The sequence below is a fragment of the Eubalaena glacialis genome, chromosome 5 (assembly GCF_028564815.1).
Source record: "Eubalaena glacialis isolate mEubGla1 chromosome 5, mEubGla1.1.hap2.+ XY, whole genome shotgun sequence".
NCBI classification, from domain to species: Eukaryota; Metazoa; Chordata; class Mammalia; order Artiodactyla; family Balaenidae; genus Eubalaena; species Eubalaena glacialis.
This window is the reverse complement of record NC_083720.1, coordinates 78,566,082-78,636,496: the sequence shown is the minus strand read 5'-3', so window position 1 is coordinate 78,636,496 and position 70,415 is coordinate 78,566,082. Positions and strand designations below refer to the sequence as shown.

Sequence of the window (70,415 nt, the reverse complement as noted above, 5' to 3'; positions counted from 1 at the left end):
ATCAGAGAAGAAAAAGAAATAAAAGGAATACAAATTGGAAAAGAAGAAGTAAAACTGTCACTGTTTGCAGATGACATGATACTATACATAGAGAATCCTAAAACTGCCACCAGAAAACTGCTAGAGCTAATTAATGAATTTGGTAAAGTTGCAGGATACAAAATTAATGCACAGAAATCTCTTGCATTCCTATACACTAATGATGAAAAATCTGAAAGAGAAATTATGGAAACACTCCCATTTACCATTGTAACAAAAAGAATAAAATACCTAGGAATAAACCTACCTAGGGAGACAAAAGACCTGTATGCAGAAAACTATAAGACACTGATGAAAGAAATTAAAGATGATACCAACAGATGGAGAGATATACCATGTTCTTGGATTGGAAGAATCAACATTGTGAAAATGACTATACTACCCAAAGCAATCTACAGATTCAATGCAACCCCTATCAAATTACCAATGGCATTTTTTACAGAGCTAGAACAAATCATCTTAAAATTTGTATGGAGACACAAAAGACCCCGAATAGCCAAAGCAGTCTTGAGGGAAAAAAACGGAGCTGGAGGAATCAGACTCCCTGACTTCAGACTATACTACAAAGCTACAGTAATCAAGACAATATGGTACTAGCACAAAAACAGAAACATAGATCAATGGAACAAGATAGAAAGCCCAGAGATAAACCCACACACCTATGGTCAACTAATCTACGACAAAGGAGGCAAAGATATACAATGGAGAAAAGACAGTCTCTTCAATAAGTGGTGCTGGGAAAACTGGACAGCTACATGTAAAAGAATGAAATTAGAATACTCCCTAACACCACACACAAAAATAAACTCAAAATGGATTAGAGACCTAAATGTAAGTCTGGACACTATAAAACTCTTAGAGGAAAACATAGGAAGAACACTCTTTGACATAAATCACAGCAAGATCTTTTTTGACCCACCTCCTAGAGTAATGGAAATAAAAACAAAAATAAACAAATGGGACCTAATGAAACTTAAAAGCTTTTGCACAGCAAAGGAAACCATAAACAAGACGAAAAGACAACCCTCAGAATGGGAGAAAATATTTGCAAACGACTCAACGGACAAAGGATTAATCTCCAAAATATATAAACAGCTCATTCAGCTCAATATTAAAGAAACAAACACCCCAATCCAAAAATGGGCAGAAGACCTAAATAGACATTTCTCCAAAGAAGACATACAGATGGCCAAGAAGCACATGAAAAGATGCTCAACATCACTAATTATTAGAGAAATGCAAATCAAAACTACAATGAGGTATCACCTCACACCAGTTAGAATGGGCATCATCAGAAAATCTACAAACAACAAATGCTGGAGAGGGTGTGGAGAAAAGGGAACCCTCTTGCACTGTTGGTGGGAATGTAAATTGATACAGCCACTATGGAGAACAGTATGGAGGTTCCTTAAAAAACTAAAAATAGAATTACCATATGAACCAGCAATCCCACTACTGGGCATATACCCAGAGAAAGCCATAATTCAAAAAGACACATGCACCCGAATGTTCATTGCAGCACTATTTACAATAGCCAGGTCATGGAAGCAACCTAAATGCTCATCAACAGACAAATGGATAAAGAAGTTGTGGTACATATATACAATGGAATATTACTCAGCCATAAAAAGGAACGAAATTGAGTCATTTGTTGAGACGTGGATGGATCTAGAGACTGTCATACAGAGTGAAGTAAGTCAGAAAGAGAAAAACAAATATCGTATGTTAACGCATGTATGTGGAACCTAGAAAAATGGTAGATGAGCCGGTTTGCAGGGCAGAAGTTGAGACACAGATGTAGAGAACAGACATATGGACACCAAGGGGGGAAAACTGCGGTGGGGTGGGGATGGTGGTGTGCTGAATTGGGCGATTGGGATTGACATGTATACACTGATGTGTATAAAATTGATGACTAATAAGATCCTGCAGTATAAACAAACAAACAAACAAAACAACTAATACTAAACTTTCATTGGGTTATTTGTATGGAAATATGTTAATATAAATGTTGCAGACATTACATGAAATTTCTAAAAATCTTAAATGTTCTGGTATAACGTTATAAGTCATAATCCTAGTTATTACTTTAAAATGTATATCTCAGAAATAACTAATTTTCATGTCAACTGCATTATTATGAACACTCATCAAATCTTTAATCGTGGTCATTTTTAAGTCTTTTGTCATTTACAGACAGCTCTGGGTGTACTCTGATGCTTTTGCAAATATGTTCCTATAAAAGGGTTTCATCTTCAAGAAATTCATGGAAAAGACTCTGACAAGTACAGGTTTCTGGTAACTGATTGTACTGCTGAACTGAATGAATAAGCATTTTCAGAACTCTAATGAAAAACTGATGAACTCATAAAAGTGCTAACAAAAGATCAAGATGAAAAAAAAATTAATTACATGAGACTGAGTGAACTGATGAGGATGAGTATAATTTTTTGACTTTCTGTTTGAATTTAAAAAAAACAATCCCACAAGGACTCAGAGGCAAAGAATATACAAATCAATTTTCACTGCAAAGTAAAGGAGGTGTTACAGTGGAGGATTACTGGACTGAATGTCAATATTATGACATGGTATGAGTGTGTTTCATTTGTGGTAATTGCAATCATTGTTGCTTTTGTTGTGGTCATCCATGTACAATGCTTGGTGTCAGTCTATTTATCTCTTGTAAAAATAAAATACAGTGTGTGTGTGTGAAAAAAAAAGAAAAAGAAAATGGTAACAGGAACATACATATCGATAATTACCTTAAACGTGAATGGATTAAATGCTCCAACCAAAAAACACAGGCTTGCTGAATGGATACAAAAGCAACACCCATCTATATGCTGTCTACAAGAGACCCACTTCAGACCTAGGGACACATACAGACTGAAAGTTAGGGGATGGAAAAAGATATTCCATGCAAATGGAAATCAAAAGAAAGCTGGAGTAGCAATACTCATATCAGATAAAATAGACTTTAAAATAAAGCATGTTACAAGAGACAAGGAAGGACACTACATAATGATCAAGGGATCAATCCAAGAAGAAGATAGAACAATTATAAATATATATGCACCCAACATAGGGGCACCTCAATACATAAGGCAACTGCTAACAGCTATAAAAGAGGAAATCGACAGTAACACAGCAATAGTGGGGGGACTTTAACACCTCACTTACACCAATGGACAGATCATTCAAATGGAAAATTAATATGGAAACACAAGCTTTACATAGACACAATAGACAAGATAGATTTAATTGATATTTATAGGACATTCCATCCAAAAACAACAGATTACACGTTCTTCTCAAGTGCGCACGGAACATTCTCCAGGATAGATCACATCTTGGGTCACAAATCAAGCCTCAGTAAATTTAAGAAAATTGAAATCATATCAAGCATCTTTTCTGACCACAACGCTATGAGATTAGAAATCAATTACAGGGAAAAAAACATAAAAAACACAAACACATGGAGGCTAAACAATACGGTACTAAATAACCAAGAAGTCACTGAAGAAATCAAAGAGGAAATCGAAAAATACCTAGAGACAAATGACAATGAAAACACGACGATCCGAAACCTATGGGATGCAGCAAAAGCAGTTCTAAAAGGGAAGTTTATAGCTATACAAGCCTACCTCAAGAAACAAGAAAAATCAAATCTCAAATAAACAATCTAACCTTACACCTAAAGGAACTAGAGAAAGAAGAACAAACAAAACGTAAAGTCAGGAGAAGGAAAGAAATCATAAAGATCAGAGCAGAAATAATGAAACAGAAACAAAGAAAACAATAGCAAAGATCAATAAAACGAAAAGCTGGTTCTTTGAGAAGATAAACAAAATTGATAAACCATTAGCCAGACTCATCAAGAAAAAGAGGGAGAGGACTCAAATCAATAAAATTAGAAATGAAAAAGGAGAAGTTACAACAGACACCGCAGAAATACAAAGCATCCTAAGAGACTGCTACAAGCAACTCTATGCCAATAAAATGGACAACCTGGAAGAAATGGACAAATTCTTAGAAAGGTATAGCCTTCCAAGACCGAAGCAGGAAGAAATAGAAAATATGAACAGACCAATCACAAGTAATGAAATTGAAACAGTGATTAAAAATCTTCCAACAAACAAAAGTCCAGGACCAGATGGCTTCACAGGTGAATTCTATCAAACAACTAGAGAAAAGCTAACATCCAGCCTTCTCAAACTCCTCCAAAAAATTGCAGAGGAAGGAACACTCCCAAACTCATTCTATGAGGCCACCATCACCCTGATACCAAAACCAGACAAAGACACTACAAAAAAAGAAAATTACAGACCAATATCACTGATGAATATAGATGCAAAAATCCTCAACAAAATACTAGCAAACAGAATCCAACAACACATTAAAAGGATCATACACCATGATTAAGTGGGATTTATCCCAGGGATGCAAGGATTCTTCAATATACGCAAATCAATGTGATATACCATATTAACAAATTGAAGAAGAAAAACCATATGATCATCTCAATAGATGCAGAAAAAGCTTTAGACAAAATTCAACACCCATTTATGATAAAAACTCTCCAGAAAGTGGGCATAGAGGGAACCTACCTCAACATAATAAAGGCCATATACGACAAACCTAAAGCAAACATTATTCTCAATGGTGAAAAACAGAAAGCATTTCCTCTAAGATCAGGAACAAGGCAAGGATGTCCACTCTCACCACTATTATTCAACATAGTTTTGGAAGTCCTAGCGACGGCATTCAGAGAAGAAAAAGAAATAAAAGGAATACAAATCGGAAAAGAAGAAGTAAAACTGTCACTGTTCGCCGATGACATGATACTATACATAGAGAATCCTAAAACTGCCACCAGCAAACTACTAGAGCTAATCAATGAATCCGGTAAAGTTGCAGGATACAAAATTAATGCACAGAAATCTCTTGCATTACTATACAATAACAATGAAAGATCAAAAAGAGAAATTAAGGAAACACTCCCATTTACCATTGCAACAAAAAGAATAAAATACCTCGGAATAAACCTACCTAGGGAGACAAAAGACCTGTATGCAGAAAACTATAAGACACTGATGAAAGAAATTAAAGATGATACCAACAGATGGAGAGATATACCATGTTCTTGGATTGGAAGAGTCAAGATTGTGAAAATGACTATACTACCCAAAGCAATCTACAGATTCAATGCAATCCCTATCAAATTACCAATGGTATTTATTAACGGAACTAGAACAAAAAATCTTAAAATTTGTATGGAGACACAAAAGACCCCGAATAGCCAAAGCAGTCTTGAGGGAAAAAAACGGAGCTGGAGGAATCAGACTCCCTGACTTCAGACTATACTACAAAGCTACAGTAATCAAGACAATATGGTACTGGCACAAAAACAGAAACATAGATCAACGGAACAAGATAGAAAGCCCAGAGATAAACCCACGCACCTATGGTCAACTAATCTACGACAAAGGAGGCAAAGATATACAATGGAGAAAAGACAGTCTCTTCAATAAGTGGTGCTGGGAAAACTGGACAGCTACATGTAGAAGAATGAAATTAGAACACTCCCTAACACCATACACAAAAATAAACTCAAAATGGATTCGAGACCTAAATGTAAGACCGGACACTATAAAACTCTTAGAGGAAAACATAGGAAGAACACTCTTTGACATAAATCACAGCAAGATCTTTTTTGATCCACCTCCTGGAGTAATGGAAATAAAAACAAAAATAAACAAATGGGACCTAATGAAACTTAAAAGCTTTTGCTCAGCAAAGGAAACCATAAACAAGACGAAGAGACAACCCTCAGAATGGGAGAAAATATTTGCAAATGAATCAACGGACAAAGGAGTAATCTCCAAAATATATAAACAGCCCATGCAGCTCAATATTAAAGAAACAAAGAACCCAATCCAAGAATGGGCAGAAGACCTAAACAGACATTTCTCCAAAGAAGACATACAGATGGCCAAGAAGCACATGAAAAGATGCTCAACATCACTAATTATTAGAGAAATGCAGATCAAAACTACAATGAGGTATCACCTCACACCAGTTAGAATGGGCATCATCAGAAAATCTACAAACAACAAATGCTGGAGAGGGTGTGGAGAAAAGGGAACCTCTTGCACTGTTGGTGGGAATGTAAATTGATACAGCCAGTATGGAGAACAGTACGGAGGTTCCTTAAAAAACTAAAAACAGAATTACCATATGATCCAGCAATCCCACTACTGGGCATATACCCAGAGAAAACCATAATTTAAAGACACATGCACCCCAATGTTCACTGCAGCACTATTTACAATAGCCAGGTCATGGAAGCAACCTAAATGCCCATCGACAGATGAATGGATAAAGAAGTTGTGGTACATATATGCAATGGAATATTACTCAGCCATAAAAAGGAACGAAATTCAGTCATTTGTTGAGACGTGGATGGATCTAGAGACTGTCATACAGAGTGAAGTAAGTCAGAAAGAGAAAAACAAATATCGTATATTAACGCATGTATGTGGAACCTAGAAAAATGGTACAGATTAACCAGTTTGCAGGGCAGAAGTTGAGACACAGATGTAGAGAACAAACATATGGACACCAAGGGGGGAAAGCCGCGAGGGGGGGCGGTGATGAATTGGGCGATTGGGATTGACATGTATACACTGATGTGTATAAAATTGATGATTAATAAGAACCTGCCAAAGAAAAAAAAAAAAAACCATTGATGATAAAGGAGAAAAAAAGTTCATTAAGTTTCTTATCAAAGAAATGGAGATGATTAATTTAAAATTTTTCTGTAGTTGTATTTTATTTTAAGTAAACCAATGTAATGTTAAAAATAAATAAATAAATAATAAATAAATGAAGTCCTGATCCTATTAGTGACATAGACCTAGTCCCTATTTATTCGCAAATCAAATAGCTTCAAAAACCAAATTAATTTCGCCCTGAACTTGTTTAAATGGCCTTGCCTTTCTGCTTGAGCATTCATCCTGTTTCCTGTTCCTTTTCACATCTTAACTGATTTTCACTAAAAGGGGATCTTAGTTGCCCAACTAAAAGCTTTCTATTATCTCCAGTTTTCTCAACATTTAACATCTAGCCTAAAGAGATTTCTCATTTTCCACTGTTCACTTTAAACTTTATGGTTAAATATTCAACTGGAAGAAAAATTAGAGAAATGGTGACTACTTTCCCTTAAATACTAGATAGAAGATATATTTTACTGAAACACTTGCTAAAGAAAATGTCTTTTTCACTGGATGAAAAAGCTATTATGTAAAGTTAATTCCAAGAAATGTACTGAAAATTCACAGCATGGGAACTTGGATGAGACTATTCAACAAAAGAAAACAATGCTTAACAGTCCCACTTACCCACTAACTCCCCCATTCAGCCTGGCTTCAATCAGCTCTAGGTACAGTTGTTCATTTGTCAATTGGAAATGCTTCTTTTTTAACTAGACTGAGGGCATAATTAGGTTTGTATCCACATCTGTTGCTGAATAACTAACCACCCCAAAACTTAGTGGCTTAAAACAAGCTTCTATTTGCTCTTTAGTTGGGCAGTTTAATCTGGGCTCAGCTCAGTGGTTCTCCCACTCTGGGGATATGCATTTGCAGACCTCACTCCATGTCAGAAGCTTCAGCTGGGATGGCTGTAATAACTTGGAAACCTGGGCCTTCGTCCATGGGTCCCTCTCTCTACCTAGAATATCGTCCTAAAGTAGGCCAGTTCAGGCTTGTTCACAAGATCATCGTGTTCAGAAAAAGCATGAGAGTAGAAGCTGCAAGACCTCTGAAGCTCAGAGATCACGCAATGTCACTCTGCTGCATTCTACTGGTCAAAGCAAGTTGCAATGGCAGCACAGACTCAAGCTGATTGGAAGGGCTGCAAAGAATCTGTAGCCACTTTCATCCATCACAAGGTTTCAGCATGTTCATCCCCTTGAGGAAAATGCAGTATAACATGCTATATATTCTGACCTACATGAAGAGAATCCACTGTAAATTTATCAAATAAGAAATTTGATGCTGACTTAAATTTACCTCAGGAGTCAGATACATAGAGCAGCTCGTGACTGAGGAAAGGAAGGAACACAAGGCTGTGGGATTTTGATTTCATCATGAATCTTTTAGGAATAGTGTTTTAACTGTGCATGTATTACTTTCATAAATTTAAAGTGAAAAAACAAATCCGTTCAGGTGCAAACCTAGGCAATCTCTACTCCCCTCCTGACCCACACTCATGGAGCACTTACACTATCAGAAAGCTAAATCAGGACGTCAGCTATCTGCATAGTCTCTGTTAGGGGAGGTAATGAGGACACAGAAATGAAAGAACTTAGTATCTCAAAGTAGTACCCTATTACTCTCCAAGAAGGAGAAAGGAGGTTTTAGGCAGAATCCAAGCTTAGGATCCTGAGGCCCTAGAAACTCTTCCTTTCTTTTCCTGGTTCTACAACCAGGGAGAGGAGTGGAGTGACATGGGGTTGAAAGTGATTTCAGAATCCTTCTCTTAGCACTGGCCGCCTACCAGCATTTTGCCATCTCTGACGCCAAACAAGGAGACAGAAACCCACGTGGAGACATTTGTTGCTCTCACCACTTCCTGCTGTCTAGCGTGGAGAGCCTGTTGCTGTATGTCTCCACCACTCCGTATGGATTCTGAGAGACCAGGAGACAGGCACCTGATGCCAAGTGCCTGCAACTCATGTGATATTCTAATAAATGGATCAAATGGGACAAATATCTGGGCCTACAATACAGCAGGCTCACAGGGCCCAAGAACCAAGGACCTTTCCAAAATAAATGCCGTTCTTCTCTTTAAATTATGATATGTTCTTCTGTTTTCAAATAGCTACCCACAAATCAAAACTACAATGAAGTATCACCTCACACCGGTCAGAATGGCCATCACTGAAAACTCCACAAACGGGACTTCCCTGGTGGCGCACTGGTTAAGAATCTGCCTGCCAATGCAGGGGACATGGGTTTAAGCCCTGGTCCAGGAAGATCCCACATGCCACGGAGCAACTAAGCCCGTGCGCCGCAACTACAGGAGCCTGCATTCTAGAGCCTGCGAGCCACAACTACTGAAGCACCAGTGCGCCTAGAGCCCATGCTCCGCAACAAGAGAAGCCACTGCAATGAGAAACCACCGCAATGAGAAGCCCGTGCACCACAAAGAGTAGCCCCCACTCACCGCAACTAGAGAAAAACCCACACGCAGCAACAAAGACCCAATGCAGCCAAAAATAATTAATAATTAATTTTAAAAAACCCTATAAACATTAAATGCTGGAGAGGGTGTGGAGAAAAGGGAACACTCCTACACTGTTGGTGGGAATGTAAATTGGTACAGCCACTATGGAGAACAGTATGGAGGTTCCTTTAAAAAAAAAAAAAAACTAAAAATAGAACTACCATATGATCCAGCAATACCACTGCTGAGCATATACCCAGAGAAAACTCTAATTCGAAAAGATACATGCACCCCAATGTTCACAGCAGCACTATTTACAATAGCCAAGACATGGAAGCAACCTAAATGTCCATCAACATGGGCTTCCCTGGTGGCGCAGTGGTTGAGAATCTGCCTGCTAATGCAGGGAACACGGGTTCGAGCCCTGGTCTGGGGGAGGATCCCGCATGCCACGGAGCAGCTAGGCCCGTGAGCCACAAATACTGAGCCTGCGTGTCTGGAGCCTGTACTCTGCAACAAGAGAGGCCACAACAGTGAGAGGCCCGCGCACCGCGATGAAGAGTGGCCCCCACTTGCCGCAACTAGAGGAAGCCCTCACACAGAAACGAAGACCCAACACAGCCAAATAAATAAATAAATAATAATTAAAGGTGCTAATAATTAAAAAAAAAAAAAGCCAGACCCTTAGCTCTTAAAAAAAATAAATAAATAAATGTCCATCGACAGAGGAATGGATAAAGAAGATGTGGTATATATATATATACAATGGAATTATTACTCAGCCATAAAAAAGAATGAAACAATGCCATTGTCAGCAACAAGGATGGACCTAGAGATTATCATACTAAGTAAAGTTAAGACAAAGAAAGATAAATATCATATGATATTGCTTATATGTGAAATCTTGAAAAATGATACAAATGAACTTGTTTACAAAACAGAAATAGAGTCACACAGTAGAAAAACTTATGGTTACCAAGGGGAAAGGGGAGGAAGAGGGGAAGGGATAAATTGTGAGATTGGGATTGACATATACACACTATATAAAATAGGTAACTAATAAGGACCTAGTGTATAGCACAGGGAACTCCACTCAATACTCTGTAATGACATATATGGGAAAAGAACCTAAAAGAGTGGAAATATGTATAATTGATTCACTTTGCTCTACAGCAGAAACTAGCACAACATTGTAAATCAACTACACTCCAATAAAAAATTTTAAAAATACGAATTATTTTTTAAAAAATAACTACCCACATAATATAGTCGCTTATCTAAAAATGCCAGCTTATGCTATCTCAGAACCGGGCATAAGTAGAATCAGGGAACAACTGCATTACCCTACTTCACTTTCATCTCAAAAAGGTGAAGTTCATCTCACTACTGCTAGTAAACTTCTCATGATCGTCAGTAAATATAAACTGGTTAGATGTTATGACAGAGAGAAGGCTGCTTAAAGAGTGACCTCTATATCATGTTAATATAATTAATACATTATCATAAATTGAGAACATTCAGATTAGGCTGAAATCCTTTTCACCACCACTCCTAATTGCTCCTTGCATTTATTACAGCACCCATTTCCCCACATAAAATTCTTCACTTAATCAGAAAAGCAGTGTAACACAGACCAGCCACTTCCTACTTGTGTGACTTCAGGCAATTGGCTTGTCTGTAGGAAGCAAAGTGGGAATAACAACCTACTTTTTAGGGATGTTGAGAGGATTCAGAGTTAATGGGATGTGCTTAGAAGAGTGCCTGGTGCTTAGAAAAGGACTACTCCTAGATGCTAATGCGGGATCTCCAGTTCTGTGCAAAATGTTTCCCGATTATTTCCCGGTGTCCCCAGGGTTGGCTCCCGTGGGTCGTGAATAAGGCCAGTCTGCTCTTACGTGAAATCAGCCATTTCCTTCCTCCCCAACAACAGCTCCCTTCAGTGGAATTTCATACTTGTGCACACAGGACACAGAGCAGAAACATGCAAGTCTCACCACTCCACTGCTGCTGCTACTAACCTACAGAAAAATCATGTTCATTAGTGTCCCTACCAAAGAGGCTATCTCAGCACTTCTAACACACTACTGCAGATTCCTGCCCTTGCCTCTCTCTGGTCCCTGGGTACTGCAATCACTACAGCTACCTCTGCTACTGTTAACTGCAAGGCCTCATGCGTGCTACTAGGCAAACTTGCCTACCTTATTCTCAGTATCTGTAAGATGTGCTGTATCTCATCAGAAAAATCTTTGGTCTTAAACGAATTGAAAGGGGAAAAAAAAGAAAAGAAAAATCTTTGTCCTGCCATGCAGATAAAACTCCTGCTGGGATCCCCACACTGGTCCACTAGACATGGCAAAATTCCAGCTACCATTGTAGCTCATGCTCAAGCAGGGACCTCTGTCTTATTAACGTGCAATTCCTTAATATACCATCATATGGAGAATTCATTTCCCCCAGTAAAATTAGCTGAGTACCAAGGTGCTATTCCCCTATCACATCAATGGTGAACGTTAAATGAACATGTTACTCATCATTCTGTTACTTTAAGCAACACTAAATTAAACATCCATCTTCTGTATTTAAAAAAAAAACAAAAAACCACCTTGAAATAAAGAGTGCAAGACTTGATTACTATTAGCAAATCTAAAAGAAGTTCTACTTTAAGAACATAAGCATAAACATAACTTGTAAGGTTGTAAGATCCTTTGGATCCCCTGAACCACTCACTTCACATGGTGTCCCCTCTCAAAATACTTCCAGATGGTCAATTTTCACTATAATCAGTGATTAAACCATGATACTATGAAATATTATGCAACAGTTGTAAAGAATAAGGAAGGTCCTTAACTAGGACAAAGATCCTCAAATTCTACTCACTGCAGAATATCAATAATCTGAATTATGTAAAAAGCATAGAAATCAAGCGTTTCAATACGCATACACATATGGAGGTTAACAGTTAACAGCAGATCATTAACAGTAGTTAATTCTAGAGGAGAAACAAATGAGAGTAAGAGGATTAGTAGGAAGAGAGCTAGTCAGGAGGAATTTTAACTTGCTTGAATTTTGAGTATGTAGTTGTACTTGCATTATGTCTTTTAAAAATTAGAGCACACCAAAAAAGAAATGAAAGGTGTGGTATTTTAAAATCAATAAAAGAATTAAGACATCATTCTCTAAAATTGCCTTCTGGTGGTAGAATCTCTACCACTGGCAAATTTCTACTTGCAGTTTATCCCTTAAGGCATTCCATCAAGCTTTCATAACTTTTATTGTACTATTATGACTTAAGCACAGAGAAATGTAGTATTTCTGAGTTTCAGTCGTTCAGTGTGATACTCAAACTGTAATAGTCTCGTTTAGCTTAAGAGGGCACCCCCCCCACCCACTGAACTGGGGTAAAGTGAATAACTCAGCACATGAAACAAGAACCTAGGTCTATGGGGAAAAGAGAAAGCTGTTTTTGATAGAGAATACCAGTTACCATAGAAGATATATAATTGATTTAAGCAAAAATCAGTAGATGCTAAAATCAATGGCTGTGTTGAAGAACAAGACCATTTCACTATATCATCCTACAGAATATTAATTATAAAGGGAAAAAAAAACTTTCCGGTTGAGAAATGTGGTGGACAACACCTTAACCAAATAATAAAAGTTAACACAACCAATAATGGCATCATGTGCCTTCCGATGTAATGCACCAGTACTTACTATTCCTGCAAAGATGCGTAACCTGAATTGAAGCATGAGGAAAACAATTAGAATAATCCAAATTAAGGAACATTCTTTAAACAGCTGGCATACGCTCTTCAAACTCTTAATGTTGTAAAGGACAAAAGCATAGAGTTGTTCCAAATTAAAGGAAACTGAAGAGATGTGACAACTAAATGCGATGAGGGATTAGGAACAGGGAGATTGTTGAAGGTTAATATTAAGACATTTGGCACACTTTGAATATAGACTGTGTATTAAAGACTACACCAATCTTTAAAGTCCTGAATTTCATCATTATAAGAGAATGCCCTAACCCTTAAGAGATAAACTGAAGTATTCAGAGATGAAGAGATATGCTTGCAACTTAATTTCTGGGGGTCCACCACATAATACATACATAATAGAAAGCAAATGTGAGTAGTGGATCACAGTAAGGGGTACACAAGGGACTTACTTGGTGATGCAGTGGTTAAGACTCCGAGCTCCCAATGCAGGGGGCCGGGTTCGATCCCTGGTCAGGGAACTAGATCCCACATGCATGCTGCAACTAAGAGTTTGCATGCCACAACTAAGGAGCCAGCGAGCTGCAACTAAGGAGCACACATGCCGCAATTAAGACCTGGCACAACCAAATAAATAAAATTAAATAAAAATTTTAAAAAATAATAAGGGGTACACAAGAATTCAGGGTACCATTTCTGTAACTTCTCTGTAAGTCTGAACCTTTCTCAAAATAAAGTTTCTTTTTTTAACTTATTTATCTGGCTGTGCTGGGTCTTAGTTGCAGCACGCAGGATCTTCATTGCAGCATGCGGGATCTAGTTCCCTGACCAAGGATCAAATCCGGGCCCCCTGCATTGGGAGCACAGAGTCTTAACCACTGGACCACCAGGGAAGTCCCAAAATAAAGTTTCTTAACTAAGTCTCTTTCTCAAAACTTACTATTTCCTGCTACTTGGGTGAACTCTCCTTGACTTGTTAATGCATCCAGAAAAAAAAGTCCTACTCTATGAACACAGAGATTTCTGCATTATCAAAATCTTAAAATTACCACTACCATTGTATTATTAGTTGAAATCAAGGAAACACACACACACCAAGACACCACACACATAATTATTCTTGGCCTGGGCAATTAAAAACTATTTGCCTTTCCACGGGCCAGATACTGTTTTAGGTGCTTGAGGAAAGCAGTGAACACAAAAGCATTCTGACTCTTACAGAGATTACAATACAGTTGAGTAAAGTAGTGGACACAAAAGCCCACATATAACATTAAAACTCCACTATTTTGCAAGACATGAAGACAAGCAGGTGGATTATACAATTTAATAATGTCAAATAGAGGACGCACACTATATATTTAAGGATACTTACTCTGTTATCTAGTAGAAAATGTCTTAATATTAAAACTACATGCCAAGCACTAGGCTAAGTGCTCAATAAGCATTTAACCCTCAAAGCCACTCTATGGATAGAAGTACCATATGCCCCCATTTTCTGGATGAAGAAAGAGGTTTAATAAAGTTAAAAATGATTTGCCCATTATAGTAGTAAGGAAGAGAGGCCCATTGTGAACCCAGCTCTAATTGCAAGGGCCACAGAGCACCTCATACAGCAAACATCGAAATCCTTTAAAAAGGCAATTTTGTAACACAAACTTTCCCTTATTACCAAACATTAGCACATTGTTTTAGCAGCTTCACCAACCTGCCTTTATGGAGCTGAGGATGAGAGCTGTAACGTACCCTAGAGATCATACTACTGTACCGTTAACTCTAACTACAAACTAGTGTCAAGCCCTGACTGACACCATGGGCAGAATACAAAGAAAGGATGGCCAAAGGTTAAGTGTAAACAGATGATACATATAAAAATCATAACAGGGTGAGCCTCTGAGAAAGGAGTAGCAAGGGACTGGAGAAACACACTAATAACCATTCTTTCATTCCTAAAAATAACAAACCAAGTCACACATCAGTAACATTTATATATTCATGATAAATTCCCCATATATCCTTGCATCAGGCAGAAACTTTCATGCTCCTCATCACTGATTCTACCATGCCAATAAAACAAATGCTTGGAAACTCATTTTGCTTTGTTCCTGATAAGGACTCTTGCAAGAGGGGGAAGCAAGAGGGGGAAGAGAGTGAATCACACTCATCGGTTCAACAAGAAATATCTATTCTTTCCTGAAAGCTTCCAGGTCACTTGCTGCATCAGGACAGAATGCAATCTGGTTGTTTTGATGTATGGATCGCTTTCCCTTTTCCCTAAAGTCCACAAAAACACCTAAGCCTTCAACATACAGCACCACTGTTTATGTGAACAAAGGAAAGAGAACCTTACTAGAATGTGGCTTATCACTTTTTCATGGGTTTCATATTCTTCTCAGACTTCCACTGAATACAGTAAAATCCTTAAAATAGTGCCTGGGCTTTCAGTGAACATTCAATGTAACTCATTTTATTTTCTCTTCAGTGCATCTTTTTCCAATTATGAGTCAAAATTTACTAATACCAGGCCTGCAACTGAGAAGGGACATGTATATTAAAACTGTTAAAGGGGGGCTTCCCTGGTGGCGCAGTGGTTGAGAATCCGCCTGCCAATGCAGGGGACACGGGTTCGAGCCCTGGTCTGGGAAGATCCCACATGCCGCAGAGCGACTGGGCCCGTGAGCCACAATTACTGAGCCTGTGCATCTGGAGCCTGTGCTCCGCAACAAGAGAGGCCATGATAGTGAGAGGCCCGCGCACTGCGATGAAGAGTGGCCCCCGCTTGCCGCAACTAGAGAAAGCCCTCGCACAGAAGCGAAGACCCAACACAGCCAAAAATAAATAAATAAATAAATAAATTTTTTAAAAAATATGTACTTAAAAAAAATAAATAAATAAAAACTGTTAAAGAGACCTGTAGTTGGGAAGGAATTACTATGTAAAATCTCCTATAAATTGTCTGCAGGTTGTTTTTTCCCAACCTTCACCTCTGCCTCCCAAATAGCAAATTATAGACAGACAGGCTTTAGACTACTACCCACTGGAATTGTTAACTCAAACAAAAACATCTGCCACAACCTTTCTACCTACCATGGGTTATCTGGGGTAAAAGATTTTGAAAATTAATACACTTGCAATTCCAGCCAAATAAATTGACTTCCTTGATACTTGATGTACCAACAATAAACAAAGGCATAAAATGCTTTTTAAAACTTTATTTCAACATAACTATACTTACAGAAATACACTCATATTGGTTATTAGAATGCAATTTAACTTATCCTACACAATTTGGACCAAAAAACTTGGTACATGGTTTGCTTTAAAAAAGAAAGAAAAAGCATTTGCAATCTGGTTTATTTTTCCATCTATTACAAATGTATATAAAAGATCCACCATCAAATGCTGCTAAAGCAAACAGCATGAACCTTGAGAAATTAAACTTTGGTTTGTCTCTGAAAAATAACACGTATTGCACTGTAAAAGTTTATAAAATTGGTGCAACAAAACATTGTTGTAATGCTTCAATGCCAGTTCACAAAGTTCGATAACTAATGGATGTTGATGAGGGTGCGGAGAGCCTATGTGTACGTGTGAAAATATAAAAGCTATCCAATCTAGTTAATATTGCATGTAGATCACAAGTTTACTCAAATCAAGATTCAGATAATTTCTTAAATCTGAATTAACACTACCAGTCCAGTTCATCTGCTGAGGTCAACAAGGAAACTGCGCAGTAGCTGTTTTTCTGATTTGTGAAAAAAAGAAAATGAAGTTTCTTCCCCCAGGTTTTCAGTCTAGAACTGAAACTACAGGAAAGGTATTCCTTCCACTGTCAACATTCATGGGGTGATAGGCGATGACTCAAGCTTAAATCTGAATTAGCACTCAGATGAGAAATAGTTCCCAAAGTTAAAGACCACATGACTTTAGAAGTGACTCTAGAGGGAATCTAAAGTCATGACAAAGATAAAATGGCCCTTCTTGGGAGACCAGAGTAAAACACCCAGCCATAGTTGTAAGGAACCTTAACAAAAAATGCAGCCCTTTGTGAATGACACCTCAATTTAACTTTAAAAAAGAAGGCAGCCCCATAGAAGCAGCTCTGAAAAGAGGAAGAAAACATAACTTAAAATACCTTGAAAACCAATGTGAATATAGGTTCAGAAGATAGTTAAAAGAGATATATTTTTATAAGACTACCAAGAATTAGGCTTATAACATATTCTAATATTTCAACTTTTGCTCTAGTGCTAAACATCAATCTACAAGTAACATGTTCACTTTTCATTCCTTTATCAAAAGGGAAAATTCTAGCTTCAATCCTATCCAGTGGAGGGTATACTGAGAAAACAAAAAGATTCAAACAGTTCCATGCAAATATCACATTTTTCAAATGGAAGAACTCCCAACTAGACCAGAAGTTCTTATTACTAATGCACTTTTCATTGAAACAATTTTTAATAAGAACAAATACATGGCATTAAGGTTCAGAACCTAATATAGGCCTGACAATCAAGTCCTTGTTTTCTGGAAGAAAGGCCTCAAGTCCACTCAATTTCCAGTAACAATGTTTTCACAGATCACTTTCATAATAAGGAGTTTTAATTTCCTTCACACTTTTGTTTTTGGCATTCTAGTCTTAAAATCTAGATTAGAAAATTAGTCCAATTCCCCAGAAGTCAGATTTTTTTCTTTTGAAGTATCAAAAAATCCACAAAACCTCTTCCCAAAACTGATTCCCAATCTGTAATTTGTACTTAATATGAATCTTTTCATGTATACTGTAAAAGGTAACTTATACAAAATGTACCCATGAATATTAAAAAATAGTTGTTAGAAAGATTTAACTAGCCTTATAATTTAAGTTTTAAAACATAAATATTTGCAGCTTGATCTTCCATTGACAATGATTGTCGGAGCTTAGAATTCAACATCATTTACAAATCCCCAACGTGCACACAAAACACACACCAGTAACACAACTTACTCCTCATGTCTTGAGAGAATCTTCTGCTGCTTTAAATCTTTGGCCTCCCAGTCAATTCCAAGTTCAAATGTCTTTTAACTTGGACTTCACTCTCAGAATTTTAACAAGTTTTCCACCCATACTTCAATACTTTTCCTAATCTTTCCTGTTGCATTGCCAAACTCTGAAACCTGCCTCAGAGATCATCAGACAAAAGAAAATCAATGAAATATAAAGTGATTATTTCAGAATAGAACATGGGAGAACTGGAATTGCTCAAGGTTCCCTATGGGGATCATACTTTATTGGGACTACAATGAATAACTGCTGTCAACAAGAAAAATCCTTTACTGGATTCTTTCATATTCTTTGGTGACTGGCCAAAGAACCTACCAACAAAGTTTGGAAGTACATACTCTTCCATACAAAGTGCCCCACAGGAACACTAGAATAGCTGCAGCTCATTTGAGTCCTCGCCTGTAGAAAAAGGCAGTCACAGGAACAGCTAGGACACCCACTAGTTGGTGGAGATCCCTGAGAAAGTGTGATTTTTTTAATCTGGACTGAATTTAACTTTCACCAGCCTTTTTCACTGTATTCACAGGAAGTAGCAGCTGGTCTACCAGCACTCATACTACCTTTCTCATCCTAGGTTTTCCACATAATTGCTATGGCTTTGGAATCTCACAAACTGATATCCTGTATAACTTGAAGGAGTAATTATGCCTCCTAATTCCAGATTTGCAGTTTCCAAATAAAAATTACAGTTCTTTATTCAGCGGAGTAGACATAAAAACACCAACCATCTATGAAAGAGGTTTTCCTCTAAGATACGATTTAACACCGTACATTTAGGAAGTAGATGTACTAAGACAGGCCAAAAGTTTACTTATGGTTGGTATTTGAGATAAAAATCCATTCAGTATAGACCTAGTGGCTTATTTATTGTAAAGTTCAAACTGAGAGCTATGAATTCACTATACGCATTTAAAATAAATAACATATGAAATGCAGATTCTGGCATAGATATGAATATCAAAATCAATGAATTTAACCTGCATGTTTCATTTGCTCAGAAATTTGCACACACTAATATTCTGCAAAAAAGACAATTGCAGCAAAGGAAAAAAGAAAACTGCCCTTTTGCAAACAAGATTAAAAGCATCCCTCCAAAGAGGAAAAAATAAAATGCAAATATATGTATAAAGTGTTACTGTTCAACAAAAATGCTAGTTCTAGAAAAAAATGTAACTGCATAGATTAAAAAAAAAACAACAATGTGCAACATCTTAAGCTATTAAAGCACCAAAATAAAAAAACACACCAAAATCAATGTTTTTATGACGATTAACATATACACAAATAAGAAATATGTATTGATCAAAACTCAGGAAGTAAATACCTGGGCTGATACACTGTCCATTGTTGGCAGAACTTCTCTTCAATTTAAATGTCTCTTTTCATCTCTAAAACAATTTTAAAGTGCTAACTTTATATAAAGCAGGCAAATTCTTCAAGTAATTTGCTATTTAAGTATGCCAATTTTTACAGAGCTAAACAAGGAACTAAGAATAAACTAAAGTGAAACAGGAATAGACATGGGGAAAAAACTCACAAGTTATAGCTGAACATATCAATAGAATGCTCTAATACCACCTTGGCCCTCTTGGTTCAATTAAAAGCAAAAGCTAACAGATTTAGCTGGTTTATTACACTAACTCCCTTGGATTTGCTAAAATTTGTACATCATTAGGTACACGGAGTCCTAAGGAAAAGAATGCCACTTAAAAATCAAGATTGGATACTAATTAAAGCAATTTTTTAAAAACAAAAGGTTGTCTACTACTACAAATGAATACAAAATGTCACAGACCTTACAAACTAAGAACTGAAGCCTTGCCCAAAGTTTAATTACTCCTGCCCTTGAGCTGCCTCTTCAAGGAAGTATACATTAACCAAATGGCGATTGAGGTGTTTGCTGTAATCTTTTTCCTTTCTAAAAGAACGATCACAGAAGATACAAACAAAATCTCCCTCGGCCACTTTGACCGCCAAGGCTTCCTTTCCATTTTTTCTACTAGTCTCTTGTGGAACTGGCCGAGCCCCATTCAATCCAGAATCATCACTATCCTCTGACATGTTGTCACTTAGGTCACTTCCATCATGACTGTGGATGCCTTCATCTTCATCCATTTCCTGAGACTCATTTACTGCCACGGTGACAGGAGGTGATGCCACAGTAGCTGTGGACACTGCTTCACATTTTTCTAGCGGTAGAGGAAGAAGTGGTGGTGAAGTTGGTTCTTCAACTGCCGAGTCTCTGCCGGGGGGATTCTCTGTTTTCTTCTCATCAGTGTCCCTCTTAATTTCACAAAGCAGAGTGTCAGCCTGATGTTTATCATCTAAAGTTTCACCCTCTGGCATATTCAAGTTTTGTTCAGAGGATGAAATATTGGCAGATGCCTTGGTAACAGCAGCAAGACCAGCTAGACTCTCATCTGCCTCTTCCGCTTCCACTTTTTGAAGAGGAGCTTCTTTACGTCCTTCGCCTGCAGGGACTAATTTTTGGTCTTCTGACTCTTCCTCTTTTAGGTTTTCCTTTGGCAGAGGTGGTGATGGTGGTAAGAGATCCTGTGCAGCGGCACTTTCCTTTAGAAGCTGCCTGTCTTTAACAGGCACTAAGCCAACTTCAATAAGGACTTGCTCCTTCTGCGCCATTTCACTCTGCATGTTGGGCTTTTCCTTCCCATTATCTTTCTGAGGAGACCTTTTGGGCATCGGCTCCATGGGGGGAGGAGGCTTCGCATGAACAGGCCCCTTCTGAACAACCTCGACCTCAGCATGCCCCACGGCGGGGAGAGGAGGAGGAGGAGGAGGGGATGGGGGAGGAGGAGGAGGAGGAGGAGGAGGAGGGGGCGGCAGCTCCGTCTGAGCAACCTCGACCTCAGCATGCCCCACGGGGGGGAGAGGAGGAGGAGGAGGAGATGGGGGGGCAGTGGGAGGCGGCTCCGTCTGAACAGGTCCCACCTCCGCGGACTCCACGGGAGGAGGAGGCTCTATCTGAGCGGGCCTCCTCTGAGCAGGCTTGCTGCTTTTTTTACATGGTTTACTTCTCAGAGTTTTCTTCTTTGCACTGTTTTTCATGCAAATACTTTGCTTTTTATTCTCCTCTACTTTGCTGTCACCCTTTGGCACTTCCTGACTACTTTTGGATTTGCTTTCTGCCTTCTTTTTCTTTTTTGTCACAGGTTCCTCATCATTAACAGGTTCTTGTAAGGAACGGGCTTCAGCTTCTGTCTTCCTTTTGCTTTTCTTGCTTATACAGCTTTTTTCTGAATTATTTCCTGGGTGCACATCCATTTCTTTAGCTTCCATTGCTGATTTGCGAGTTCTGGTAGTCACTTGGCTTGAGGCATTACTACAAGGCTTTTTCTCTTTTGAAACATTATCTTTTTTCTCCACTTTGACAGACCTCTCGTTTTTCTTCCCAGTCACATCCCCCTTCATTTTTGTCTGCTCTGTTTCTGTTTTCTCATTGGTGATTTTGTTATCAGGCAAGTCAGCCTCTCGCTTTTTGGTTTTCTTTAGTTTCACTTTTGAGACATCCATGGTCTTATTAGGACAAGTAGGATGCTTAGATTTGAAATGATACTGCAGATTACACTTCTTGGAAGCTGCATAGTCGCATACAGGGCAGTTGAACTGCCGTGGATTAACATGTAGCTCCACGTGTTTTTTGAAGTTACTTCTATCTGCTGTTTTGTAGTCACAGTGTGGGCAGTTAAGAGGTTTAGGCCCATTGTGAACCTGTCTTGCGTGACGGGTTACTTCATGTTGATTAGAGGCCACATAACTGCACTGGTCACACTTAAATGGCTTCTCACCTGAAGGTAAACAAGAGATGTTGCAGAAGGCATACATTAAGAAATGAATTCAAGATTTACTCAAGCATACTTATAAGGAACTGGATATATGTAAAAAAACAAACAAACAAAAAACCACCAAAACTATTTCTTGAAGACTTTATCATGCAAATTACATTTACCATATTTATTTGTATATCCTTCCTCTCTCCCTTGACATTGATTCTCATAACAAATGGGAGAATAATTATCTCAGTTAATCACCATCTTCTAAAAAGTTCATCAAGCTAGGGCTCTCAAGCACTAATAAAGGACACAGATTCATCAAGAAATACACAATTACTGGAAAAGTAACTTGGGCTCTTGATGTTAATTTTGGGGCAAGGGCACTCAAAGAGATAAGATAATTTTAAAGTTTTTATGTTTAGTTAAAACAAATGTATAATGGAATAGAACATAAAAATCCCATACATTTCAGATAAACCTTGAGGCTTCAAAAGAAATACTATACACTCTAGGCTATACTCCCAGACCTTCCGTGTGAAAGTTTTAAAAGAATGCTTTGGCTTCAGGGAGCAAAAGGATTTTTCTTTAAATTTAACCCTTTTGTGCATCGTGGTAACAGCTGAGTCAAGTTTCACTTAGCAAACTTTTTCACTGCTGGAGTTTCTAGTCTACAGCAAAAATATAACAAGTCAGAAATCTTTTCTTGATTTTCTCCCACCTTCTTCTAAAGAATGGGCAAAGAAACTAGGTAAATGAAAAGGGGCATACAAATATATATGGTATATAAAATTAGCAAAGAAAGTAATAATCACAGGTACATACAAGAGCAGAAGCCCACCTCCAACCCCCAAATTAAAGGCATTAAGATTAACTCATTCTTCCTGAATACATACCCATCTAGATCACACTCTAGCAAATATTACCAAATGGTATCCATACCCCACTGGTCCAACGGAATGCATAGCAGAAAAATGGAAATTGACATTTATGAAAATTCATCTCTCAAACATTCTCAAATTCACATCAAATCTTAATTTTTTTCATAAAGCAAAACTACTCAGACATGAAGTAAAACCATATAGATGGTAAGCTTTACATGATTAAAAAATGTCTGATGACAGAATACTCGATCACAAAAACAAAAACTTATCCGCGTATGTCAGATTGTAAACGTAGCTAACTGGACAACTCTTCCCCACATTAGTCCACTAACAGATTCATAAATGGAGGTTTCTAACAACATGCTGCATTAGTCTATACCTGGCCCTATCCTGTCCTCTCCATTGAATGACTTCAAAAGAGACAAACATTTACTTAACATATATAGACACAGAATGGGGAAGAGATGCGTGACATAACAGTTAAGAATTTGTTCTACAGTAAGAATACCTGGGGGGATCAAATATGGGCTCTGCAAATTACTGTGAAGTCTTGAGCAAGGTACTGAAAACTCCCTAAGGCTCAATTTCCTCATCTGTAAAATACTCTTAAGTGTTGTGAACTATAAATAATCTAATCCACATAGACCTCTTAGCAAAGGACAGATAGCCAAGCAGTCAATACACATTACCTGTAATGCATCACTTTTGGAATGGCTGGTAAGTTTTAGAATGGGTAAACAAAAGGGAAGATTTCATGTGTTTATCCTGCCTTACCATATAAACCCTACCTCTCAGTAAACAAAGAGCTGATGAATGGAGCTGATCTCTTTAGGAAAATATTTGTGCTCATAAAATAATTAAAATGAAAATGGTCATTTTTAAGTCCTAATGAATGAGGGTATTTACACAGCCAGCATCAAGCAAGGTGCAAACCTCCATCTGTGAAATGGTCAGGGAATGGGAGTTCGTAGGACTCTGTTTAAACAGTGATGGCATCATTTAGTTGCTTCATTCACCCTACCCACATTTTTGCTTTGTTGCCGTTAACCTCTTTCTTGTATTGAAAGATCTATTCATCAAGTTTAGTTTATTAATACCTAGCTGAATGAAAATTCTTTTGCCCTGTACCAACAGTAATATTTACCTGTTTTTGATCTTTATAAATATGTCAGATGTCTATTTTATTCTTCCTAAATTAATTTATAGAGATAAGGGAAATTCAAAAAGGGAGTTTTACAAGCTTTACACATTCTTATCAAGAAGAGCCCAGAAAGAGTAACAAGGGAACTTTTAATTAAAGAGTAATAGGGGGATATTACTCAGCAATAAACACAAAGTTCTGATAATGCAGCATGGAATGAATCTCAAAAATATTTTACAGAAGGATGTTACATTTAAGTCAGAGTACCAGTTGAGGGGAGACTATGGGAGTATTGACTAGAAAGGGTAAGGAGAGAACTTTTCTGAGGGTGGTAAAACATTTCACGCCTTCACCTAGATGGTAGTCAAACAAGAGAAAACATACATAATAAGGTCACTGACCTGTATACCTAAGATGTGTGCATTTTCATGTGTATCAATTAAACCTTAATAAAATACTATTTTTAAAATTATTCTAAAATTCACAAAAAAACTCTCAAACCATAACATGTTTCAAATACTTGGTGAAAGGAAAATAATTTTTGCTGAAAAAAATATTTTTCCATCTTAAAGAGTAGTTGATGGAGGTGGAACTTGCCAAGTTGTTAGTTTCCCTTAACAAACATCCATTATATTCATAATGGGAAAATATTCAAAATGAACTCCTATGCTGGCAGGACAGGAGAACTATCCAGTGTGATACCTACAAAAACATCATAAACTGGATGTATTTCCTCCAGGATGAAATGGTAGCATATCCACTCAGAATAGGAAATGGAGAGCTGTGGATTATGTCAGGATCTCTAGACTACCCAAGTGAGGATACTTCAAAACCATTAGTTACAAACACCAATAAAACACAGAATAACACCAGATTAGGTTAGTGTGTCTGTATATTTCACCAAACCAATACTCTGATCCCTTCTTACTTTGGCCTCAGAAGACCTACCCTAATGGAAGTGCTCCAAGGAAATAACCAATGTGGTTTTGCTTTATAAACCAATTTGTCATTTTAGCTAAAATTTACCAACTCAGCAGAGCCTAGTCTCTTCCAGAAATAAGAGACTGAGCATACACTTCTCTTCCCTAAAATACATTCACATGAACAAGGAAGTGAATGCCCAAGGTGACCTATAAAGATCAGACTCAAGACCACAGAGAAAGCATCCAAGATATTCACTCCATGCAACCCAGTCAGAAAGACTACCTACCCAATTTGACCACACTTAGCCTCACTTAATTTGCAAGTGTTATTATCAGCAACTTCTAAGAGAAGTACTAAAACATAGGATCGGCTGGAAATAATTCGGTACACTCATACACAAAACAAACTAACCATGTTTGTTTCCTGTTTGTGACTCACAAATTATTGGCATACAGAAAAAGACAATGGCTCTGCTCTCTCCATACTCTGTGCTATGCTGTAGCTTCTTGAGCCATTTTCTGAGCCATAATATTCTTTAAACACTGCTGATGACTGAAAATGAGGGTGGGGGAGTTGAGGCCAAATCCGAGCTCTTCTAAATTGCAAGAATGACAATTAACCTTAGATAAAACACTTATCTTCTCTAAGCCAGTGTCCTAATCTATAAACTGGGATTTAAGTATTCTAGAGGTACTAAGATTATAGATAACAAATTCCAATTTTTCAGTACCCAGCATGCATATAATAAATAGTAACTGCTACTCATTATTATAACACTTTTTAAATACTTGCTGTACTATAACAGCAACTACTAAAAATCACCTTTAAAATATAGCAGACAAAAGATAACAGTAACCAATGCAAAATCATTCAGGCAATCATTATTGTCTGGTGTAAAACACCATAGATAAAAATTTATACAGTGACAAAAGTATTATCGATTCAATGAAAAAAATACAAGTGTGTTGTCATTCTGATCCAGTGACACTAGTATTAGGTCAACCAGATATGACTTCAAGTGAGACACATTATTAACTACAATTCAAGCATTTAGATTTAATTTCCAGTGTACAAGTTATACAAGGCACAGGGACAGAGGAAAAACTAAATGATACCATGAGAAAGCAAGTTTACACAAATCCAGAAGAGGGGACATTCCAGAGGAAAAAGGGCCATATTTCTCCAAGGCCTTAGTTTCCCCATTTGTAAAATGGTGACAATAACAAAACTTACTCATCATGAGACAGTTATGAAAACGGAAATGATCCAACTCATGAAAAGCTCTTAAATATTTTATTTAAGGGCTAGAGCACAAGTATCAGTAGGATATGATGGCCTACCCTCAATAAAGCAACCATATTACCCACAGAAAATGAAACCAGGAAGCACCCAAAAGTAATACTAAAACCAGGTTTCTGGTTAAGTGACTCAATAGTTTAGAAGATTGAGAAGGAACATTCAAAGTATAAAACTTGACAAGAGTGTAAGGTCAAGTTGAGCCAGTGAGCATGCTGTGAGCCCTCAGAGCTGCTCAAATTAGAATTCATACTATAATCAAGTCTTACTCAATCACTGACTTAAAACAGCAATATCCAATAGAAATAAAATGCAAGCAACATAGGTAACTTTAAATTGTCTAGCAGTCACATTACAAAAGTAAAAAAGAAAGAGGTAACATTAACTTTACTACTTACTTAACCCAATATATTCAGTATCATGCCAACGTGTAATATTAAAAAATAGATATTTTACATAATTTTCTTCATACTGTTTAAATTCAGGTGTGTTATTTTATACGTCTCAATTCAAACCAGCCACATTTCACATGTGGCTAGTGGCTATCCAATTAGACAGCACAAACTGTTAACCTAAGGTAATTGCTAACTGTTAACTTAAGGGAGTTGGGTCTACATACACTTTGGTAAACAGCAAGATTTTAGTATACCTCCTCCACAGGGGTATATATTCTAAATTCAGGAAGAGAGTACTCTGATCAGATGTGACTGCTCACCCAGGGTCAGTGTGGCCAAAATGAAATAATTATCCATTCAAGACCACTATGCTTTTTAACTTTGCCATCTACCTACATATTTTGATAATGGGGACCAATTCTGGTGGTGATCATGATAATTTCAGTCACTAGAGGGGATATAAATCTCCCACTTGTTATAGCCCTGCATTTTATCTATTATAGGTTAATAAAATGGGATCCTGGACTATTTATCATTCTTTAAAGTTTGACTTTTATAAATCAGTCCTCAGATGCCCTACCAACTGTCAAGAGAATAAAGCCAAATTTCAGGACCTGAGCAGGTAGCTAAGAAGGAACCCCTGGAACCTGGCAACCACACACTATGAAACTTGGTGTTATACTCTGTTGGGGATGCGGAGGGAGAGTCGGTAAGGAGTATAAGAAGGCAGAGGTTGTTCAAAAAGGATAAACCAGCCTTGGTCTATGATAGCAGTTCAACTTTTATTACATCATGGAACTTGATGAAGGTCTGATGAAAATTAAGGACACTCCTCCCAGAAAAAGTACACACATACATTTACATTTAGTTTTGGACATTCCACCTACAGACTCCCTGGTTAGGAATCTCCATTTAAATACAGCTCCACACTAGTAGACCACGAATTTTTAACTCTAATTTCAAAATTATATTATAAATGAACTATAAATAAGGACCCAGTTCCAAGTCTAGAAGAACTTTCTTATAATGGTAGTTTACCAAAGATGATAGAAACGTTCCCATTTCTTACCAACCTGAATGAGTACGCATATGTCTGGTTAAATGAGTCTTCTGAGAACTTGAGTAAGGACAAAGTTCACATTTATATGGACGTTCTCCTACAAAAATATAATGATTAGTGTTCAAATATGATAAAATAATGCAATTACGATTCTCACTAACAATATACACATCATTCAGTACTGAGCATTTTTTAACAAGCATTTCTTTTTTCCTGTCCCTGGCAAAATGATCAATTTTTATCATGTATTAGGAAAGATTATTCAGAATACACCTAACTACATTATTTTAGCTTTGCTGACAAAAACTACCATTGGCTTTCTGAATTCTCACAGCCCTTTTAATTTTCACAGTAATGCTACATGTTATTACATTAAATATTAAGAAATGAAAAAGTACCTTAGATCAGGTATAAAATTAGAATTATCCTTTTAAAAAAAATCCACAACATTGTAAATCAACAATACTTCAATAAAATTAAAAAAAAAATCTACCCAAATTTTCTGATGCTATGACTTAGGTAACTTTTTTGATCCTTATAAATGATAAATCTACCATTTGAAATTGTTAGCTTAAAGCAATAACATTTTTGAGTGGGGAAGCTGTTGTTTTAAGCTAAAAATTTCAAGTGGTAGATAGAACTTTTATAAAATAGGTCAGTGTTAAAACAAATTATAATCATAAGGCCACAGGGACTGAGAGCAACTGAAGATGAGAGGCCAGTGATTTACTAAAGAATTTAAGACTCAAAGGCAGGAAATGTGTATATTTTGGAAACATGTTGTCAACCACAAAACATATCAAAAAACCAGCTTGCTAATTTGTTTTCATATACTCTTTAGCCACAAGGTAATAATTATGACCTCAGGCAAGCTTCCTCATCTGTAAAAGTAATAGTACCTTCACTTCCTAGAATTGTGAGAATTTAAATCAAGATAATATATCCAGAGCATTTAACGCGGTGCCTGGCACATAAAAGCCTCAATAACCATCAGTTATTATTTTGTCTACACTATAAGTTACAGTAATAGATGTGTCTAAAAAAATGGGATAAAGAAAAGACAAGTACAAAAAAAAAAGAAAGAGAATGTGTTGATGATGGGACTTCCCTGGTGGCACAGTGGTTAAGAATCCGCCTGCCAACGCAGGGGACACGGGTTCAAGCCCTGGTCTGGGAAGATCCCACATGCCGCGGAGCAACAAAGCCCGTGCGCCACAACTACTGAACCTGCGCTCTAGAGCCCGCGAGCCACAGCTACTGAAGCCCGTGTGCCTAGAGCCCCTGCTCCGCAACAAAAGAAGCCACTGCAATGAGAAGCCCGCATTCATTGCAACTAGAGAAAGATAGCGAGCAGCAACAAAGAACCAACACAACCATAAATAAATAAACAAACAGAATGCGTTGATGACTGTGAAATGTGTTCCTAGTAACTATTCAGCTGTTATTAGCCAGTAGCTATAGATTAGCTGTAAATACATTATAGCAACTAAATGCCTACTTTGACCTAGAAGAATTTTAAAACAGCTTAAAAAACGTTGAATGTATTTCTGTAAAGAAGATACATACAGACTTCCCTGGTGGCACAGTGGTTAAGAATCCGCCTGCCAATGCAGGGGACACGGGTTCAATCCCTGGTCTGGGAAGATCTCACGTGCCGCAGAGCAACTAAGACCCTGTACCACAATTACTGAGCCTGTGCTCTACAGCCCGTGCGCCCCAACTACTAAAGCCTGTGCACCCTAGAGCCTGCGTGCCATAACTACTGAGCCCACGTGCTGCAACTACTGAAGCCCAGGTGCCTAGAGACCGTGCTCCACAAGAGAAGCCACCGCAATGAGAAGCCTGCGCGCTGCAACAGAGTAGCCCCCGCTCACCGCAACTAGAGAAAGCCCATGTGCAGCAACAAAGACCCAATGCAGCCAATAAATAAATAAATAAGTTAATGGAAGAAAAATTTAATACCCTTACAGATTAACATGAACAATCCACTAAGGATAATTTACTTTTAAATTCTTCATAACAAAATAGATTGCTTCTATCTGTGCAACTCACCAAAAAAGGCATAAATACTCTAGAAACACTAGTAATTTTTCAGTCATACATATAGGCAAAAATGTCATTTTTTTTTAAATGTCATCTTTTAAAGTAGAATTCGTGTACTCCAATAAAAATTAATTTAAAAAAAAAGTAGAATTTGTGAACTGGTTAAATATCGAGACCACAAAATGAAAAATCTTTTGACTGAAGACTCAAATGAAAATCCTCAGCCCCCTACCATGATAACTACCTACAGAAATGAGATTCGGAACTTTGAATCTTAGTTGTATGTGACCCTGAGCACATCACTTTAGGCTTTCAGTAAACACTTACCCTGTTTTCCTCAGTAAATTGTTCTGAAGATTAGCAGAGAGTAGAAGAAAGCACCTAACACTGAGCCCTCAATACAGGAACATAAGAGACCCACTAAGTGAACTTGAAACGCAGGCTACCTAAGTGAGAAATAAGAAACAAGCGATTCCTGTTGATGATCATTTCTTATCTCTGCTCTTCAGCACTAGATGAATTTTTCCATAAATACAACTTCAGAACCATGCGTTTAATAGCACTGATACTCTCAGAATTTACATAATCAAAATACTATCCTTCTGTTTATACACCAACAAACTGTTTTGAAATTTTTTTCTTTTAAAAAACCACAAATTAGGTAATACCGGAGGGAAAAGCTTTTAAAAAGTATTAAGACAGGGACTTCCCTGGTGGTCCAGTGGTTAAGAATCCACCTCCCGGGCTTCCCTGGTGGCGCAGTGGTTGAGAATCTGCCTGCCAATGCAGGGGACACGGGTTTGAGCCCTAGTCTGGGAAGATCCCACATGCCTCGGAGCAGCTGGGCCCCGTGAGCCACAACTACTGAGCCTGCGCGTCTGGAGCCTGTGCTCCGCAACAAGAGAGGCCACGATAGTGAGAGGCCCGTGCACCGCGATGAAGAGTGGCCCCCACTTGCCACAATTAGAGAAAGCCCTCGCACAGAAACAAAGACCCAACACAGCTAAAAATAAATAAATAAATAAATAAAACAAACAAAAAAAGAATCCACCTTCCAATGCAGGGGACATGGGTTCGATCCCTGGTCCAGGAACTAAGATCCCACATACCACAGGGCAACTGAGCCTGAGCTCCACCAACTAATGAGCCCGTGTACCACAACTGCAGAGCCCACGTGCTCTGGAGCCCCTGCACCACAACTAGAGAGAAGCCCACACACGGCAACGAAAGATCCCACATGCCGCAACTAAGACCTGATGCAGCCAAAAATAAGATAAATAAATAAATAAATAATTTTTTTAAAAAATGTATTAAGTCCAAATAAGTTTAACACTAAAATGTGAAATGAGATATGTACAACCAATGTTAGCTATGTAAGTCATAACCTTATTGTGGAAATATCAACTTTAATGTGGAGAAAAAGTTAAGTAATGAATGATGAAGTATATAAAATACAGCTATTAAAATTAGTCACCTGGACTGTAATTAAGTGAAAATAAACCACTATAAGAAAAAAAATTAAATGGCAAAAAGTAGAGATCCTACTTAAAAAAAAAAGTATACATAAAAAATTGGAAATATACAACAAAACTGAAATTTTTCCAGTTCTCTCCATTTTCCTTTTTTTTCTTAATTCTAAAAATGTCTTAAATCAACTAATTTAGACTTACTGTTGAAAACATTTTTAGATTTGGGGGATAATTTTTAAATTGTTCAGTGACTCAACAATTTTGAAAGTATCAAAATATAACTGACACCAAAAAAATCAAAATTTAATAAGACAAAGACACTAGTCATATTCTTTTTTTTAATACTTTTAAAAATATATATTTATTTATTTATTCAGTTGGCTGCGCTGGGTCTTAGTTGCAGCATGCGGGAATCTTTTAGTTGCAGCATGCAGGATCCAGTTCCCTGACGAGGGATCGAACCCAGGCCCCCTGCATTGGGAGCACAGAGTCTTAACCACTGGACCACCAGGGAAGTCCCAACAATGGTAATATTCTTTATGTTGACTTGCATGGTGGCTATGAGTATATATATTTGTAAAACTTCATCATTGTCAATAATACCTCAATTTAAAAAAGTTCATAAAGGTGTACACATAAAAGTCATGCACTTTTACCATATGTCACAGTTACTACCTGAAAGCTCTACAGATTATGGCCAATTCTAAATTAGGCCCCAAGGTTTTCACAAAACTGTGAAAGGACATAAAGTACTTACGGCTAAAGAATATATGGTATCTGGGATTTGTTTTATGATATTGCAGGTGAGGTTAGTTTAGTCTAACAGTTTGTTTAATTAAAACTGTTAAGTGATTAATGGTGTAGGATTCCCAAGTAACTCTCATTTCCTATGCCATGTAATTGTGAAGTGTTTGTACTTTTTTACTTTTGAAATAAAATGGTTTCGAAGCCTGGAGACAATCAATCACAGGTTACAACAAATTCCAAAGAGACTGCAAATTCTTTTACATAACTAGATTTTACAGCTTTAAATTACACAGAAGCCATCAACTAGAGCTTAGGAAGCTTGCTACACGTGGTCTTTCTTGTAATGGAATTTCATCTGCAAGTTTTCTTGTTTATGTCTACCACTTAAGCAAAGCAACATCAATTCCTCTCCTCAGTATGACTCACTTCAGCATGGGGTTCAGCCCTGCAGAGTGACAACTACTGAAAAAGGGATCTGATGCAAACAGCATTCCACAGCCCCTTTTCACTTCTGATGCAAAGAGTAGAGTGCTAGGTTACTCTATCCATTTTGTTCAGTCCAGTAATCAGTCCTCAAAGGTACCAATTCGTATCAAGAAAATGTTCACATAACTATCAGTAGTTACACTGTTTTTAAAAAATGAGACCCTTAATTACAAAGATTTGAAAGTCAATTTAAAAGTGAATAATTAAGGGGTGTTGGGGAGAAATGGGGAGCAACCACTGAGAGGGGTTTCCTTTTGGGGTGAAGATGTCCTAAAATTGACTGTGGTGTTGGCTGCACAAGTCTGTGAACACACTAAAACCAATGCATTCTAACTTTCAATGGATGAATTGTGTGGGAGTGGAGTACATCTCAATAAAGCTGTTATTGAAAAAAATGAATTGCCAAATGTGACAAAATATTAATAACTGTTGAGTATAGGTGATGGGGACCCATGGGTGCAGCGGGGCATTCTCTTTACTTCTGAGATGTTTGAAATTTTTCATTTTTAAAGTGTTTCATTTGGGGGGTAGAGTACACTTATAAATGAGAAAGGTCCTCTTACCTGTATGAGTTCGAACATGCTGAACATAATTGTTTTTTCTGTCTGAAAAATAGTTGCATTTTCCACATGTGTATACTTTCCTTGGAAAATGGTTTCTCAAGTGTTTCCTCCAGTGATATTCGCTTACTGTGGTGTACGTGCAAATGATGCACTTGTAGACTCGCTCATTGTCCCCGGCTCGCGTGTGGTGTTTCAGGTGAGCAGTATAGTGATCATAGCGATTGGTATTGTAGCCACAGCGGTCACAGCGAATGGGGCCCTTGGAGAAATCTCCCTCTTCCCCAGTGGAAGAGCCGCATTCCCTGGCTTTGGCTTGCTTCTCTGCACTTTCTTCCACAAAAAATTTCTTGGCACTATGAACTCGGATGTGATGCACAAACTGTTCTTCAGATTCTGCTTCATACTGGCATGGTTTACAGCGAAAGGGCTTGGTCTTCAAGTTCTTGCATTTGTCCTCTGCTACAGGTGTTTCCCGAGGAAGATCTTTATTTGCGCTGTACGGTTCTGAGGCAGCTGACACCTCAAACACAGGCCGTGGTTGGACAACGCTGAGTTCCAAACTCTCCAGTTCCATGTTTTCCAGCCCACTGGGCTCGCCTTTTACCTCAGGAGACTCCTCGAGTCCTTCTCCATCACTATCTGAAAAGTTGTTATCCCCAACAGGCATCAATTCTGCCATCTGTCTTTCTTCGCCAACCAGGTAATCACAGCAGCCGCCGTTTACTTCCCCAGTTAAGGCCACATTTGCCAACATGATGAGCTGAGGCGCAGCCAGTTCAGCTCTGGACAGATCAGGCAAGTCATACATGTCGTTGGGCAAGGCCATGCCCATGGTGCCACTGCCGGTGAACAGACCTCCTCCTCCGGAAGACTGCCCCATTACCTGGGTGGCCATAACGGTGTTCTGCATTCAAAACAAAACAAATAACACGAAAGCACCAGTTTAAACACAACTTTTACTGGTCTAAAACCACAACATCACTGTAATTCTTCGTAACTTAAAAAAATACATTTTCCCATATATCTTTAAACTCAATCAGCCTCATTAACTACTGAAAATAAGCCTTTACAATATTTTGTAATTCCAAATTCTCTTTACTGCAGTCATCAAAAAAATTTCTATGACCCCCTACAAAAAATTCTATCAAGCATTTGACACAACTCATCCATCAACTAGGTCTACCACTAGTGTGCCTTCCCTCAAGCACTTTTAATTTCTCTGGTAGAAAAATATAAGTAACTTTCATTTTTAGTGTTAATTAAAATTATATTTTATATTCCATACATGAATTCCATACATAAATTCCAAACATGCTGTCCTCCCATCTCCTGCTTCAACAGCTTACTGGTCTGAATCAGAAAGGGGAAAAATTCAAAAGCCAACTGTGCACTTATTTAGTACAGTCTGGAAAGTAGAAGCCTGTAATTATTGGCCAATGGATTAAATCTCATATGAACTCAACTACCTCCAAAATAATAAACTACAGTTGACCCTTGAACAAGGGGCTAGGGGCACTAACTCCCTGGTGTAGTTTATCTTAAAATCTGAGCATAACTTTTGACTCCACAAAAACTTAACTACCAACAGCCTACTGTTGACCAGAAGTTTACCAATAACATAAAGAGTAGATTAACACATACTTTGCATGTTACATGTATTATATACTGTATTCTTACAATTAAGTGAGCTGAGAAAAGAAAATGTTATTAAGAAAATCATAAGAGGGGCCAGGCTGGGCTGGGCTGAGCGGGAACGGGAGACTCAACCCCAGCACCCATGACTGTGATTTTCCAGGTGATGCCTGTGATTCTTGATGCCTTCATTTATCCAACACCTTCCGAGGCCTGGTCCTGGGATGCAGCCTGGCAATAATCAGCTCAGTCTCTCCCTTTGAGGGCTGACAGCCTAGCAGCGATACATCATCCTGATAAGCCTGCGACTCACCAAAGTTGTGACAAAGTAGCTTGCAGAATAGGGAGCTAGTCCTGGGGTTCTGGGCCCGCTGAATCCTGCTTATCTATGAAATGCAGTTAACACACCAGCTGGACCTACTTCCCAAACACAGGGTGACCCTTCTGTTATTTAATGATGTAAAAAATGCTTGAGAATAAAGGCCATGGAAGGTGACATTGATGGCTCGTTCATAAACCCTACAGTGACTGTCAATCCATTTCAGATACTTGTGGCAGCAAACAAAGCAGTTCACCTCTACAAACTGGGAAAAATGAAGACAAGAACTCTATCTACTGAAATTATTTTCAATCTTTCCCCAAATAACAATACTTCAGAGGCCTTGAAAAAATTTGGTACCTCGGCAAATGACACATCAATTCTAACTGCTTATATTGAAGAGGGAGAAAAACAAATAAATCAAGGAGACCTAATATCTCCGATAGAAGGTCAAAAGTTTCTCTGAAAAATCTCCCAGAAATAACACATATTACAGAAGTCAAAAAGATATATAAACTATCTTCACAAGAAGAAAGTATTGGGACATTATTGGATGGTATCATTTGTAGAATGTCAACATAAGATGTTTTGTGAAATGGGGACTTCCCTAGCGGTCCAGTGGTTAGGACTCCGTGCTTCCAATGGCGGGGTGCGGAGGCGCGTGGGTTCAATCCCTGCTCGAGGAACTGAGATCCCACATGCTGTGCAGTGTGGCCAAAATATAAATTGGAAAAAAAAAAAAAAAAAAAAAGATGTTTTGTGAAATGACAGAAATATTAAAAATTTTCAGCACTTAAAAAAAGAAAATCATAAGTGAAAATATATTTAAAGTACTGTATTTATTGATACCATAAGTTTGTGTACAGCATGTGTATAAGACATCCATCTTGTCTTATACGATACAAAATACTGTTGATGTTAAACATATTACTAACGCTAGACAACAAAAATGAAAATATGAAAAAGAAATTCATACTTATTTACAGGTATAACATTTATGCATTGACAACAAAGAAGCAGCAATATGATTGCTTTATGGTAACCTAATATAATCAACACGATTGCATCCCGGTAGTCTAGTGTACATGCAAATGAATCTTTATAGAAATTTTATGGCATATAGTATTACAGTTATATTCATCATACAGCATTGGAAATGTCACATTTTTTTAAAAAAGCCACTTACCTGAGATGACAGGCTGATACAGTTTGACCAAGTAGGAGAGAGAAAGGTATACTGTATGGTACTATAATTTTTGAAAGCAAAGTTATAAAACAGTAGGAAAACTAACACATAATTAATTTTATATTAAATATCAGTCACCTTATACCAATGTAAGGATAGGCTATCCACTTCAATACAGGTTTTGCACACCATGTTCTACACAATGAACCTGTAGGCGATAAAGATGATGACACAGTAACGTCTCAGGGTTCTTGCCATAAAGTTACTAGATTTTCACAAGACACTCACACACAATAGATAAGTTCATTAACTGTACAGTATGATGATTATTTACTATTCATTAACTGGAAGTGGATCATCACAAAGGTCTTCATCCTACTAGTCTTCATTCACACTGAGGAAGCTAAGAGGAGGAAGAGGAGGGGGTTGGCCTTGCTGTCTAAGGGGTGGAAGAAGTGAAGGAGATGAAGGGTAAGGCAGGAGAGCCAGGCACACTCATGTAACTTGATGGAAATACATCCTAATTTTTGTCTGACTTTTTTGCTTTTTTTATTTCTCCCAAAATGTTTCTATGTGGTACCAATCCTTCCACGCTTTGCTTTACTTTTAGTGCCTGTATCACAGAAGGTCCATGCTGTGAAAGGAGTCAAAAACAGTCTTGAATAATCAGAACCCTTCTGCCAGATTGTCAATTTGTTTCTGACACTGCGTCTTCTGCATCTTATTCCTCATCATCTGGCGCTGGTTCGAAAGCACTCATCCCCATCAAGTCATCTTAATTCCTCTGATGTGTTTATTAGCTCTTGAATTTCTCCAAGATCCCTATCTTGAAACCCTTCACCCTCCACCTTTTTTTTTTTTCTTTTTGCCATATCCAGAATCTCATGATTTCCTTGATTGGCTCTGTTGTAAATCCTGTAAGTCGTGCACAACATCTGGACACAGTTTTCTCCAGCAGGAATTTACTGTTTGGGGCTTGACGGTCTTCACAGCTTTTCCTATAACAAGAGCCAACTTCAATCATGTAATCCTTCCAGACTTTCATGATGTTCTATCAGGGTTCCCCTTCCACAGCACTGACAATCTTTCCAATCTTTCCATAGACTACCACGTGTAATGAGCTTTAAAGACTCCCTAATCTAGAGGCTGAATTAGAGACAGTTCTGTCTGGGGGAAAGTAGACCACTTCAACACCATTAATGTTGAACTCATGGGGTTCTGGGTGGCCAGGGGTATTGTCCAAATCAAAACTACTTTAAAAGGCAGTCCCTTACTGGCAATGTATTTCCTGACTTCAGAGACAAAGTATCAATGGAATCAATGCAGAAAAAGGGTTCTCATTGTCCAGGCCTTCTTGTTGTACAACCAAAAGACTGGCAGCTGGGGACTTCCCTGGTGGCACAGTGGTTAAGAACACGCCTGCCAATACAGGGGACACGGGTTCGATCCCTGGTCCGGGAAGATCCCACATGCCGCAGAGCAACTAAGCCCCTGCACCACAACTACTGAGCCTGCAATCTAGAGCCCGCGCACCGCAACGAAGAGTAGCCCCCACTCACTGTAACTAGAGAAAGCCCACACGCAGCAACGAAGACCCAACGCAGTCAAAATATATATAAAATAAATAAATTAAAAAAAAAAAAAAGACTGGTGGCTGGTGTTTATCCTTTCCCTTCAAGGCTTGGGGGTTAGCAGCTTTATTTAAGGGCGGTCCTAATCCTAAACCCCACTGCATTTGCACAAAACAGAAGAGTTAGCCTATCCCTTCCTGCCTTAAATCCTGGTGCTCATTTCTCTTCCTAATAAATGTCCTCTGTCTCATTTTTTTCCATAATAGGGCACCTTTGTCTGCATTAAAAACCTTGAGAGACTTGTGGTTGCCAAGGAGGAGGGGGCGTTGGGAGAGGGATAGAGTGGGAAGTTGGGGTTAGCAGATGTAAGCTATTATATATAGAATGGATAAACAAAGTACTACTGTATAGCAACAAAGAACTACATTCAATATCCTACAATAAACCATAAAAAAGAATATTAAAAAAAAGAATTTATATATATGTATAACTGAATCACTTTGCTGTACAGCAGAAATTAATACAACATTGTAAATCAACTATACTTCAATTAAAAAGTCATTGAGAAAAAGAATAGCAATCTGAACAGGTTTTTTTTTTTAACTGAAGTATAGTTGATTTACAATGTTGTGATCAACGACTTTCTTTTAATATTTATTTATTTATTTATTTGGTTGCGCCAGGTCTTAGTTTCAGCTCTCCAGCTCCCTAGTTGTGGCATACAAACTCTTAGTTGCGGCATTCATGAGGGATCTAGTTCCCTGACCAGGGATCGAACCTGGGCCCCCTGTACTGATCTTATCCACTGTGCCACCAGTGGATTGGGAAGTCTGGATCAATGATTTTCTTAACGGTGTCTGGGAACTTGTCTGCTGCGTCTTGATTGGCAGACACTACTTCTGTTATCTTGACATGTTTTAAGCTAAATCTCTTCCTAAAATTATCAAACCAACCTTTGCTGGCATAAAATTCTCCAGCTTTAGATCTTTTACCTTCCTTTTGCTTTAAGTCATCATATAATGACTTTGCTTTTTCTCAAATCATATTTAGAGTCCATAGGTATGCCTTACTGATAGCAATCCTGCACCAACGTAAAAACTGAATTTTTAATTCGAGATAAAAAGGTATTTCCCAAAACATGCAAGGTTTTCAGGCCTGCTGGCGTAGCTGCAGTGATGACCTCACAAATTTCCTTTTTTTTTTAACCATTGGTCCTTAGGGTCAATTCATTTATCTTGAAATGGTGGGCAACCTCAAGTGCAGATATCAATCTACCCCAGTACACATCAAACAATTCAACTTTTTCTTGTACTCTGCTTCTGGGGAGCACTTCCAGCATCACAAGTGGCACTATGGGGTCCATGATGTTATTCAAGGTTTCTGGTATTGCACTAAACAGGATGAAAAATATGCGAGAACCGTGAGTGGTGACTTTTTATTGCCACACAATTTACTGGAGAGACTGCTCACATGGAGATGATTACCTCACCTGGCATTTTAAGCAGATACTTGCAACACTTGAGCTCACCAAAATTAACAAGAGGTGGCCACAAAAAAATTATTACATTAGTACAGTATGTACTACAGTTAATTTTAAGCAATTATGATTTAATAATGAATCTTCATGTTTGCATTTCTGTGAATGGCACTCATGTGTGGTTGGTTATGAGTTTGTGTGCGTAAGTCTTGATAAATTTTAACCTTTTATTAGATTTTTGTTATTTTATGGCAGTAAATGATATGAGACTAGTATCTACATATATTTTACATATTAATAACATGTGTTTCCTAATTTTTTTTATATTAATAGGCTACATGGTTCATCTGTTAATTTTTTCAAAATACTGCAAATCTCCAAAAAATTTACAATGTTTCTTGAAAAGAATCCACGTATAAGTGGACCCGCAGAGTTCAATCATGTATTGTTCAAGGATCAACTATATTATTAAAAGTACCACTTAGTTTCTTTCCCTTTCTCTTTTTTTTTTGTGATGACGACCTGTTAAAAAGTAAAAAAAAAAAAAAAAAAAAAAAAAAAAAAAAAAAATTACGGACCTTTTCTCCTGTGAAAAGAGAAGTTTGGTGTATTTAAGAGATCACAAATCAAAGTAAAGAAACTTTCAAATCCCCATATAAAACAGCCGATCAAGTCATCTCCGCAATCAGCAACTTTCTTGCATTGCGCTTGACTTGGCTCACTTGCCTAGAGGAGCCATTACAAGATCACCTTGAAAACTTGTTGGTCTTTTTATAAACCGTCTTCACACTTTACTTTCCAATCTAAAAGGTGTAATTCTCAAATTAGGTGTTCTCCTGCAAATTAGAAAAAGCAAAATAGGTGGCAAAGGCTAAAAAAAAAATGTTAAACCCAAAATACAAAAAGTAATCCGTCTCACCCAAGTGCATAAACACAAACCGGTTGAGTCATAGGTACCAACAAAAGTTGGAATCAAATGCCATCACACAAAGCAAACGCTGTCCAAGGGTTTAACGTAACAGCCCAGACTACTCGGTAATTTCTAATTCTTCCCAAACCCTAACTACCATCCCCAAAGGGATTTTAACGTTGGTCGGGAAGACTGTCCAAGCACAGTCCGAAAGCCCAACGTGCTGCGCGAATTCCTACGTGCTGCTGCCACCAGCGCCTGCCTCGGCGGCGGCATTCCTAACTGAAATAGGCATTCGGCCATTTTCTCAAAATACGTACCAAACACAAAGCAGCTCTTTGCAAACTCGGGAGCTCTCGCTTCCTCTCGGCTCGGCCCGCTCACTGCACCACTGACACACCAGTTGCCGCCACACTCGTCCTGAACCTTTCCCTGGGCTCCCCAACACTAAAGACTGCAAGACGGGCAAACTCGGGGTGCCGCTGGGCCAGGCCAAGTCTTCCCCAGTCCAGGCTGACCCCTCCTGGCCCGCGCGCCCGAGTCCGGGAAGAGGGAGGAAAGTTACCGCGTCGCCGCCGTCCCGGCTGCTCGCCGGCCCCAGGCTCGCCCTCCGCAGGGGGCCGAGGAGCCGCCGCGAGCGCCCTCCCGAGGCGCCGGGCCCCGAGCGCCGGAGGGGGCCCCCCGCGCCCCGGAAGTTTGCGGGTTCACTCCCCCACGGCGCCCCGCGGGACGCGCGCCCCGGCCCCGCCGACGGCGGCGGCTAGGTGGCCCCGCGCAGAGGGCCCCGGCGGCGGGGTGGCCCGAGCGCAGAAATCGCTGTCCAGCCCCATTGGCAGAACCGCCCGAGCCCCAGGCTGACTCAACCCTCCCGGCCGCACTCAACGGCGCCTTCCGGCGAAAGGGAGAGGCCGCAGAGGGAGGGGGCGGGAGGACCGCCGGCAGGCCAGGAGCTGCGGCGAGACCTGGAGCAGGAGGAGCACGAGAGGAAGTTTCAGAACTAGGGCCCCAAGCAGCTCCGCTCCTGGCCTCCCGACAAGACTCCCATGGACGCCCGGGCCCGCGCGGAGGCGGCGGCCCGGCCTCAACTGGGGAGGGGGTCCCGGCGCCGCGCCGCTCCCCACCAACGCCCCCGGCCCAGCCCCCGGACCACGACGGTGTAACCCGATCCCGCTCAGACGCCAGTCCCCGCCCGACGCGGCCGCCACCGCCGGAGCCACAGTATCTGCAAATCAGCCCTGGACAGCGCCTCGCTCCGCGTCCTTCCGCGCCCTCCCCCTCCCGCGGCCACCGCCGCCACGACCGCCCGGCCGGCCCGCCGCCCCCACCCGACCGTCTCCCAGACCGCGCCACGCTTACCGGCCTTCCTGGGCGAGGAGGGGCGACGACCCGCGTCGCCGCTCCTTCTCGGACTACTTTTCTTTGTTGCTGGAGTTTCGGGGGAGGGGAGGGAGAGGGCGGAAAAGTTGGACGCTGGGGCAGTCGAGGCCCACGAAGACCCAGGAGAGGGGCTGCAGAGAGTGTTCAGGCCTCCGGCTCTCGCCCTGCCGTCCCGACCGCCGCCGCCGCCGCCGCCGCCGCCGCCGCCGCCTGGGGCCCCGGGCCTCGGCGGCGCTTGCTCTGCTCCTGCGCCGTGAGCTCTCGGGAGCCGCACATTCCAACACAGGAGGCTGCGCCGCGCACCCGGCCCGCGCCGCCGCCGCCGCCGCCACTCCCGGGACACGCCCCCTCCACCGCCCGCGCGCGCCCGCGGGACACGCCCCCTCCACCGCCCCCGCGCGTGGCCGCCTGGCGCGCCCCGCCCCTGGATGAAGGAGGTTGCTCCGGGCCTCGGCGGTGCTGGGTGCGCGCCAAGAGGTGGCGGTCCCTGATCTACCCAGACCCCCAACTCTGACCCTTAGGTCTAAAGAGAAGAGCGCTCCGCTCCCATTGTTGACTTCCTTCATAAACTAACAACAGAAAAGTTATCCCCCAGTCCTGGAGTGCATGCACGAGAAAGGCGCTGTTAAAAGAAAAATCTACAGACTTTGACCATTCTCTTTAGAAGGATTGTCACCCGCCCTTTCAAGTCTAAAGCGCTCAAAAATACCTTTCAGAATCTCTTCAAGTCTCCACCCATAGCCACCCTTAACCAATTAAGCTTCGCTTTAAGCTTCTTTAGAAAAAAACAAAAAAACTATATATATATATATATATATATATATATATATATATATATACACACACACACACACACACACACATATGAACTGATTGAGGTTTTTTTTCTTACTGTTTAAAATTTGGAAGGCATATATATGTATATATGTAAGAAAAAAACCTCAATCAGTGAGTTGTAAGAAGAAAATGTTTCGGGAAGATCGTGGACCCAAAATTCACGAATGAGGGCAGAGGGAACAAGACACAGAAAGTAGCAGGTCATTGCTGAACCTTCGAAGCACTATTTCAGTGTAGCAATTACCCTCAGATTACAGAGGGTAAAAAGGGTGTTAAACACATGGCGGATGCTTCGTGAGTAAGTGTCCCATAGTAACCTGCTTCCACGTTTATAAAGTGAAGTAACCATGCATGTTACCTGGTACATAGTAATATGCTAGAGAGAGAGGGAGAGAGAGAGGGAGAGAGAGAGAAAGTAGTTTCATGCACCCCTTCTTTTCTGTTTTCACCAGAAATGCTTTATTAGTTTGCCTCTGATACCTTAATTCACAGCTCTCCTCAGAAAATTAGTGGCTCCCTTTAAACCTCTTAGTGTAGCATTCAAGGCCCTGGCTAACCAGATCTAGATAAGTTGGACTATCACTAGTATTATAATAAAGGTAGCAGCAAGTGCTAGGAGGCTTCAGAGTAGGAAGATAGTTTCTAACCAAGAGGATCTAGAAACTTCTCACAGTAGGTGATTATCCAATCTGGTCCTGGAGAATTAGAATTTCAACAGGTGGAAAATAGAGGAAGGAACATTTCACATGGTGAAAACAGCAAGCCTCAAAACCCATCCACTGAGGCTTCCCTAACTCTTTCTGGAGCGCCCCCAGTTCCTTCTCTTTTCAAGTTCCTTCACTTGTCTAGCTTATGCAAGAGCTTCCAGACTCCCTACTCCCCTGGTCTACTCCTCAGTAGAACTGTTTCCCTAAATCTAGACAATATATTATTAATTTTGCAGTGTCAGATGCAAGATGGAATGAAGGCCCCAATGTGTTTACCAAAGGTTTTGATTCTTAGTACCAAATGCAAGCCCTCTCCATAAATCAAACTTGAGAACTATTCATTTTCATTGAACCAAAGAGAAAAAGAAAGAAATGCAGAAAGGAAGGAAAAAAGAAAGAAAAAGAGAAAGAAAAATGAAAGAGAGGAAGGAAGGAAACAAGGAAGGAAAGAAGGAGGGAAAAAAGGGAGAAAAAAACTTTTGTAGGACTGGTACAAAATTTTCAACGTTTATTCTTTTTTAAAACATGTATTTTTTTTTTTTTTTTAACTAAAATCTAATTTGAGGTTGCATGGCTTTTTTAGATGCTGTAGCCCAGGGAACAATTCTGGCCTCAATCAATACCTCAAAGATATATACTTTCTTTCCTTTTTTCATGTCCAAAAAGGCAAAAATGAAACATCTTTTTAAACTTACTAGATAAATGTTCTTCATTTCCTCAGTCTGACTGTTACTGGAAATGTTTTATTAATTGCAAATTTATTCCCACATATTGTGATGCAAATAAATGGATGGCAAATCGGCAGCTGCACTCATTTAAAATTAGTAGAGGCCCTTGTTCAAGAGATGGCATATTCAGAGTGACCCAAATTATCCTGACATGAAGGCCACAGGTCAAATTCAAGGCCAAGTTACAAATCAATAGGAACTCTCGTTGGGGGAAACTAGTGTTATAAACTTGAATTCTTAATTGTTTTTCAAGAGGCTGTATTTTACTTTGCTTCAACCAAAATTTAAGATCTTCTGCAAAATAAAGACTTTAAAATGTCAATGAGTTCTGGTTTTCTTATTTTGAGAATATGGATTTTTTCCCATATATTTAATTCATCATTAAAAAAATTTTAATTATCATATGTTCTTAGTACTATTTTTCTCTAGAGGCTTATTTCACAAGTTGGGTTTAATATTGTTTTTGAGCGTCCATGTGCTTTTTATTCCTTACTATGTTTCATTTTTTTCTTTAGAAAAGAGCTTAACTTGACTGAACTTATGTTAATGTTACACTGAATTACAACAATCTGCTTTAAATGTTACATATTACATAAAGTTAGTGCTGTTTAAAAATAAGGGTACAACATCTCCATCCTGACGTTGTTGGGTTTCAGGTCTATTCTTGCTGTCACCAGCCAGAGATGGCTTTGGTCTGTCAGGGACTTATGTTTGGTGCCTTTCTCCCATTTTCCCTACATTTCCAATAGTACCTGTCAATGCTTGCCCCTCAAGGAATATCCTTCTGATATAACTGATCATGCAGGGATTGAACTCTGGCTCTGAAATTTTTGTCCTCTGAGTCAGCACAATTTCTATTTCTCATTTAGGTCACAGTGAACTTACAACATAATTTAGAATGTTGCTTTGTGCTCTCTACAACCTTATTCTGAAACTTTTGGTGAAGTTTAAAAAATGGTGATAAATTAGACACTGTACTGGCCATGTAGGCTAGAGAACTGTTTCTCCTTTCCTCTGTTGCTTTGAGAAATCACTTCTCTTAGAATGGATAAATGACAAGGTCCTACTGTATAGCACAGGCAACTATATTCAATATCCTGTGATAAATCATAATGGAAAAGAATATGAAAAAGAATATATATATAAATGAGTCACTTTGCTGCACAGCAGAAATTAAACACAACATTGTAAATCACCTATACTTCTATAAAATAAAAAAAAAAAAAGAAATCACATCTCTTGAGATTTGTCCAAAAAATGAAGAGGTTGCACTAGCGATGTCTAAAATTCTCAGCAGCTTAGAAATCTGAGGTGCTTTTTATTCTGTTAAATGTTGAATCTCCTGCAGGTGTTTCCTAGAAAAATTATATATTTTTTTAGTTCAATATACCCTAGTTTCTTCTCTGTAGCTTCTTTTGTCCTCTGTGGGGAGACCCACCAGTAGGCCTTGAGCCACACTGGCTTCAAGACTGACGGTGTCTGAAGACAGGGATTTAAGGCCTGGTCTAGTGCTGTTGATGGCAGCTTCATCTACCCTCGCTGCCAGTTGGGCCCCGACCTTTTGTTCTGGTTCTGGTAACTGGAACACAGTGTCTTATCCATGACAGGATCTGCAGCTTGAGCCACAGAGGTGTCCCCTAAATGCTGAGGGACGGGAAGGAGGTGAGCAAGGGAGCTCTAGAACGAGACGGGATCCTTCTTGCCTCCTCATGGAGCCCAGACCACATTTGGAACTACTCTCCCCTCGTTCCTCTTCCCTTCACCTCACTGGCTTTGTTGAACCCTGGCTACTCTCCCAACTTGCTGTTCTTTTTCTGAAAGACTATCCAGTACCTCTCTGTCCATCCCGCTCACTCCCTCCCCTCCCGGGTCCGATGTTATCTTCTCAGTGGCCGCACTCTTTAATAGAATTACAGCCCCATTCGCTTTACACCCAATCCTACTGTCCTTCCCTGCTTTGTTTTTCTTATTAGCATTTATCACTAACAAACTTGACATGTATTTTATTTATTCATTTTATTTACCATTTTATTGTTTATCTTTCCTTACTAGAACCAAGGTGCAGAAGGGCAGAGACATTAGTCTTTATCTCCAGTGCCTACAACATGGTAGTTACTCAACATGTGTTTGTTAACTTTACAGGATCCTAGCTTGGTGTCACAGTCTCAAAATGGGGCCCCTCATACCCCCATTGGTACCCCCAGTTCAATACCCATCACAGACTTTCCGCATGCTAAATGTCGGCCTGCCTCTTTGAATGGCCCCTAAAATATCCCCTTTTCAATAGCTATTTGTTGAATGGACAAATAAATGCTCTCAGATCACTGGTCCCTGTGCGCTGCCTTCCTGTCGAAAATCTCCCTTCCTGCTCTTCTGCATATTGTATTCCTAACACACTCCTAGTTCCATACACCAGTCTTTCCTTGGATTTTCCTTGGTGGAATTTAAGAGTGTTTGGGCCTCAAGGGTTCCTCCATTTGCCCCTGTTTAAATACAAGCCACAACCTTCTCCCTGCACAGCCCTGCCCCTCCCCTGCATTCCATCTATTTGCTCTTGCCTTCCCTATTATCCTTCTTCCTAGGATTCTCCCTCCATATGGTATGCAGACCAGAAAATGTCACAAATGAAAGAGATCTTAGAGGTCCAAGTTGTTTGATAGATGAAAAGAAACAGGCCTGCAAGCATTTGGCCTGTCCAAGTTTGCACAACTAGTTAGAGCACCGCTGGAACTCGGATCCAGGGACACAGATTTCCAACCAGTCTGCTGATCTTTCTACCTCTCTCAAACTCTCCAGGCTTCCTCTGTTCTTTCCTGGCCCCAGCAGCACTCCTTTCTGAAAACTTCTCTGGGCCTGTTGAGCCACTTTGTTCAATGGCTGTACAGACAGGGTATTTGAGGTAACAAGTCTCTTCAGACCACATTTTCTTAACTTTTTAGTATATTTTTATGTTAAAATTAATTATCTTCTGGCTAAGAGAGGCCTTATTGTCTTCTATTGCTTTTAAAATACTGAAGACCCAGGATTGACATTTTAATGTACAAAGCTCATCATCAGTTTAGGGGAAAGGGGACTTGACTCAAAATACAACTTCTCTCAGTCTTTCTCTTCCGTTGAGAAAGAGGCAAAATGCTTCTAGTCTGTGTTCCCAAAGTGCCATGGGAAATGTACTTGTGCACATACTTTCTTTCCCATGCCTTTCTGACATGACCATGAGGACCTTGAGATAAAGAACTGTGTTATACGTTCTCCACATGATCTTATTCCTGACAGTCAAGAAAATCAAACACCTGACAAACTGTAGCAACCCAGCCAAAGTTAACTGGTTTTATCAATAAATGTTTCTTTGATGAGTGAACCTGTATGTTTTCCTTATTTGTCTTCAAATTATCACTTAACCTTCCAGAATGGCTGAAAGTAAAACAGCGGGCAATATAAAGTGCTGATGAGGATGCTAAGCAACTGGAACTTCATATATTAATGATGACAATGCAAACTGTTACAAATGAGACAGGAAGGGGACAGGGTACAACCTTTAAAAGAATGACATACCCTGAGGACACGACAGAAACTGGTCAGAACCAACTAGGTCCAAGATGGCAGACAAGTCGACTTCCACTAGACCTTGAGCCTCAGTATATGCTCACTGTAACACATCAGCACCTAAATGACACACCCACAGGCACTATGACAGTTCCAAGGCCGACTAGAAAAGGTCATAAAGTGGGCAGTGGCCCAATTCCTGGAAATCCCCACCCCTTCCCCAAAATAGCTGGAAACTCCTCCCACTTATTAGCCTATGAGATTACCCACTCCTATAAAAACTGACAACCTCATACCCTGGAGCTGCTCTAGCCTTCTGAGATGGCCCATGCTCTGTCTATGGAGTGTGTATCTCCCTGAATAACCTTCTTTCTCTTTACTATGGCTCGCTCTTGAATTCTTTCCTGCACAAAGCTAAGAACCCACACTTGGTGGCCATCCCAGGGACTCGCCTGCAACCTGGAAAATGACCATCCTCTCTTGCCCCACTCTCTTTCCTGCAATACAACCATTTTGGAAAACAGTCTTGAAGTTTCCTATAGAGACATATAGCATATAATCTAGATATCCCATTTCAGAACAGAACTGAAATTTCATGCTATGCAAAGACCTGGTAGGGAAGTGTCCAAAAACTGGGAACAGCCCAAAAGTCCAACTGGTGAATGGATAAAACAACTTTAATACACTCACACAATGGAATAAATTCTCAGGGAATTAAAACTTTTTCTGTACTCTCTTTAGTGATTGGGATCTTTCAAATTCAACTGATAAAAGACAGATTAGCAAAAGATAACATTCAATCACCATATTTTCGTTAAGGTATGTAGAGGGTGCAGAGAAAAGGGTGACTCAAGGGGCAGTTAGAATTTGGGGCTTATATACCATCTTAATAGGGGAAGGGGAGGGAGAGAAAGACACTTATGGGGAAACAAATGAGTTCTCAATAAGGGAAAGGGAGGGAGAAAGGGCACTCATGGGAAAACAAATGACTTTCTGGAAAGATAAATGGGCCTCAGGAGAACAGATGGGAGATAGGATAGTTTTGTGACAATGTCTGTTTATATGTGGTGTGGAGACTTCGCATAGCTCTTGATAAGAGTCAATCATCCCTCGTGGATCCCAGGGATGGCCTCTAGTGGAGGGGATTTGAGTTCATGTTAGTTCTGTTTTTAGGAAGATAAGTAATTTCAGGAACTCAAATGCCTTCTGCTAAAAGTAATTTTTATATGCCACAGTGAGTGGGTATTACTGACCCTTTAAATATCAATAAAAAGGAGCTAGCTACTAATAGAGGCAACTACACAGATGAATCTCAAAAGCATTATGCTAAGTGAAAGAAGCCAGATGCAAAAGGCTACTTACCTTATGATTTCATTTATACAGCATTCTGGGAAAGGCTCTAGAGATACAAATGAGATTAGTAATTGCCAGGAGCTGGTGGTGAGGGAAATGGATTGACAATAAAAGGGCACAAGGCAATTTGGTGGGGGGTGATGTAAATGATCTATATCTTGGCTGTAGTAATGGATACCTAACTGTAAAAATTACTCAAAATTCATAGACATGAACAACTTAAAAGGGTAAATTTTGCTAAATGCAAATTATACCTCAATAAACCTAACTTGAAAAAATGTAACTATGAACAATGGAGACTCTTGTTTTATTGGGGTGTTTTGGTTATTTGCATTATTTTGGTAAGTGTTCCAAATCTTTTCACAAAATATTGTATCCAAGGATGTTGATTTTCCTCCTGATAGAGTCTCTACTAATTCATACTATAAAGTCACTTCTTATCCTTAAAGCTGCTTTATTCAACAGGTATTTATCAAGCATCTTCTCTGTTTAAGGTGAAAAGTGGTATGGGGGTGGAGGGCAAGTAAAGAAGTATAAAATAGGTTTTGACCTTCACCAAACTTATGATCTAGTTTGGGAAATAAAACATACCCTGCTTTAGTAAAAGCACAAACAGTAAGAGTTTTTAGAGTTTGGAGGAGAAATGGCTTCTAGCTAGGCAAAGCTTCGGAGGAGTATTTATTTCAGGAAAGTAAGCAACTCATGGGCACAGTTTATAAGCAAAAACTCCAAAGTCTAGAGATCCGTTACCTTAAGTTCTTTTTTTTTTTTTTAATAAATTTATTTATTTTTATTTTTTGAATTTATTTTTGGCTGCATTTGGTCTTTGTTGCTGTGCGCGGGCTTTCTCTAGTTGCGGCGAGCGGGGGCTACTCTTCGCTGCAGTGCATGGGCTTCGCATTGTGGTGGCTTCTCTTGTTGTGGTGCACAGGCTCTAGGCGCGCGGGCTTCAGTAGTTGCGGCTCGCGGGCTCTAGAGCGCAGGCTCAGTAGTTGTGGCGCCCGGGCTTCGTTGCTGTGAGGCATGTGGGATCTTCCCAGACCAGGGCTCGAACCCATGTCCCCTGCACTGGCAGGCGGATTCTTAACCACTGTGCCACCAGGGAAGTCCCCTTAAGGTCATTCTTAATGTGTCATCCGAGAGGAGGGGAGACTGATCCTCTGCTGAAAGATGAAGAGGCAGGAGAAGGGATGCAGGAAACTCAAGTAAACCAGAATGGCAAAGCAGCTGGGGTTGGAGCAAATCAGGACTGAAGATAAAGTGCATGGCATCAGTCTAGAACAGATACCATTTAAGCATGAGCTTGGCTTGCTCCAAGGAAGTCTTAAATAAGCAGTGATGAAGTCTCTTTGGAAAATAAAACCAGACCACTACAATCCAATCACAATTGTGGTTGTCACACCATGAAACCTTATCCGAATTCAGTATACTGCTTTGCACAAAAGTGAAATCTAAATTCCTGTGTTGTGGAAGATAGATAGATTCTATCAGAAGATAGACTGTTTCCATAAGAAGCCAGTCTGCATGTAACCTAGAAAAGAGGAAAACAAAGGGGGAAAAACTGGCACTGTTTACCTAACACTGTCCACAGAGCATTGAGACACTGAATCTGGCAGATAGAGGTGCATCATCCAGGTTTAGGACAAGCATAGTTCACTTGGTTTTTTTGGCTCAGAATAGATGTGAAGATTATCTCTCCTGACATTAAGTCCATGCTCACAAAGTCACTTAATAGCTAATAACATATACTGTCCATACTTTGATTTCAAGCGACAATTATGTCATTTAACAACTAGTATTCTCATTTTTGCATCTCCTCCTCCTACTCTCCCCTAACGTCTCTTACTATATCTCTTCCTTTTCTCACCCTCACTCACTGGGCTCCAGCCACACATGCCTTGCATAGTGCTATCTTAAGGCCTTTGCAGATGTACTTAAATGAAGGATCTTGAAATGAGGAGATCATTCTGGATTATCTGGTTGTGTCCTAAATCCAATGACAGGTGTCTTTATAAAGCACACACAGAGGGGAAAACAGAGAAGGCAATGTGAAAACTGAAGCAGAGATTGGAGTGATGTGGCCACAAGCCAAGGAAGCTGGCAACCACCAGAATTTAGAAGAGGCATGGAATGGATCCTCCCCTAGAGGCCATTCAGAGGCAGCATGGCTCTGCTGACACCTTGATTTTGGACTTCCAGCCTCAAGAACTGTGAGAGAATAAATTTCTCTTCAATTCTAAGCCAGATCAGCCAACCCTACAAAGGTTTATGCGCCAAGCTTTGAAAAATGAATTCTAAGACAAATTGACAATGGTTGAATGAAAAGACTATAAATACATTATGTCAACTTAATGCATAAATTTAGCATTTATTAAATGTCACTATATCTTTTTAAAAATTTATAGGTTGGGGCTTCCCTGGTGGCGCAGTGGTTGAGAATCTGTCTGCCAATGCAGGGGACACGGGTTCCAGCCCTGGTCTGGGAAGATCTCACATGCCGCGGAGCAACTGGGCCCGTGAGCCACAATTACTGAGCCTGCGCGTCTGGAGCCTGTGCTCCGCAACAAGAGAGGCCACGATAGTGAGAGGCCCGCACACCGTGATGAAGAGTGGCCCCTGCTTGCTGCGACTAGAGAAAGCCCTCGCACAGAAACGAAGACCCAACACAGCCATAAAAAAAAAAAAAGAAATAATAATAATAATAAAAATAAATAAATAAAAAATTTACAGGCTAGATTTTCTTACTTTCTAAGAAACCCTGAGTATGTTGAATAATTATTGAAAAATCATAGCTGATAAATAAGTTACTTATAGTCAAGTAATTTTCAGAGAAAAAATGTTAAATTATTACCCTTTTGTATTATATATATTTGATGTGGGTGCATTTGAAGATGATTGGTAGGATGTAAGGTAGGGTTTTGCTTTTCAAAATGCAAGTGTGCCTGAGGCCTCAGAGGCCTAGGCAGTTCTTTCCCAGAATTCCTTAGGAGTGACATAAGTTGTTTACATGTGCTGGAGGAAAAAGAAGAAAGAAAAACTATAATTGACTTTGGGAGGCTACTACATTGACCATATTGTCATCTCATTGTAAAATAATTTCAAAAATTGGATAGAGGGTGGGAAATACTTTAATTTTCTACTTTCTATGCTCCCAAATTATTCAACTCTTCCCAAAGGATGTGTGTACTTTTATAATTTAGAAAATAAGAATTTCTCAAGTAAAATAAATTCATCATGGAACATTTTACAACACTTTGTTTAGGGAAGTCAAAATTGTTACAACTTTTTGGCGAATAAGTTGGCACTACCAAAATAAACACACACACACAGAGAGAGAGAAACCTTTTCACCCAGCATAACCTCTTACAGTGCAAAGAGATAAATACGAATGCTCAGTCCAGTGTTTTTAGTAAAACTAGTGGTCAAAATATTAACCAGGATTATTTTGTGAAATGGGCTTATGGGAGGGTACTTTCAACAATATGCATTTCTATATTATGCAGCTTATAATGTTATATTCAAATTATAGGGTTCAAATTTGCTTATAAATTGCTTCATTCACTTAACAATTATTCGGTACTTAGAGAGTGTCAGGTTTTACTGTTTTGAATCTTCCCTCACCAATCTAAGATTGGGATAAAAAAATAATTTGTAAAAGGAGAGAAAGTAAGGAGATGACTAACTGAATGTTTTGTGGGTACCAAGGAATCTACATGGTGCAGAAAGACAGGGTAGAAGATAAAATAGAGGGTGCTATTTGAAGAGTTCCTTGATCACAATCCTAAGGAAGGCCTGCCACACCAGCTTCTTCAGAAAAGAAACTGAAAGCTAAAGCTAATTCCTTTAACTGTCAACCACCACCTTCCAAGATCCAGAGATTTCAGACTGAAAGTCAATAGAATTACCTCACCACTCACTCACCTTCCATATAACTGTTTTCATGAATATAAACTGTTATCTTTGCTTTCTATATTTGGAAGCTATTCAATGAGTAACAGTCCCCAGCATAAATAAAACAAACCCAGAACTTCTTCAAGTTTATTTTTAACATGTAATATAAATCATAGACAACTATGTGGTCACTCTTGGTGGTTTATGCAGACAGCTGTGGTGACATTGATTACTCAATGTCAAGGAAGAGCTAAGAAAAAATAACGTTCAGTGATTAGGGAATGTGGGACCAACGCAGACTCCCTTTGTTCTCACAACATCCCCTGTATAAAAAGTATTGATAAAGATAATTCATGTATGGGGACCCAGAAAATGGAGGCCACCCCAGCAGCCCGGCCCAGGTCACAAATCTAAACCTAAGTCAGCCTGCACTTCCAGGAAACGCCGCACTCTCAAGGAAACCTAACACACACAGATCCCAGTCCTCTAGCTGAGCTTTAGCTAGCTCACCTTACCCTGGAAAATAGGACCCTCTAGGCTTATAAAGAAATCGCTGACCTCCTAGGCAATCTTGTTCTGTTTCCTGTTGCCTCTTCTAAGCTCTGTAAAACTCACTGTAGCCCAAAATTCCTTGGGAAGAGGGCTCCACTGTCTGTGAGGCAGTGTACTCCCCAATCCAGGGATGGTTTTCCCTTGAATACAGTTCATCGAACTCATTACTAAATTGTATTATTTTTGTCGTTTTGTTGCAGGAAGGGGGACCCCTTCTAGGGCCCAGGAGTGGGCTATTGTCTAATACTCAGAAATGAATTGTCCGAGGAGACACATGTGCTGACAAAGCAAGAGGCTTTATTGGGAAGGGGCACCTGGGCGGAGAGCAGCAGGGTAAGGGAAACCGGGAGAACTGCTCTGCCACGTGGCTTGCAGTCTCGGGTTTTATGGTAATGGGGTTAGTTTCCTGGTTGTCTCTGGCCAATCACTCAAGGACTCAGGGTCCTTCTTGGTGGCGCGCATATGGCTCAGCCAAGATGGATTCCAGCCAGAAGGGTTCTGAGAGGTTGGTAGGACATATGGACTGGCGTCTCCTGTCTCCTTTTGACCTTTCCCAAATTCAACTGGTTGATGGTAGCTTGTTAGTTCCGCATTCCTTACCAGGACCTCCTGTCATAAGATAAATAAAGCAACCTAAATAAAAGGTATGTGTCAATCGTGTCAATGGTATATGGTAGAAGAAATATGAGCTTTGGAATAAAAATCCCAGCTCTGTCCATTTATTACAAACTGTGTGCTCAAGAAAAAAGTGTGTAAAGATTCTGATGCTTGTTAAGAAAAATTATCCAAAACATGGAAATAAGGCAAAAAGAAGGCTGTGTATCATTCCGATGTCACACTTCAGGTCTACCTTAACAGGCCCACCCAAGGATGATTTAATTCTCTAGGGAAATGACCAATTTTTGTCATGCTATTTCATTTTGATTAGGCCCAGGCTCTGGGAAATTACATGTTAATGTGAAGACTTTTGCCTGATAGAGGGGCAAATGATTCCTCTCCAGCTGAAATGATACCTCCAAATGGCTACAATTTTAGTGCCCTGTAGGACATTAACTAGTTGTGTCTCTCATCTAGCAAATTTATTTAGCATGTCTTTCCTGGCTGACTTTACAAATCTCTATTCTTCAAATGGTCTTTGAAACAGCTTTACTGTCTGCCAGTTCCCTTGCTGATAAGTTAAACAAATCTTTCACACACACACACACACACACACACACACATCTCTGGGAGTCATATTTTAAATTTGGGCAAGTAGCTAATAAACATCATTTTCCTTACCCCTTGGTTTCCTCTTTGTAGTCAATGTCATGTGAGAAAAGACCTTTTCTTTGGCAGAAGATTTGCCCACTCTCCACAGCTTATGGGGCTTAATTTTTCTGCTTACACAATACAATCAGGTTTAGTTTTGAACATGCGAGGTTTAAGGTGCCCATGAAACACACCAGTGGAGATGTTAAGGAAGTTCTAAGCTTAGAGTTTAGGGAAGAGGCCTGGGCTGACAATGTAAGTTTGAGAGTCATTTGCATCATCAAGAAGGTATTTACAGAGTTTCCCTGGTGGCAAAGTGGTTAAGAATCCACCTGCCAATGCAGGGGACACGGGTTCGAGCCCTGCTCCAGGAAGATCCCACATGCTGTGGAACAACTAAGCCCATGCGCCACAACTACTGAGCCTGTGTTCCAGAGCCCAGGAGCCACAACTCCTGAAGCCCGGGCGCCTAGATCCCATGCTCTGCAACAAGAGAAGCCACTGCAACGGAAGCCCACGCACCCCAACAAAGAGTAGCCCCCGCTCACCGCAACTAGAGAAAGCCCGCGCACAGCAACAAAGACCCAACGCAGCCAAAAATAAATAAATAAAATAAATAAACTTTTTTTTAAAAGAAGGTATTTACAGTCATGAGGATAAACAGAGAGGGATGAAGGAGTGGGGAAAAGAATGAGAGAAGGAATAAAGACTGACACAGAGTAGTTGACGTGATACAATATCAAATTGGAACTCCAATATTTAGAGACCCACAGAGGATGAAGAGGTAGCAAAGGAGACTGGAGAGGGAACAGAGACATCAGAGAACAAAACAGTCTAGTGTCAGAGAAAACAGAGGGCTGGGTCAAATGCTGCTGAGAGGCTGTGTCAGATAAGGAGTAGAATGCATGTATTAGATATGGCAACATGGAAGACAGCCAGGACTTTAAAAAGGTCGCTTAGTGTGGAGTGATGACGACAGATGCCTGGCTGGATTTGAATGGGTTAAAGGGTAAATGGAAGCTGAAGATGTGGAGACAATACAAGTAGAAAACTTATACTACAGATATACCTGAGACTTCTGGAAGAGATTTAGACTCTACAAACATTAATTACTTGCCTAGCAGGATCCTGATGATCTCACCAAAGTGAAATCCAACAAGATTAGATGCCTGGTACACACCACACAGTGCTATGTTATAGAATTCTTAAGAGCAATACTTGAGGAAGCTTCTACTCAAGTGGAATGTGGGTTCTAGACCTTGACTGTCTGGGCTCAAATCCCAGCCCTTTCACTAACTAGCTCAATGACTTTGGCAATTACTACAACTCTGAGTCTCAGTTTCTTCATCTATAAGTGGGCGTGGATAACAGCGTCTACTTCATTAGCCTGTTGTAATGATAAAAAGTATTTAGAATATGCCTTCACATAGTAAGTGATGAATAAAGGTTACCTTTATTATTATCTTTTCCAAGGAGACAGTTTAAGTAAGGAAATAGTTAAAGAAATTTATAAATACAAGGTATTAAGTGTCATGATCAAAGCAGGCATTGGGCTTGCAGGATCTTAGTTTTCTGAACTGGGATCAAACCTGTGCCCCCTGAAGTGGAAGCACAGAGTCCTAACCACTGGACCACCAGGGAATTCCCAAGGACTATATGGTTTTTTCTCATGATGACCCTATGAGAATATACTGCAAAGATATCAAGACTTAAAAAGAATCAGAGAAAAGATGTTGTAGTTTGTTATGGAATCCAGAAAGCTTCCTTAAATAATTTTTCTTGTATTTTACAAAACTGTAAAGCCCTGGGAGTCTGTAACTTTGAGATCATATGTATCTTGAGCAAAGTTTATTATCCTATGCCTGATGAAATTTCTCAACTTGCATATAACTGCCATGAGGGAGGGAGACAGAAAGACTTTGCTAGGGCCTTGTTGCAGCTTTCTGGCTACTTTCCCCAGTGGTGGCTTGTGTGTTGTTAACATAGACTCCTACTTAGCAAGAAAGGAGTGATAGTAAACCAATCTAACCAAGTTCCTCCTTGTTTAAAGCCTATCATTGTTTCTCCACAGTAAAGCCCTCACTGAGTCCTGGTTTAAGATAGTTCCTATTCATATTCTTTTCATTCTTAAATGTCCCCTTATGAAAAGTCTTCCATTTAGTCCCTGCTTTTGAGAACTGGTCCCACCGAGTTTTAAGAATTCTGTGATCTAAAGTCTCACACAGAATGTATTTCATGGGCCAGCAGCACTGTTATCACCTGAGAGCTTGTTAAAAATGCGAAATCTGAAACCCAACCCAGACCTACTGAATCAGAAATTGCATTTTGACAAGCTGTCCATGCACATTAAAATTTAAGACGCACTGTTATAAAAGAGGTAAAAGGAACTTAGGAAAACTTCAGGAGAATTTATCTGTGCAAAATCTCTTAAAGCAGGGCAAATTAAAACTAAATCTACCATAGAAATGTTTTCCAAAATCAGATTTTTTCAAAATCAGATTTTAAGTTCAAAACAGAATTTGTGACATGTGGTATACTCATACCAGTGACTTGCTAAAGAGCTGAAGCTCCTTTTAAAGTATTCAACTTTTTTCAGAGAGCTGGACTTTCATATTGATAAGGAAGACTTAAATAATGACAATGGAAAGGACACATTATTTTAGACTCAGCCCTGGGAAAAAGTCATCTCCAAGAACACGCTTCAAATAGAAGAGTTGAAATGGCTTCTCTTGCCATATCTTCTTTTTTTCCTTCCAGAATCAGTGGTAGCTACTTTTCAAAACTTTTTCTATTTCTAAAGAACTCATCTTTCACTGCTTGTAGACAACCTAGCTTCTCTATGACAATTTGTTCTTGTACTATTCCACACAATCAAGAGTTTGATAATTTTGTTCGTTTGTTTTTGGTTTTTTGGCCGTGCAGTATGGGGATCTTAGTTCCCCAACCAGGGATTGAACCCGCGCCCCTGCAGTGGAAGTGCGGGAGTCTTAACCACTGGACCGCCAGGGAAGTCCCAAGAGTTTGATAATTTTAAAATTTCCTTTCTATGAACTTCTTGGTTTCAAGGAATTCTTTGTATCCACTTCTACCTGCAACTCTTTTGTCAGGTTTGCAAGTACATTTTTTTTTTCTTTTTTTATAGATTTATTTAATTAATTTATTTATTTATTATTTATTGGCTGCATTGGGTCTTCCGTTGCTGTGCATGGGCTTTCTCTAGTTGCAGCGAGCAGGGGCTACCCTTCGTTGCGGTGCGAGGGCTTCTCATTGCGGTGGCTTCTCTTGTTGCAGAGCACAGGCTCTAGGCGCACAGGCTTCAGTAATTGTGGCACACGGGCTCAGTAGTTGTGGCGCATGGGCTTAGCTGCTCCACGGCATGTGGGATCTTCCCGGACCAGGGCTCGAACCCATGTCCCCTACATTGGCAGGTGGATTCTTAACCACTGCGCCACCAGGGAAGCCCGTGAATACATTTTAATTTCATGTCTAGGAAACAATTTGTCAATTTTAAATAATGTTAGTGGTAGGCTCAAAAAGACATTGAGAAGTTCATGATGATGAGCGTAGCTTACACTAACATGGGCATATTTGAAAAGTGATGAATTATGGAAGGCAGCGGGAGCCCAAAGTACAACTTTATCCCAGTATGGCTGGCATCTTCCTTTATCTTACAGGAAATGGCCAAGAGTGGAAACCTGTAGCGTTAGGATCTGAAAAAGGAGTCCTTGATCCTTGACTAATTGTAGAGGTGTGATGGGCTGGGGATCAGGACACCTATTAAACTGTTTAAAAATTCATAAAGAGGCACTTTCAACTGTCTTAAAATTTCAGTTATTTCCCCCAAATCAGGATGCATTCAAGGTGAGTGTTTTATTCCAATATAATTAAACTAATATGTTGGATTAAACTACTTTATGCTCATCCTTGTGAAGCACTGTCCTGGTGTCATTTACTGAGCATACTGCCCCAAACAAGCCAGTAATCTTGACTCCCATTCCCTACTCTCTCAAAGCTCCTTGTAAGTAGAATGAACATGATTTTTAGAGTCAAGAAATCTGAGTATACACCCTAAAGGAGCCTCATTTTTCTCACTTGTAAAGTGGATTGATTGATAAGACCTCTTAAACAAGGTAGAATTAAGACTGATCCATACAGCCAACAGCCCATAATCATTACTCAGTAAATGTTAGTTCCTTTCTCTGGCAGTGCGTAAAATATCTTAATCCTTCAAGAAAAATGCTGGGTGTGGAAGGCGGAAATGGTTTATGAAAAACAGCCCCTGGGGCACTGTTAACACCCTAGGGATGATCTTTTTTCTCTACCTGCCCTCTGAATTCTCCAGACGCAGCCTTGCAATATTAAGAATCACTTTGCCCACAGCTTGTGAAGAGTTGAGATGAAACTGCTACCCAAAACCATGTGATACCTTCCCTGGTGGTCTAGTGGTTACGATTCGGCGCTCTCAAAACCATGTGACGATGGGCATACGTTTTAGAAAGGAAAATCATATATTTCAGTGTAAGCAAACCCTTGGAAGTTCCCTTTGCTCTCAGTATAGCCTTCAGCAGTGCCTGCAGCCTCTGGCACCATGGATACCGCCTTTACTGAGGCAATAGCCTCCATTGTTATGCGCAGCATCCCACGGTAATTGACAGCTACAGGGTTTAGGAGAAGGAGGAAGTCCACAGAACAGACATCAAAGGCAATTATCGCAAAACCCAGCTTGCTGTGAATGGAAGCGGTCACTCAGAATGTCATTTTGGAAATAAATTCCCTGGACAGATTAAAAATTTTAATAGTCACCAAAGTAAAAATGTGACCCAGGGCTTTCTATGAAGAAGATGTTTCGACCAAAAGCATACTACCACATGCTTCCTGGGGTTGAGTATTTCCTGATTTGCAAATATGCTCATTCCTGGTACCTCAAAAGCTGTTTGATTACATTTCCAAAATACTGACATCTGTTTTTCATTCCACAGTAAGTTCATACATTCCTTCCTGCCAACTTGCAGCAAATAGCTATGAAGCACCTACTACCTGCAAAGCATTTCTTCAGGAAATATGAAAATTTGACCATAAGGAATTCCCTGGTGGTCCAGTGGCTAGGGCTCTGTGCTTCCACTGCAGGGCACGGGTTCAATCCCTGGTGGGCGAATTAAGATCCCACAAGCTGCACAGCACTGCTAAAAAAAAAAAAAAAAAAAAAAAAATTGACCATAGAGGTGGGCAGGGGAACACATTAATGCAAACAAGAAATCTGAAATTAATTATCATTAATTATCATAGGGGGCATAGGAGGGAGGCCGGGGGGATCAGGAGAGGCAGGTGGGAGGGGCCCTCGGGGAGGAGCAGGAGAGCATCGGAGGGCAATTGCCCCGCCCACTTGGGCGTGGGGAGCCTGCTGAGCTCCCAGGCCAGTCCCCTGCCCTCCAAGGCTCCCCCTTCCCCTTCCCACCCCACATGGGTCCTGGAGGCATAGGAGGGAGGCTGGGGAGATCAGGAGAGGCAGGTGGGAGGGGCCCTCCCAGACCCCAGGCCAGAGGAGCAGGAGAGGAGAGGAGGGAGTTTGTCCCGCCCACTCGAGCCCAGGAAACCTGCTGGGCTCCCAGGTGAGGTCCCCAGCCCTCTGAGACCTGGGGTGGGGGCACGCCTGGACCCCGACTGTTCCTTGAGCCTAAGCCCCACCCCCCAGAGCCCCAGGGCCTTTTCCAGCCGTGTGGGTCCTGAGCATTGGCCCTGCCCACCGTCCAAACCTCGCCCTTGCTCAGGCCCCGCTCTCCACAGCCAAGTACCCCCCACCTTTTTTTTTCTTTTCCTTCCTCCTCTTTTTTACTATTGTAGTACTGATGTACCTTCCGGTTGTTGATTCATCTATATTTTAATTTTTACATTCTTTCTAACATATCTGTTAGTTTCCTAGTATAATTTTATTTTTTACTTTGTTATTGTTTTTTGTTTTTTTGGGGTTTTTTGCCACCCTGTGCAGCTTGCGGGATCTTGATTTGCGAGCCCGGGGTTGGGCGGAAACTCCTGCGGTGGGAGCTCTGAGTCCAAACCACTGGACTAACAGAGAACTTCAGACCCCAGAAAATATTCATCGGAGTGAGGTCTCACAGAGTTCCTAATCTCAGCACCAAGACCCAGCTCTACCCAACAGCCTAAAACTCCAGTGTTGGAAGCCTCAGGCCAAACAACCAGTAAGACAGGAACACAATCCCACTCATAAAAAAAAAAAAAAATGAGACAGCAAAAAAATAGGTCACAGATGAAGGAGCAAGGTAAAAACGTACAAAACCAAATAAATGAAGAGGAAATAGGCAATCTACCTGAAAAAGAATTCAGAGTAATGATAGTAAAGATGATCCAGAATCTCGGAAATAGAATGGAAGCACGGATTGAGAAAATACAAGAAATGTTTAACAAAGATCTAGAAGAACTAAAGTACAAACAAACAGAGATGAACAACACAGTAACCGAAATGAAAAATACACTAGAAGGAATCAATAACAGAATAACTGAGGCAGAAGAACGAATAAGTGAGCTGGAGGACAAAATGGTGGAAATAACTGCTGAGGAGCGGAATAAAGAGAAAAGAATGAAAAGAATTGAAGATGATCTCAGAGACCTCTGGGACAACAATAAACGCACCAACATTCGAATTATAGGGGTCCCAGAAGAAGAAGAGAAAAAGAAAGGGTCTGAGAAAATATTCAAAGAGATTATAGGGGAAAACTTCCCTAACATTGGAATGGAAATAGTCACCCAAGTCCAGGAAGCACAGAGAGTCCCATACAGGATAAACCCTAGGAAAAACACACCAAGACACATATTAATCAAACTAACAAAAATTACATTCAAAGAAAAAATATTAAAAGCTGCAAGGGAAAAACAAAAAATAACATACAAAGGAATCTCCATAAGGTTTTCAGCTCATTTGTCAGTGGAAACTCTGCAGGCCAGAATGGAGTGGCAGGATATACTTAAAGTGATGAAAGAGAAAAACCTGCAACCAAGATTACTCTAACCAGCAAGGATTTCATTCAGATTCGATGGAGAAGTCAAAAGCTTTTCAGACAAACAAAAGCTAAGAGAATTCAGCACCACCAAACCAGCTTTACAACAAATGCTAAAGAAACTTCTCTAAGTGGGAAACACAAGAGAAGAAAAAGACACACAAAAACAAACCCAAAACAATTAAGAAAATGGGGACATCCCTGGTGGCACAGTGGTTAAGAATCCGCCTGCCAATGCACGGAACACAGGTTCAAGCCCTGGTCTGGGAAGATCCCACATGGCGCGGAGCAACTAAGACCGTGAGCCACAACTACTGAGCCCATGTACCGCAACTACTGAAGCCCACATGCCTAGAGCCCAAGCTCCAAAACAAGAGAAGCTACCGCAATGAGAAGCCCCTGCACCACAACGAAGAGAAGCCCTCACTCGCCACAACAAGAGAAAGCCCGTGCGCAACAATGAAGACCCAACAACGAAGACCAAACGCCACCAAAAATAAATAAATAAATAAATTTATTAAAAAAAAAAAAAGAAGAAAGAAAATGGTAATAGGAACATACATATCGATAATAACCTTGAATGTAAATGGATTAAATACCCCAACCAAAAGACACAGACTGGCTGAATGGATACAAAAACAAGACCCATATATATGCTGTCTACAAGAGACCCACTTCAGACCTAGGGACACATACAGACTGAAAGTGAAGGGATGGAAAAAGATATTCCATGCAAAGGGAAATCAAAAGAAAGCTGGAGTAGCAATACTCGTATCAGATAAAATAAACTTTAAAATAAAGACTGTTACAAGAGATAAGGAGGGACACTACATAATGATCAAAGGATCAATCCAAGAAGAAGATATAACAATTATAAATGTTTATGCACCCAGCACAGGAACACCTCAATACATAAGGCAAATGTTAACAACCATGAAAGGAGAAATCGGCAGTTACACAATAATAGTAGGGGACTTTAACAGCCCACTTACACCAATGGACAGATCATCCAAACAGAAAATAAATAAAGAAACACAAGCTTTAAATGACACAATAGAGCAGATAGATCTAATTGATATTTATAGAACAACCCACCCAAAAGTGACAGAATACACTTTCTTCTCAAGTGCACATGGAACATTCTTCAGGATAGATCACATCTTGGGTCACAAATCAAGCCTTGAAAAATTTAAGAAAATTGAAATCATATGAAGCATCTTTTCTGACCACAAAGCTATGAGATTGGAAATCAATTACAGAAAAAAAACTGTAAAAACAGAAATACATGGAGGCTAAAGAGTACACTACTAAATAACCAAGAGATCACTGAAGAAATCAAAGAAGAAATAAAAAAATACATAGAAACAAATGACAATGAAAACACAGATGATCCAAAACCTATGGGATGAGGCAAAAGCAGTTCTAAGAGGGAAGTTTATAGGAATTCAATCTCACTTCAAGAAACAAGAAAAATCTCAAATAAACAATCTAACCCTACACTTAAAACAACTAGAGAAAGAAGAACAAAGAAAACCCAAACTCAGTAGAAGGAAGGAAATCATAAAGATCAGAGCAGAAATAAATGAAATAGAAATGCAGAAAACAACAGCAAAGATCAATAAAACTAAAAGCTGGTTCTTTGAGAAGATAAACAAAATTGATAAACCCTTAGCCAGACTCATCAAGAAAAAAAGGGAGCGGACTCAAATCAATAAAATTAGAAATGAAAAAGGAGAAATCACAACTGACACTGCAGAAATACAAAGGATTATAAGAGACTACAACAAACAACTAGATGCCAGTAAAATGGACAACCACAAAGAAATAGACAAATTCTTGGAAAGGTACAATTTTCCAAGACTGAACCAGGAAGAATTAGAAAATATAAACAGACCAATCACAAGCACTGAAATTGAAACCATAATTTAAAATTTTCCAACAAACAAAAGTCCAAGACTAGATGGCTTCACAGTCTATCAAACATTTAGAGAAGAGCTAACACTGATCCTTCTCAAGCTCTTCCAAAAAACTGCAGAGGGAGAAACACTCTCAAATTCATTCTATGAGGCCACCATCACCCTGATACCAAAACCAGAAAATGATATCACAAAAAAAGAAAATTATAGACCAATATCACTGATGAACATATATGCAAAAATCCTCAACAAAATACTAGCAAACAGAATCCAACAGCACATTAAAAGGATCATACACCATGATCAAGTGGGATTTATCTCAGGGATGCAAGGATTCTTCAATATATGCAAATCAATCAATGTGATACACCACATTAACAAATTAAGGAATAAAAACCATATGATCATCTCAATAGATGTAGAAAAAGCTTCTGACAAAATTCAGCACCCATTTATAATAAAAACTCTCCGGAAAATGGGCATAGAGGGAAACTACCTCAATATAATAAAGGCCATATATGACAAACCCACAGCAAGCATCATACTCAGTGGTGAAAAACTGAAAGCATTTACACTAGGATCAGGAAGAAGACAAGGATGTCCACTCTCACCACTATTATTCAACATAGTTTTGGAAGTCCTAGCCACAGCAGTGAGAGAAGAAAAAGAAATAAAAGGAATAGAAATTGGAAAAGAAGAAGTAAAACTGTCACTATTTGCCAATGACATGATACTGTACATAGGAAATCCTAAAGATGCCACCAGAAAACTACTAGAACTAATCAATGAATTTGGTAAGGTTGCAGGATACAAAATTAATGCACAGAAATCTCTGGCATTCCTATACACTAACAATGAAAAATCAGAAACAGAAATTAAGGAAACACTCCCATTTACCACTGCAACAAAAAGAATAAAATACCTCGGAATAAACCTGCCTAAGGAGGCAAAAGACTTGTAGTCAGAAAACTATAAAACACTGATGAAAGAAATCAAAGATGACATAAACAGGTGGAGAAATATACCATGTTCTTGGACTGGAGGACTCAATGTTGTGAAAATGACTGTACTACCCAAAGCAATCTACAGATTCAATGCAAGCCCTATCAAACTACCAATGACATTCTTCACAGAATTAGAAGAAAAAAATCTTACAATTTGTATGGAAACACAAAAGACCCCGAATAGCCAAAGCAATCTTGAGAAAGAAAAAGGGAGCTGGAGGAATCAGGCTCCCCAACTTCAAGCTATACCACAAAGCTACAGTAATCAAGACAGTCTGGTACTGGCACAAAAACAGAAATATAGATCAATGGTATGGGATAGAATGCCCAGAGATAAACCACACATATATGGGCACCTAATTTATGACAAAGGAGGCAGGAACATACAATGGAGAAAAGACAGCCTCTTCAATAAGTGGTGCTGGGAAAACTGGACAGCTACATGTAAAAGAATGAAATTAGAACCCTCCCTAACACCATACATAAAAATAAACTCCAAATGGATTAAAGACTTAAATGTAAGACCAAACACTATAAAACTTTTATAGGAAAAACACTCTTTGACATAAACCACAGCAAGTCTTTTTTGACCTTGAGTAACTGGAAATAAAAACAAAAATAAACAAATGGGACTTAATTAAACTTAAAAGCTTTTGCACAGCAAAGGAAACCATAAACAAGACAAAAAGACAACCCTCAGAATGGGAGAAAATATTTGCAAATGAAACAACAGACAAAGGATTAATCTTCAAATATACAAACAGCTCATGGAGCTCAATATCAAAAAACAAACAATCCAGTTAAAAAATGGGTGGAAGACCTAAATAGACATTTCACCAAGGAAGACATACACATGGCCAAGAGGCACATGAAAAGATGCTCAACATCACTAATTATTAGAGAAATTCAAATCAAAACTACAATGAGATATCACCTCACACTGGTTTAGAATTGTCATTATCAAAAAAGCTAGAAACAATAAATGCTAGAGAGGGTGTGGTGAAAAGGCAACCCTCCTACATTGTTGGTGGGAATGTAAATTGATACAACCAGTATGGAAAACAGTATGGAGGTTCCTTAAAAAACTAAAAATAGTACTACCATATGACCCAGCAATCCCACTACTGGGCATATACCCTGAGAAAACCATAATTCAAAAAGAGACATGCACCACAATGTTCATTGCGGCACTATTTACAATAGCCAGGGCATGGAAGCAACCTAAATGTCCATTGACAGATGAATGGATAAAGAAGATGTGGCACATATATAGAATGGAATATTACTCAGCCATAAAAAGCAACAAAATTGAGTTATTTGTAGTGAGGTGGATGGACCTAGAGTCTGTCATACAGAGTGAAGTAAGTCAGAAAGAGAAAAACAAATACTGTATGCTACCACATATATATGGAAGCTAAAAAAAAAAAAAAATGGTACTGATGAACCTAGTTGCAGGGCAGGAATAAAGCGGTAGGCATAGAGAATGGACTTGATGACATGGGGTGGGAGGGTGACATGAGAGTAGCATTGACATATATACACTACTGAATGTAAAATAGTTGGCTGGTGGGAAACAGCAGCATAGCACAGGGAGATCGGCTTGGTGCTCTGCGATGACCTAGAGGGGTGGGATAGGGAGGGGATATGGAGACATGTGTATGCATATGGCTGATTCACTTTGTTGTGCAACAGAAACTAACACGGTATTTTGAAGCAATTATACTCCGATAAAGATCTATTTAAAAAAATAAAATAATAAAATAAATAAATAAAATGAAATAACAGTGGAATTCCCTGCCATCCAGTGGTTAGGACTCTGCGTTTCCACTGCAGGGGCACTGGTTCAATCCCTGGGAACTAAGATCCTGCAGGCTGTGCTGTGTGGCCAAAAAAATAAATAAAATAATATAGAAGATATACTCTCGGGACTTCCCTGATGGCGTGGTGGTTAAGAATCTGCCTGCCAATGCAGGGGACACAGGTTCAATCCCTGGTCCAGGAAGATCCCACATGCCTCAGAGCAACTAAGCCCGTGCGCCACAACTACTGAAGCCTACACGCTCTAGGGCCTGTGTTTTGCAACTACTGAGCCTGCGTGCTGCAACTACTGAAGCCTGCACACCTAGAACCTGTGCTCCTCAACAAGAGAAGCCACCACAATGTAAAGCCTGTGCACCGCAAAGAAGAGTAGCCCCCGCTCGCCGCAGCTAGAGAAAGCTCACATGCAGCAATGAAGACACAATGCAGCCAAAAAAAAAAAAAAAAAACACTCTCAAAAGCATAAAATATTTAAGTAATAAAAATTGGAGAAAAAAATTATTTTCACATGTAGGGGACATGGCTTAGAGAAAGACCTGAATGATCTCCAAATTTGGAAAAGTAGAGAATTTGATTTTATATAAGCTGTTCTAAAAAGTTAACCAGAACAACCTGAAATCTAACTTTTTTTTTTCCAGGAAATTATGGTAAATCTTCCCAATGACTGAAATTCAAGGAACATCCAACACCTGAAATGACCAGAAGAATCAGTGACTGACGTATGGACAGATGAAAAAATTTGAATATCATAGTTCTAGGCTCCATTACATATTCACTCATTCCTGCTGTCTGCTTGCCTGCAAACATGAACTTCATTATGCCTGTCTCACAATCCTTCTTTGAGTACCGATATTGTGGAAACATGGAACTTATAGGCTGCAAGGGGCTGAAGTTCGTTCTTCTTGAGAATGTGTTTATAGATCTCTCTAAATGAGAAACAGAGAACAGCATTCTTCTTTTGTTCTTTGCCTGGAACAAATGAAGTTCAGAGTAGCATGCAAAAATCGGAGAGAAAATGGGACTCCACCACAATAATAAGAACTTTGGATTATTCTGTGTTCGTTGATCATCATTAAAGATATCTGTGCATGGCTGCACAAAACAAAACAAAAACAAAAAAGCCCTTCAGAGATAAGAAAATTTCCCTTCATATTAACAAACATTTACTGTGGGTATTCTCAAGGTGCTGTGAGGAATTCAAAGATGTCCATGACAATATTGCTGCCTTGGGCCCCTGTCTTTGTAATTTTGGGGAAGATAAATCTGAAAACCAGGCACATATGAAAGGAAAATGTGCGGCCCCTTGTTACAATATTTTTAAGAATTTCAAGTTAGTGACAACAGAGCATTAAATCAAGCTCAGGCTCTTCTAATTGCGGGGCCCCATGTGATTGCACTGGTCACACAACCATGAAGCTGTCCCTGAAGAAAACAACAAATCATTAAGGCAAAATAGAATGAAATAAACTCTTGAGAAATGCACAAGGTGTTGAGGAAATAAGAAAGGAATAAGCCATTAGGCACCCATGCTACAGAAAACAGGCTGAAAGATTATACACAAAAATGCCAACACCTCCTCTAAGGGCAGTGGATGTGGGGCTGAGGAGGGTAGTGTCAAATGAAAAAAATGCGCAACCAAAAAGTTGAGAATTATGTTTTATTTGGTGGACTTGCTGAGGACTTAAGCCCAGGAGACAGCCTGTCAGATAACTCAGAGGGACTGTTCCGAAGAGGTAAGGGAGGAGCCAGGATATATAGGAGTTTCTGCAAAAAAACAGACTAACCAAAAAAAAAACTGACTAACCAAACAAAAAAACCCAGGTAGTTGGAACATGAAAAGATTACTGTTTTGTTTTTTTTTTTTTTAAGAGCTCAGCTTTTTATTGAACGTGCTACTAAAGAGGTTTAGTCAAAAAGACCAAAGCCCATGTCATCATCAGGCTTTTCAGATTCTTCTTTCTTCGCCTTCCACTTTCTTCTCCTCAGCTGGCGCAGCAGTGGGGGAGGGGGCGGGACCTCCTGCTGGTGTAGTACCAGCTGCTGGGGCAGGTCCACCTGCCCCCACATTGCACATGAGGCTCCCGATGTTGACATTGGCCAAAGCCTTTGCAAACAAGCCTGGCCAGAAAGGTTCAACATTTACACCGGCTGCTTTCATGAGGGCATTGATCTTATCCTCCGTGACCGTCACCTCATCGTCGTGCAGGATGAGGGCCGAGTAGATGCAGGCGAGCTCCGAGACGGAGGCCATGGTGCGGGTGAGTGCTAGGCAGGGTCTGCCGAGCGCGGTGCTAGTCGCCGGATGAAGTGAGGGTCTCACCCCAACGCGGCCTTAAGCTTCCTTGGAAGGACCGAGCACCTTAGCGGAAGCTGAGGAAAAGCAGGATTACTGTTAATTAAAGAAAACCTGACATCTCAAGTTAATGAATATGGTGCTTTTCTATGTATGGGAGGATGCAAGAGTCTGGGCTCATTGAAATCATTCCTTTGATATGCACCTTAACCATCTAGGGCCTGAATCCTGCTTTTCTCCATCCTGAATTCCCTCAGGGTCCACAGTGGGGGGATGGCTGCAGTGGTTGATGGCTTGATGGCCCCAACATCCTTTGTTTACTGATACGACAGGTGAAATTCTTCATTCACAGTTGGGAGTGATACAGAAGGCTTTACTTGTTTGGTCTCTGTACTTCTGTATTATTTGAATCTTTTACATGAGTTTGTATTTATGTATTTGTAATTCAAATAAATGACTTAACTAAAGGCTACAGCCAGCCTGTTCCTTTTCTTTTCTTTTCGTTGAAGTATAGTTGATTTACAATGTTGTGCCAACAGCCTACTGTTTCTTTTTCTTTTTAATAAATTTATTTATTCTTATTTTTTGGCTGCATTGGGTCTTTGTTGCTGAGCGTGGGCTTTCTCTAGTTGCGGTGAGCGGGGGTTACTCTTTGTGCGGTGCACAGGCTTCTCATTGCAGTGGCTTCTCTTTGTTGCAGAGCATGGGCTCTAGGCACATGGGCTCAGTAGTTGTGGCTCGCGGGCTCTAGAGCTCAGGCTCAGTAATCGTGACACACGGGTTTATTTGCTCCACAGCATGTGGGATCTTCCCAGACCAGGGCTCGAACCGGTGTCCCTTGAATTGGCAGGCAGATGCTTAACCACTGCGCCACCAGGGAAGCCCAGCCTACTGTTTCTTTTCTTTTTTTTTTTTAAAGAGTATTTTTTAAAATTTATTTATCTTAATTAATTTATTTTTGGCTGCGTTGGGTCTTTGTTGCTGCACGCGGGCTTTCTCTAGTTGTGGTGAGCAGGGGCTACTCTTTGTTATGGTGCGTGGGCTTCTCATTGGGGTAGCTTCTCTTGTTGCAGAGCATGGGCTCTAGGCACGTGGGCTTCTGCCTACTGTTTCTTAATGGTTATCTCAGGAGTCAGTAGGAAGACAAATCTTTGGTATTAGTTCTCTATTTCTGCACGAAGTCAAAACTTAGTGCCTTAAAACAACAATAAATATGAACTAGCTCAGACAATTTCAGGAATTTGGGAGAGCCCTACCTGGGTGTTTCTGTCTTGGGGTCTCTCATGAAGTTGTGGTCAAATGTCAGCTGGGGCTGCAATCTCATCTGAAGGCTTGATGGAGCTGGAGGATCCACTTAGAAGATGGCCCACTCATATGAGTGGCCCACTTGGTGCTGGCTGTTGGCAGATGCACTGGTTCCTCACCTCCTCAAATGTCCTTATGACATGGCAATTGACTTCCCCCAGAGCAAGTGATCCAAGAGAGCAAGTCAAAAGCTGCAATGTGTTTTATGACCTAGACCAGGAGTTGGCAAACTACAAGTGATAGATAAAGCCACCCTGCTACCTTTTTTGTAAATAAAGTTTTATTGGATCACAGCTGCAGTCATCATTTACTTATTGGTTGCTTTCATGCTACAGTGACAGAGGTGAGTAGTTACAACAGAAACCATATAGCCTGTAAAGCTTAAAATATTTACTACATTTACTACCTTTTACAAAAACGTTTGTCAACCTTTGACCTAGCCTTGGAAGTCATGCACAATTATCTCTATTGGTTATAGAGATAAACCCTGATACAGTGTGGGAGAGGACTATACAGAGTATGAATAAGAGGAGGCAAGGATCATTGGGGACCATCCTGGAGGCTAGCTGCCACGTACTTCCCCTCCTAGGGGCTCTCTAATAACTCTGTCATTGCACTTGCCACCTCATATGGTAACTATCTGTTTATGAGTCAGCTTCCCCCACTATGATACTAAAGCACCTGGAGGCTTGAGCTGTGCCCTGTTCCATCTTTGGGCGTCAGTGCTAGCACGATGGTGCTTAAGGTATAAGAGTAGCAAGAGCTCAATAATGTTTGTGGGCTGCATTCATGTAAATTGGGAGTGTCAGGAAAGTTTGACTTCATTGGGCAGGGGGCATTCAAACAAATCTTGAAGGAGGGGTTTGATTTAAGTAGAGAAAAGAAGACAAAATAAGGAAGACAGATAAA

The 70,415-nt window shown here is 39.8% G+C and overlaps 2 protein-coding genes and 1 pseudogene across 5 annotated transcripts; 1 reads left to right on the top strand and 2 right to left on the bottom strand.

The window, feature by feature from the left end:
• Positions 1–19,198: 19,198 nt before the first annotated feature.
• LOC133092687 (RE1-silencing transcription factor-like) lies at positions 19,199–41,574 on the bottom strand. 4 transcript variants are annotated; one of them, XM_061192333.1, is made up of 5 exons: positions 41,488–41,574; positions 41,278–41,346; positions 32,827–33,730; positions 27,532–27,615; positions 19,199–21,836 (listed from the first exon to the last, which is right to left on the bottom strand). In XM_061192333.1, exons 1-5 carry the CDS (start codon positions 41,572–41,574, stop codon positions 19,864–19,866), a joined length of 3,117 nt encoding a protein of 1,038 aa, XP_061048316.1. In that variant the 3' UTR covers positions 19,199–19,863. The 4 variants fall into 4 exon arrangements, with proteins under 4 accessions (XP_061048316.1, XP_061048314.1, XP_061048313.1 ...); XM_061192331.1 differs by lacking the exon at positions 41,488–41,574 and adding an exon at positions 40,242–40,375 and having other exon boundaries at positions 19,200–21,836; positions 41,278–41,355; XM_061192330.1 differs by lacking the exon at positions 41,488–41,574 and adding an exon at positions 40,242–40,444 and having other exon boundaries at positions 19,200–21,836; positions 41,278–41,351.
• On the top strand, positions 34,852–35,371 carry LOC133092174 (EKC/KEOPS complex subunit TPRKB-like; annotated as a pseudogene).
• A 26,279-nt stretch (positions 41,575–67,853) lies between the features above and the next one.
• LOC133092173 (large ribosomal subunit protein P1-like) lies at positions 67,854–68,269 on the bottom strand. Its single transcript, XM_061191407.1, has one exon. It carries the CDS (start codon positions 68,157–68,159, stop codon positions 67,854–67,856), a length of 306 nt encoding a protein of 101 aa, XP_061047390.1. The 5' UTR covers positions 68,160–68,269.
• Between the last annotated feature and the right edge of the window lie 2,146 nt (positions 68,270–70,415).

What these genes read in the sequence shown, in the direction of transcription:
- LOC133092687 (XM_061192333.1), bottom strand. Translation starts at nt 41,574, where the DNA reads ATGTGCGGCTCCCGAGAGCTCACGGCGCAGGAGCAGAGCAAGCGCCGC. An exon ending in CTCCTCGCCCAGGAAGGCCG is followed by an intron (nt 33,731 to 41,277) that starts GTAAGCGTGGCG and finishes TTTTGAATGCAG; the next exon opens with AACACCGTTATGGCCACCCA. An exon ending in ACATATGCGTACTCATTCAG is followed by an intron (nt 21,837 to 27,531) that starts GTTGGTAAGAAA and finishes GTTTACCTTCAG; the next exon opens with GTGAGAAGCCATTTAAGTGT.
- LOC133092173 (XM_061191407.1), bottom strand. Translation starts at nt 68,159, where the DNA reads ATGGCCTCCGTCTCGGAGCTCGCCTGCATCTACTCGGCCCTCATCCTG.